This window comes from Carcharodon carcharias, chromosome 1, assembly GCF_017639515.1.
Source record: "Carcharodon carcharias isolate sCarCar2 chromosome 1, sCarCar2.pri, whole genome shotgun sequence".
NCBI classification, from domain to species: domain Eukaryota; kingdom Metazoa; phylum Chordata; class Chondrichthyes; order Lamniformes; family Lamnidae; genus Carcharodon; species Carcharodon carcharias.
Genome location: NC_054467.1, coordinates 113,862,795 through 113,934,883, shown reverse-complemented (window position 1 = coordinate 113,934,883; position 72,089 = coordinate 113,862,795). Strand labels below are relative to the sequence as shown.

At 42.8% G+C, this 72,089-nt stretch overlaps 1 protein-coding gene across 3 annotated transcripts; it reads right to left on the bottom strand.

Annotated features, from left to right (window-relative positions):
- Positions 1 to 13,566: 13,566 nt before the first annotated feature.
- On the bottom strand, positions 13,567 to 66,028 carry LOC121282899 (ADP-ribosyl cyclase/cyclic ADP-ribose hydrolase 1-like). 3 transcript variants are annotated; one of them, XM_041196711.1, is made up of 8 exons: positions 65,935 to 66,028; positions 52,086 to 52,248; positions 33,832 to 33,953; positions 29,837 to 29,919; positions 26,034 to 26,110; positions 22,574 to 22,666; positions 20,076 to 20,162; positions 13,575 to 14,240 (listed from the first exon to the last, which is right to left on the bottom strand). In XM_041196711.1, exons 1-8 carry the CDS (start codon positions 65,963 to 65,965, stop codon positions 14,171 to 14,173), a joined length of 726 nt encoding a protein of 241 aa, XP_041052645.1. In that variant the 5' UTR covers positions 65,966 to 66,028; the 3' UTR covers positions 13,575 to 14,170. The 3 variants fall into 3 exon arrangements, with proteins under 3 accessions (XP_041052661.1, XP_041052645.1, XP_041052653.1); XM_041196719.1 differs by lacking the exon at positions 65,935 to 66,028 and adding an exon at positions 48,419 to 48,548 and having other exon boundaries at positions 13,576 to 14,240; positions 52,086 to 52,224; XM_041196727.1 differs by lacking the exon at positions 22,574 to 22,666 and having other exon boundaries at positions 13,567 to 14,240.
- Between the last annotated feature and the right edge of the window lie 6,061 nt (positions 66,029 to 72,089).

Sequence of the window (72,089 nt, the reverse complement as noted above, 5' to 3'; positions counted from 1 at the left end):
GCACTTGACAATTTGTTCACTGATCTTGTCCATTTGTGTGAGGCCATTAAACTTCTTGCAGCTTTGTATCCAGTTCCTCAATGTCAAACTGTTTACATTGACGCCAACGCCACTTGCTCCCACTGCCTTCTGAGCCTTCGTTTGTGGGACCTCCTGGACTCCTGAAGGAAGAGAACCTCTCCCCTCTGACCCACTTCAAGAACCAATGCCTTCAACACGGCATCTGAAAACCCGGGGGCATGCTGTCTTGCCTGCTGTCCCACTTTGAATCCTTCGTGCAGGTGTTCAAATGTTACCCAAATAGTTTCAGCCCCTGCTGCAACCAGAATGCACTCTGCCCTTAAGAGGCACAGTCTGGCTTTAGGTAGTGCAGGCTAGCTTTAAATCATGCTGTGAGTGGGACAAGCCTTGTACAATCTTGGACCCATGCTGAGACATGCGGCCAGTCAGCAGCACATTTAGCTTAGGGCTACATGCCACAAACATGGAAATGAGCAGGTAGCACAAAGTTTGCATGCTGCCTGCATCACTTTGATCAGGCATGGGATAATTGTGCATCCTGATTTTAACCAATTCCAGGAACTATCCAATTTAGCCGCCTGGGAATTGTTGCAGTTTGATGGGTCTGAAGAAGTCTTCATGATCATACATAGGTTAACTGTAAGTCCTTATTTACTCTTAGAACTATTTACAAATATGCAGTGAAGGGTACATACTAGGAGCTGTCTCAATGCTTGCTGGTACATAGGGCTCTGTCCAACACTACACTGATCCTGGGTATGGGTCATGAGCCCTCTTTACTCACGGTGTGGGTGGTACGGTACTCAGCCCCACATTAACACTACATGTGCCAGACCCTCATACTACAGGGATGACTTGCTGCCTCCTTCCCATTGACATCCTGGTTGTTTCAGTCTTCTCCATGGCCTATCGCTGTGTTGCCAAAGAGCCTGCCTTGATTTAAAAAAAACATTTTCAAACCATTAATTTGGACCTTGGGAATTTTGGTTGCTGAGGAAAAGTAAGGATGTTCTTCACCCTCAATGAGCAGGTTTGCTGCTGTGATTGGTGCTTGAGGGGCATTTTCTCTGCTGCCACATTGGAGTGGTGGGGTTCAGTGGATAAGACTTGTGTACTCAGGCTGCTTCAGCTGCTCAGTGGGAGGCAAACTTGGAGGTTGCAGGAGGCTGGTTAGGACTGTGTGTCAGCATTAGTTATGATGCTCTGTATGGGGTAAGGGTGAGGGAAGCATGCAAATAGGAGTTCAGCTGATCATTGGCAGTGGATGTGGATGTTAATTTTTTACCAGCAGGCATTGGGCTTAGATGATCTGATAATGAATCACTATTGGTATTGGCCTTAAGGAAAATAAAGGAGTGTGTTAAGTAGGAATGGTGTTTTTGAAAGCTGACTGATTGATTTACAGTTCAGTATAACCAAGAATGGGGGGTTGGTTAGCTCAGTCAGCTAGACAACAAGTATGTGTATCAGAGTAATGCCAACAGCATAAGGTCAGAAGTGGGGACGTTCCTTGATGATTGCACAATGTTCAGTACCATTTGCAACTCCTCAGATACTGAAGCAGTCCATGTCCAAATGCAGCAAGACCTGGAGAACAATCAGACATGGGCTGATAAGTGGCAAGTAACATTCTTGCCACAGTTAAGGACCATCTCCAACAAGAGAGAATCTAACCATCTCCCCTTCACATCCAATGACATTATCATCACTGAATCCCCCACTGTCAACATCCTGGGGTTTACCAACAACCAGAAAGTTCAGAAACTGAACTGGTCTAGCCATATAAATACTGTGACTACCAAGTGCAGGTGAGGGGCCTAGGAATTCTGTGGCGAGTAACTCAGCTCCTGACTCCCCAAAGCCTGTCCACCATCTACAAGACACAAGTCAGGCGTGTGATGGAATACTCTCCAGTTTCCTAGATGGATACAGCTCCAACAACACTCAAGAAACTTGATACCATCCAAGGAAAAGCAGCCCATTTGTTTTGCACCCCTTTCACCAACTTCAACATTCACTCCCTCCATCAGCTCCAGTGCCAGCACTGTGTATCATCTACAAGGTGCATTGCAGCGACTCACCAAGGTTCCTTCAACTGCACATTCTAAATACGTGACCTCTGCCACCTAGGAGGGCAAGGGCAGAATACGCATGGGATCACCACCAGCTGCAAGTTCAGCTCCATGCCACACACCATCCTGACCTAGAACTATATCACTGTTCCTTCACTGTGACTGGTGCAAATCCTGGAACTCCCTCCCTAACAGTATTATGGGTATACCTACACAGCATAGATTGCAGCGGTTCAAGAAGGAGGCTCACTACCACCTTCTCAAGGGCAATTAGGGATGGGCGATAAATGCTAGCCTAGCCAATAACACCCACATCCTGTGAAAGAACAAATAAAAACTTTATATAGTGCCTTCAATGTAGAAAAATTTCTGAAGATGCTTTGCAAATAGGTACAGTAGGTCAGAACTTGCTGCCAATTATTAACGTAAAAGTAACCCAGCAATTTATGATGAGGATGAGATTTCTCATGAATTGTGAACTGCCACAAATGCAGGTTGATTTGTGCTACTTTGCCATTAGGTTTGCAAAAATGTCAGCTCGTCCTCAACTCCCTGTGAGTGTCATGGGGTTGCTGAATTTACATTATAATTTCCAATTAAATTTTCTGCAAAAAGTTAGGTTTGGTACTTAACAGCATTAGCAACATTCTGACGACAATATTTATGTTCCTGCAATGCCACTCGACCTCTCTGTCCGAGAAAAGGAACGGTTGAGACAGTGGAGTTGTTTATTTTTATCTGTATTAAGTGGTAGCTACAAATTTTTAAAACTTAAACTGTTTCATGTTTCTTATTTTAAACTTTTTTTGTCTTGCTTTTCTTTCTCTTTTAACCTAATCTTTCTTTCCCTCTCAATAGATCGAATGGCCTTCTTCTGCATTGTAAAGATACAGTGTGATACTGTGATTATTTCTCCTTCTGTATCTAATTTGGCTCTAATTCACCCTACTTCCTTCTCCACCATTCTTCCAATTCCTTCTGAATTCTTAAATATCATTGACTAAGGAGGTGCCCCATTGGTCCCGTTGTCTACCAGAGTCCCAGAAGTCCCATTGCCTTGACTATGCCCTTATCAGTTCTCACATCTTGCAATTTACAACACAAAAAAATTCACTTTGAAAGTCAAGAGGGAAGAGTCTTATTATTGGAGCACCATTGAAATTAGAGGAATTAGTCCATTTGGAGGGCAACTCTGGGTTATTTGTGGTTTCCTTTTCTCAGAAACTGGCATTAATTTGGTTGAACAATAAATAGTCTGGGCACTGAAGATATCTTGAAAATTTTGATAATTAAAGGTATTTTCAAAAATGCGATAAAGAGAAAACTTCAAGTGAGAAGCTGTGACACCCACATCTCTCCCACCCATGTGTAACAGAGCTTTATTCTAAAAAGGTTTCCACCCACAAGCTGATAAATATTTCTCAATGTTTGTTAAAGTATAATTGGTTGAAACCATGAGGCTACATGCCTTGTCTCATGGCGTGATTTTTATTCATTTGCATTCTTGGAAGGTTTCCTAAAAACCTTTGTTCATAGTTTACTGTAGGATTGGCAATGTAATCACTGACCTTCAGGAATTGTATTCTTTCAAGTGAATGAAAGGCTATTCCATCCTTAGAAGAAATCTGAGTACAAGCAGTGAGTACTACACAATTACTGTGTGGTATGTTCTCAGAAGTTGTAAATTATTAGTCAAATTGTTTGTATTTTATCTCATATTGTCAGATACATATTTAACTATCATGATCTCTTTATAATTTCTGGCACAGTCCTAGTAATTTGGCAAATTCATAGCTATTGTTTAAAATATTATTGTCATTTTTTTAAAACCATAATTATTTTGATCAGTGAAACTCTCAACTGTTAATTAACTAATCAAATCCTGTATCTGCTTCTATTGAAGAGCTACAAGTCTCCATTAGTTTGAGGAGGAGACAAGTTCCTCCTTTTTCCTGAACTAATTTCCACATTATTTCCACAGTTTACATTGCTGTTTGGGAAATGACTTGTTCCTGGGCAATTTCTAATGTTGATTTAAACTGGCCACATGAAGTTGCATGAAAATAGCACAATAATGTTTCTATCTCTGAGTTGTCCTCTTCCTGTAGGCAATACACCTGGAATGTAATTTTCACCACCAATTTGCTGAAGTTCAGGAATTCAGAGCAAAAACTGTGCCCCTTCATGATGTGGCATGACATTTTTACCACTCCATTGCTCAGAATTTAACATTTCATAGATCACGTATTTTTTTTAACCATTTTCATTTATTGAACAAAATATTTTGTATGCATTGAATAATGTGGATCAACTCCTCAATTCCTTTTATATGTTTAAAATTTTGAAACGTATCTAAGTTAAACTTAGCTTCTAGCAATACAATTCAATCTGAAGATTATCATAATTGTCAAGAGGAAACACTGACAACCTAGGGAAGTGTGCTGTTGTCCTTCATACTCTTCAGCTATCAATGCGTACAAGCCCTGTGGCTGATGGGGATTTGGGGCTGGTTTTGTGCCAGATTTCACTGACTGCTGCTGCATTGGGGCACTTAATGAATATTGCTCTGCGTAAATGTGGTGTTGAGGTGGAGGAAAATGCCCCCTCTTTGCCCCTTTCCACACCTACAATGGGTTTGTGGCTCCACCAAGGAGCTCCACAAATACCAGTCCAACATAAAGGACGCAGTTGAAATGGGGAAATGGCTGTTCACTCAGGGAAAGCTTTGGCCCCCTTATTTTTATGTGCAGGTATTGACAACGTCAGAACTGTAACTGAACTTGATTAATAAGGCTCAATTCAAAATCCTGAAGCAGCATAAACATCTGTATTAATCACAAAGAACTTGGGTACTCCAGAATATCTTGCAAGTAAATGTCATGTTTAATTTGTTTCAGTCAGTCATTTATCTTTCCAGGTGTGGTTATGTCAAAGCATATATCAAACTATTAGCGATGTATGTCTGAGGAGCATCAACTTATATCATTTCTGTCACAGTAATGGAGTATAATTTTCTCATTTATTTGTACACTTTTATAATCATTATAATTACGTCCTTGGCAAACATGAGATGACTGGATTATAGGGAGTTGAGAGTCTGCAAATGTTGCATTACCCATGCATTCTGTTATTGCTGGCAGTCTGAAAGGACTTTGGATGATGAAATCGGCAAAAGGACCACCAGGGCATGAAAATTGGCGGTAGGTTCAAAATTTACAATCGGCTTTCCACAACAAAACAAAAGGAGATTTTAAACAACAAGATTGTTGTATCATCCTTTTGCCCAATTTTAATCAGAAGTCTATTACCAATTTGTGACCTTGTTTTCTAAAGTTGCACTTAAAAAAAAGTAAAATCGTGACAGACTCACAGAATTGAAGTTGCTTCCTATTAAATACCGGTGGAGTTTTATTCTTGAGTGTGCAATCATGCATTTGGAATGTTAATTTTTTTCCCACCATCTTTTGCCATAGAATTCAAAGGGGATCAAACCCTAATTAGATTTCCAGGGGTAACTGATGGAATTCTCATATTATTCCAATAACGAAAGCTTTTATTGCATTTTGGTGCCCTAAATAAAACTCTTACATTTGCATTTTGTCAAATTTCAACAAGTGCTTCCACAGCACTTTGTATTGGAATGTGAAGATAAAATGTTAATAAAACAAAGGCTACTGACCATTTTGCTCCACACCATGACAACTACAAGCAAATCTGTTGTTCAGTTAGCTCATTGTAAGTCATATTATTGTAAGTCTTATCTGAAAGCCATGACGGACACCATGGTGATATCTTAGCAACGCAGCACTGTAAGTAACAATACTATTCAAAGTGACTTCCCACCTTAAATGGATCAATAGGGCCACCTAGTGTTTGGTGTAGATTAAGCAATTTGTAATTTTAAGCTAAAAACAAAAAAACTGCGGATGCTGGAAATCCAAAACAAAAACAGAATTACCTGGAAAAACTCAGCAGGTCTGGCAGCATCGGCGGAGAAGAACTGTTCTGTCGAAGGGTCATGAGGACTCGAAACGTCAACTCTTTTCTTCTCCGCCGATGCTGCCAGACCTGCTGAGTTTTTCCAGGTAATTCTGTTTTTGTTTTGTAATTTTAAGCTGGTCCTTTAGATATGCAGAAAAAAGAAAATTTCAATTCTGGCAAATTTTCAGCTTGCAAATATTTATGCTTAAGCTAATGTGGAAAACCATAGGCTGAATCTTACACCTCCCTCTAGCAGGTTTGAAGGCCAGGGGGCACATAAAATCCAGAGGGTGGTCTTCCCACCACCTACCCGCGTTCCCTCAACTGTCTGAAATTTTATAGAGGATGGAGCAATTATCGGGCAGCCCGCCCAATCTTGGGCCTATTGGCTCTTAAGTGGCTGCTTTTTAAATTATTGAAGTTTATTAAGTGCTCTAATCCGGGAAGGGAAAGACAAATAGAGGGCAGTAATCATTCCATGTTGTGCCTGCTTTGCAGGCATAACAACAGTGGAAAATGGACCAATTTCCTGGGGCTATGTCTCTTCACCTTAAAATGCTTGAAATGGCCTAGCAAACCTCTCACAAACCTCTAGCAAACCAAATCGCTGCAGAAAAATCAAAAAGGAATAGAACCAAATGGACCAGTTGGCATCAATTTAGGCACTGGGCACAATTCGGCACACCCAACCCTGCCAGTCCTGCAAGCTTCTCATTACTAACATCACGGGCTTTGTGCCAAAATTGGGAGAGCTGTCCCACAGACTAGTCAAGCAACATAGTCATACTCACGGAATCCTACCTTACAATCAATGTTTCAGACACCACTACCACCAACCCTTGGTCTGTCCACCGGAAGGACAGACACTCCGGAAGTAGTGGCGGCACAGTGGTAAACAGTCGGGACGGAGTAGATCTGGGAGTCCTCAACATTGATTCTGGACCCCAAGAAATCTCATGTCATCAGATCAAACATGGATAAGGAAACCTCCTACTAATTACCATCAGCCCTCCATCAGCAGATAAATCAGTGCTCCTCCATGCTGAGCATCACTTGGAGGAAGCACTTATGGTAACAAGGACACAGAATGTAATCTGGGTAGGGAACATCAATATCTATCAACATGAGTGGCTTGGTAGTCACTATTGACTGGACTGGCTGAGTCCTAAAGGACGTAGCTGCTAGACTGGGTCTGTGGCAGGTGGTGAGGGAACCAACAAGAGGGAAAAACATACATGTCCTCATTCTCTCTGTGCTAAAGTGGAGTGCTATATACCTTTAAGAGAATGTAATTAGTTGACCATGTGACTGTATTGACCAATCACTACACAGCACAAACTTCTTGAGTAACTGGAAGTCTAGAGCTGGAGATGATTGAAGAAGCACACATGGTGTTGGTGCTCTGCTCTTAGTTCCAATAAACTACCAGGGTTTGTTCAGTTAATCAGTTTCTCTGCCTATATTGTTTCAAGCACCAATTAGGGTGCAAATAGCACGGGGACTGCTAGCGCTCACTGAACGAAGCGATAATCAGATGACTGATAACTTGAAACATAAAACCGGTGACAAGGATAAACCAGGTCAATTGACAGCTATCAAGAAAGCTGCAATAAGCCAGCTACGTTGCTTTGCCACCACCTTGAAAGCTGTTTGAAAGCGTAGTCTCCTTAGTCATCGAGTATGCCGCAGTTTGGGTATCTTGAACCATTTGACCCCGTTTCGATGATTGGTCCCTTCATGTCAAATGCCTAGCATTCTTTTTTACCGCTAACAACATCGCAGGGGAGGACAAGAAGAGGGCGTTTCTTTTGTCCGGATGCAGGAGCAAAACATATGGGCTGATCCACAGCCTCGTGTCACCAAATGAAGATTTTAGGCGAGTTAGTAAATATTGTAAAAAATCACCTGAAGGAAAAGCTCTCAGTCACTATGCAGTGTTTTACATTCAATTCGAGGAATAAGCTTCCAGGAGGCACAATTGTTGGCTATTGTGCTGCTTTAAAGGAATTAACGGAATATTGTGAGTTCAGAACTTCAATTAATGACATGTTGAGAGACCGATTGATATGTGGAATTGGGGATGATGCTATTCAAAAGCAATTGCTATCTGAAACTAATCTAGACTTCAGTAAGGCATTAGAATTGGCAATAGCCATGGAGAGCGCTTGTTAGAGACTCAGAGGCAATAAAAGATACACAAAATGGCACCGTCCATTTTGTAGGGTGGGAAGGACTGGTAACAAAAGGCAGCAACGTTGGACTCTGCCCACTATGTACAAACCATTGAAGAACAACAGTACTACAGTAAAAACCCACGAAATTAATGAGAGAAATGCATCCAGGCAGCCTATAGGTAGTCGACAGATCAGAAATATTGAATGCTTTTTCTGCCACTGCAATGGTCATATATCGTGGTGCTGTAAAGATAGGCTGAGAAAGCATTTTAAAAACAAAGGTAGAAATGGCAAAATCTATCTTGTTGAAGAACCAAAGGAAGCAGAATCTGACATCTATTCATTATATAACCTGAACCTGGGTAGAACTGAGCCAATACAGCTAGTCATTATAGTCAATGAACAACCCATCAGGATGGAAGTCGACACCGGGGCATCAATGTCTGTCATTGGAGAACATGGCTTTTGTTTGGATGTCTATGAAGTCCGGTCACCCACGTCTGCTGCCACCAAAAACTGTTTGCGAGGGAGTTTTGCAGTGCACAGGTTACAGGAGGTGCTCATGTCAGACAACGGGACTGCATTTACCAGCGGGGAGTTCCTCAGATTTACAACCCTCAACGGAATAACTCATATCAAAATCTTGCCTCACCACCCCGCCTCTAATGGTTTGGCTGAGCGGGCGGTCCAAATTTTTCAAGTCAGGGATGAAAAAGCTGGATGGGGATTCCATCAGCACCAGATTGTCATGGTTCCTGTTTAGATACCAGACAGTGCCACACACGACCACTGATATTGCCCCCGCTGAATTACTAATGAAGAGGCATCTCCGCATCAATCTAACTCTTATCAGGCTGAATTTATGGGAGAGGGTGGAGAGAAGCCAATAGGTTCAGAAGACCAGATACGATGGCCATAATTATGAAAGAAATTTCACAGTGGGAGACATCGTTCTTGCGAAGAACTTTGGAGACGGGCCCAATTGGCTAAAAGGCGCAGTGAGTGCTGTGACAGGACCTCTCTCCTATATCATATCGATAAATGGCCGAATAATTAGATGACAGGTGGATCATCTCCGGAGAAGAGAGACAGTCCCATAAGAAGGCATGCTGTCATCTTTTGAGTTTGAGTCTGCACCTCACATGGAAGAAATGTCACATGATTTGGAAGTACCATTGGGGACTGTTGGACCCAAGAGGGCCAAAGACACAAACTTGTCCATTTCCACTAAAGAGCTTGGTGGACAGTTGACCCCTGAGAAGGGGGTCTCAGAAAAACCAGCCGAGGCCATTGAATTATGATGGTCAACATATCCGAGGAAGCTTCCTGAGAAACTTAGCTTGTAAGTGGTAAGTCATGTAAATAATTGAGATGTTGTGAAACTTGTCAATTGTACTTTCAAGTAAAAGGGGAGGGATGTGGTAAAGTGGAGTGCTATGTACCTTTAAGAGAATGTTGACCACGTGACTGTATTGACCTATTGTTACACAGTGCAGCCATCTTGAGTAACTGTAAGCCTGGAGCTGGAGGTGATTGAAGAAGCACACATGGTGTTTGTGCTCTGTTCTTAGTTCCAAAAAACCACCAGTGTTTGTTCAGTTAATCGGTCTCTCTGCCTACGTTGTTTCATGCACCAACTAATGTGTAAATATCAAGGGTGCAGCTAGCGTTCACCAGACAAAGGGAACCTGATAACCAAAAACATAAAACTCACAAACCTGCTTGCTGCAGACGCATCTGTCCATAAGAGTAATGATAGGAGTGTTGTTGTGGAGATGGTCCCACCTTCACATTGAGGACGCCCTACGTCATGTTGTGTGGCACTACCACCATTCTACATGGGATAGATTTCAAACAGATCTAACAACTCAATAGTGGGCATCCATGAGGCACTGTGGGCCATAAGCAGCAGAATTGTAATCGAACACAATCTGTAACCTCATGGCCTGGCATGTCCCCCACTCTAAAATTACCATCAAGTCAGGGGATCAACTCTGATTCAATGAAGAGTGCTAGCCTTCACCGGACAAAGCGATCCTGATAACCAAAAACAAAAAACTCACCAACCCAACTGCTGCAGATGCATCTGCCATGAGAGTAGCGGTAGGAATGTCATTGTGGAGACGAAGTCCCACCTTCACATTGAGGAAATCCTCCATCATGTTGTGTAGCACTGCCACAATGCTACATGGGATAGAGTTTAAACAAATCAAGCAACTCAAGGGTATGCCAGGAGCAGAACCAGGCATACTTAAACATGAGGTGTCAACCTGGTGAAACTATAACACAGCACTATTTACGTGCCAAACAGCATAAGCAACAAGTGATAGACAAAGCTAAGTGATCCCACAATCAACGGATCAGATCTAAGCTCTTGAGTCCTCCCACATTGAGTCGTGAGTGGTGGTGGACAATTAAATAACTCACTGGAGGAGGAGGATCCACAAATATCCCCATCCTCAATGATGGAGGAGTCCAGCACATCAGTGCAAAAGATAAGACTGAAGCAATTGCTACAACCTTCAGCCAGAAGTGCCAAGTGGATGATCCATCTCGGCCTCCTCTGGAGGTCCCCAGCATTACAGATGCCAGTCTTCAGCCAATTAGATTCACTCCACATAATATCAAGAAATGGCTGGAGACACTGGATAGTGCAAAGGCTATGGGCCCTGACAATAGTCCATCAATATTACTGAAGACTTGTGCTCCAGAACTTGCTTCCCCCTAGCCAAACTGTTCCAGTACGCTACAACACTGGCATCCACCCAGCTATGTGGAAAATTGCCCAGGTATGTCTTGTCAACAAAATGCAGGACAAATACAACCTGGCCAATTACCACCCCATCAGTCTATTCTCGATCATCAGTAAAGTAATGGAAGGGATCATCAACAGTGCTATCAGGCGGCACTTGCTTAGCAATAACCTGCTCACTGACGCCCAGTTTCAGTTCCGCCAGAGCCACTCAGCTCTTGACCCCATTACAGCCTTGGTTCAAACATGGACAAAAGAGCTGAACTCCAGAGGTGAGGTGAGAGTGACTGCACTTGACATCAAGGCAACATTTGACCGAGTGTGGCATCAAGGAGCACCAGCAAAACTGGAGTCAATGGGAACTGGGGGAAAATTCTCTGCTGGTTGGAGTCATACCTAGCACAAAGGAAGATGGTTGTAGTTGTTGGAGGTCAGTCATCTCAGCTCCAGGACATCACTACCGGAGTTCCTCAGGGTAGTGTCCTGGGCCCAACCATCTTCAGCTGCTTCATCAATGAGCATCCTTCCAGCATAAGGTCAGAAGTGAGGATGTTCACTGATGGTTGCACAATATTCAGCACCATTTGTGACTCCTCAGATACTGAAGCAGTCCATGTCCAAATTCAGCACAACCTGGACAATATCCAGGCTTGGGCTGACAAGTGGCAAGTAACATTCGCACCACACAAGTGTCAGGCAATGACACCTGACTCTAACAAGAGAGAATCTAACCATCGACCCTTGATGTTCAATGGCATCACCATCACTGAATCCCCCACTATCCACAATCTGGGGTTTACCATTGACCAGAAACTGAACTGGACTAGCCATAAAAACACTGTGGCTACAAGAGCAGGTCAGAGGCTAGGAATCCTGCGATGAGTAACTCACCTCCTGACTCTCCAAAACCTGTCCACCATCTACAAGGCACAAGTCAAGAGTGTGATGGAATACTCCCCACTTGCCTGGATGAGTGCAACTTCCACAGCACTCAAGAAGCTTGACACCATCCAGGTGTGTGTGTTTGTGTGAGTGAGACACTTAGGGTGTTGACAAGACTGGTTTAATAATAAACTAATAAGTTTGTTATTTACTGAAAGAAGCCTGGTTAACATCTATATTTTCTGGGTAACAGTAGGGAAGGTACATAATTGGTCATTTTTGTAAGTGAATTGAATATTTAAAATAATGTTGTGACCTGTGGAGTACTGGGGGTAGGTCAACTGTGCACTCCTCCTATCTCTGTCATAACACAAAGAATAAGATTGCGATGTCATTTAGGCACTTGCTTCTGGAGTGGGGGCTTTGGTTGGGGGGGAGTGGGATGGGGGGGAGGCTCATCCAGGGTCCCTCTGTTACTTTCTAGATATGATGGGAACTGTTAGATCTGCCCTCACACTGACCAGAAGCCGCCCTGAAACCAGGCCCAGTATCAATAAGACAGCAGGCATTGCCTGCTAGCCTGATATCATTAGTAAGGAAAATGCTAGAATCTGTAATAAAAGATGTGATAACAGGACATTTCGAAACTAATGTAGGATTCGGTAGAGTCAACGTGGATTCCTGTAAAGGAAATCATGTTTAAAAAACCTGTGGGAGATTTTTTGAGAAATAGATAAGTGGAAACCAGTGGATGTGATATATTTAGATTTTCAGAACGGTTTTGATAAGGTCCAACACAAGAGGTTAGTAAACAAAATTAGAGCACACGAGATTGGGGATAATATACTGGCATGGATTGAGAACTGGTTAATGGACAGAAAACAGACAGTAGGAATAAATGGGTCACTCTCAGTTTGGCAGGCTGTGATTAGTGGGGTACCACAAAGATCAGTGCTTGGGCCCCAGCCACTCACAATCCATATCAATGATTTGGATGTGTGAATTAAATATAATATTTCCAAGTTTGCACTTGACACAAAACTAGGTGGAAGTAAGAGCTGTGAGGAAGATGCAAAGATGCTTTGGGAATTTGGAGTGGCTACACAAGTGGACAAAAATTTGGCAGACAGAATACAATGTGGAAAAATGTGAGGTTATCCACAGAGTATTTCTTAAATAGTGAGAGGCTGGGAAGTGTTGAACTTCAAAGGGACTTGTTGATGAGTCACTGCAAGATAACATGCAGGTTCAGCAAGCAATTAAGAGGGCAATGGTATATTGGTCTTTTTTGCAAGAGGATTTGCGTATAGGAGTAAAGCTGTCTTACTGCAATTATATAAAGCCTTGGTGAGACCACACCTGGAGCATTGTGTGCAGTTTTGGTCTCTGTACCTAAGGAAAAATATACTTGCCATAGAGGCAGTGCAACAAAGATTCACTAAATTAATTCCTGGTTTGGAGGGATTGTCCAAAAATGAAAGATTAAATAGGCTGGGCCTTTATTCTCTGGATTTTGAAGAATGAGAGGTGACCTCATTCAAACATACAAAATTCTTTCAGGGCTCAACAGGGTAGATGCAGGAAGGATGTTTCCCCAGGGGACTCTGTCTCAGAATAAGGGGCAGGCCATTTAGGGCTGAGATGAGGAGGAATTTCTTTAGTCAGAGGGTGGTGAATCTTAGGAATTCTTTGTCCCAGAGGGCTGTGGAGGCTCAGTCGTTGAGTATGTTCAAGGCTGAGATTGATAGATTTCTACATATTAAAAATATCGAGGGATAGGGTGATAGTGCGGGAAAATTGTGTTGAAGTAGATCAGCCATGATTTCATTGAATGGCGGAGCAAGCTTGAGGGGCTGAATGGCCTACTCCTGCTCCTATTTCTTTCTTATGTCTGACATTGATGCTCAAGTTACATTATGGATTAAGTCCCCAAATCAGGAAAATGATAGGCCTTAGGCTTTTATGCCTGGAGGTGTGGTGCCCACTGTGGATCACTGCAATAGGCTTTGAGAACCAGATGATTAACCCCGAATGTAGTAATGGTGTTAAATAATTGCATGATTCCTCAGTTTATTTCCCATCTTAAAACGTTGATCATCCCCCGTTATTTTTAATGTACATATTTCTCCTCAGAATTACAAATCAAATTATAATCAACCCAATGCAGACAATCACATTACATTTTATAATGAAGCTTTCTTTATATCTTTGTGCAATTCTAACTGATTGTGTGTTTACGTGGAAGCAGGCAGCTTTAGAAATTCCACAAACGTAGCTTGAGTGGATGGTTATAGCTTTGAATCTAACTCGCAGGATGGATGGTCCACCTTGAAAAGACACTGGAGCATTTTAACAGGCCTGTCGAGAAAATAACAAACATTTTTTAAACTTTAGAATTAGTAAACATAACTTAAGAACTAGATATCAAGATCCAGATTTTCCACTGTGCAGAAACAATCCCATTAGTAATAAATGGGGATGTTTTCCACTGTGTGTATTTTAGACCACCAGAAATGAACCCACTTTGAATATTCCGCCAATTCATTCTGCCACTTAAGTATTAGAAACATTGAAAACAGTTAATATTGAAGCAAAGCACCTTTACAACAACAGAATGAAAGTCTATATGGAAAAATTGCTATTATCTCTATCGGCCCTCCTCCAAAAAAGAAATCATGCAAACAAGTGGCTGGACTCCACTGCAGAACATGACTCCTTCTGCCAAATTCACCAGGAGACAGCTATTGCTAAGGAGAATGGGCTAGGAACCCCAGAGGCCTTGTTCTGCTGCCAGATTTGGAATGGCACCATCCCACTCCAACCACATGGAGAGGGCCCAGAAAAGGCACAACAGAGCTTAGTTTTATTTTATATCTTCAATTCTCACAGAGTAATAGGATGTTTTAGTGCCAGTAGTCAACTGCATGTGGGATTGATTACCTTTAGCAGTCAAAAATTTGGGGCCCTTCATCAGACTTTGAATTACAGATTTTTATTGAACTCAAATTCCACCATCTGCCATGATGGGATTTGACCCTGGGTCCTGCAGAGCATTACCCTGGGTCGCTGGAATACTAGTGAGAATACCACTATGCCACCACCTCTCCCCAATAATAGCTATAATGTAAACAAATCTATACAATTTGTTCTCATGATATAACCCTTTTAGCCCCAGTGTTATTCTCGTGAATCTGTGCTGCACACCCTCCAAGTCCAAAATATCTTTTCTGAAGTGTGCTGCCCAGCCTTAAAGGAATTACTCCAGATGTGGTCTAACCAGAGCTCTGTACAACTGCAATATAATTTACGCCTCTGTATTTTAGCCCTCTTAAAGACCAACATTCCATTATTATTTTTTGTGCCTGTCCGCTATCTTTTAATGATTTCTGTACTTGGACTCTAACAGCCCAATTTTCATGCATCCACATTGGGTCAAAGTGGGCAAGACTTAAAAATGGTGGGCTGGACTGGATTCCAGGAATCCTGCTCATATTCCCATCATGTGGAATTTTTGGAAATTTCAGCCTTGACAAATAGTAACTACTATTGTTTGCACTTTGGGTGGAACTAGGGTAGGAGACGGAAGGTGGAGCTGTGGGGTAGGACAAAACTCAATTCCGCCATATTTTCTGTTCAGCCACTTTTCCGGTTGGAGGGCCATGGGTGAACCTTCTGCCACCAACACCCCATCATCAACATCAAAGTTAGTGATTGGCTCCACGTCTCGACTACCCTGGGAATATTTTTGCCATTTACATCCTTTAAAATATATTAAGAGAACGAGGGTGGCTGAGTAATCCAGGCCCTTTAATCACAATTAATTGATGTTATAATTGGAAATGAGGAAATGGCAGTCTAACTAAGTAGCTACAAGCCACAAGTAGCAATCCTGCCCTTGCCTACTCCATTGTGAGGTGGGGCATTTTAGACACCTCACATTTAAATGGAGTTGGGCCTGTTTGGTGGGGGATGTAGTTTGTGGCATTTTAGAGGGTTCATGAACCATGCGGGATGCTTAGTCTGGAGTTGGGAACCTTTTGACAGGTAATTTCAAAAGGTGTTGACAACTTCATGTATCATAATTAGATATTATAAGCCTGTTTTTAATACAGTGATTAAAATTATAGGGCTTTGTTTAGAAAAGAAAATTCACCATTAAATTGACCAACATTTTGAAAATTTCAGATGCATTAGAGTTCTTTATCCAATGGTCACCTGTTCCATTACTTCAAAGACTTTGTTGATACAATTTTGCAATAGAATCTCATAGAAAGTTTGACTGAGCTATGAACCATGCTAATGTATTCAGCTTGGCAAGTGTTGTTGATCCAGCTGTCAAGGGGACTGTCAGCTTTGCTTTGATTGCCAGTTTTATGAACAGTTAATAGGATTGTTTTTGAAGATGTTTTTGAATGCCTATCTATTTTGACAATTTCATGAGCAGCCTAAAATGCTCCCAATTTTTTATAGGGCCTATGCATTCTGTCCATTTTGGATACTGGGTGAGTGGGTATAGGGAGAATCTGAGGGATGGGTGAGAGTGAGAGGGGTGAGGGGTGAGGGATAGAGTGCCTACCATTCATGTACAGAACTGTGCCAATGTTTTTTTTCTTTCTTTTATGGGATGTGGGCACCACTTGCCCATCCCTAATTGCCCTTGAACTGAATGGCTTGCGAAGCCGCTTCAGAGAGCAATTAGTTAATCAGCGCTACAAGTTTCATTAAGAAACAATGAGGAAGAATGGGTAGACCGGTGAGATATCATCTGGCTGTGGCGTTTTTAGTTGCTATCATGACTGACGGGATTTAAGTTAAGAATCAACCACATTGCTGAAGATCTGGAATCACCTGTGGGCCAGACCAGGTAAGGATGGAAGATTTCCTTCCCTAAAGGACATTGGTGAAATCGATGGGTTTTTACAACAATTGATGATGGTGCTCATGAAGCTATGGACTAGACTACAATTCCAGTGAACAGAGACGAGCCTTCTAACCTGCCCGCCTTGGAAACTGACTACTTCTGTTCTTACCTCAGGTCTGCTTCAGAAGGTGACAGCCCCAACTACAACCCATCCCCACCACGAAGATAACATGAGTCGGCACTGCCAGACAGGTGATGGAATCGCGATGTTGGGAAATGGCCTGATTCATGATTCCCACCTCAAGGATGAAAATCTGGGCCTAGATCTCTCTGCGCATCCAGTTCCTATCTTCTCATCAATTAGAAAATACTCTGATCTATCTTCCTTAGGTCCAAAGCGGATGCCCTCAGACTAATCCCACATTGAACTCCATCATTTTGCCCGCTCACTTAAACTATCAATGTCCCTTTATAAGTCTCTACGCTATTTATTGTGCCAGCTAACTTAGTGTCATCAGCAAACTTGCATACAGAGCTTTCTACTCCTTCATTTAAGTAATTTAAATAAAGAGTAAAGTATAGGCAGATCCCAGTACAGATCCCTGGACCACACCATTAGTCACATTCTGCTAATTTGAATATATACCCATTATACCTTCTCCTTGTCTCCTACCCCTAAGCAAATCACTATCCATGTTAATAGTTTGTGAGTCATTCCCTCTCACTTTTGTTAACAGTCTCTGATCTGGAACGTTGTTAAATGCCTTTTGGACATCGATGTAACTAACATCCATAGACACTCCCTTATCTACCATGTTAGTTACTTCACAAAAAATTCAACTTTTAGACATGATTTATCCATTGCAATTCCAAGCTACTCTGTCTGATCAACTCATATTTGTCCAAATGCTTAGTCATTCTTTCCTAATTAACCGGTAAGCCTATAACTTCCTAATTTATCTCTATTATCCTTAGTGAAGTGAGATTGGCGATTTTCCAGCACATGGAGGTAGTGCATGGAGTGTGCTAGGGAAGATCATGGCTCATACATCAATAATTTCCTCATCAGGGGTGGAAACCACCAAGTTTTGAGATTTGCCTACCTTTGATCTAATTATTTCATCCATCACCATTATTTTAGCTTGTCCGGCTAGTTCCTCCCCTGGATTTATTCTTAGTTTGTTCAGCATCTCTAGTATTTTTTTCTGATCCTCTTCTGAGAAGACTGATGTAACATAGCTGCTTAGTAAGTCTGCCATTTCCTAATTTCTAATTACAATTTCACCTGCAATTGCAATTAAAGAGCCCAGATTATTCAGTCAACGTCTTTCCCTTAATATCTTTTAAAGGATGTAGTGGCAGAAAATTTCCAGGAGTAGTCAGGGAACGGAACCAATTGCTGCATTTTGATGTTGGGGGTGGGGGGTTGCTGGTAGAAGGTCAGCTTTCCAACTGGAACAGAAAACATGGTGGAATTGCGTTTGTCCTATTCTCCAGTCCCCCTCCCCCACCATCCCCAGTTCCACCCAGAGTGCTGACAATAACAGCTGCTATTTATCCAGGATGAAGTTTTCAAAAATTACTGTTTTATATATATGTTTGCAACTTCATTTTGTGTTAGTCACAACTTATTAGCAACTGCAAACAGATAGTCAATCCTATAGATTCACACTGACACAATCTATCCAAAAATGTGACCCAATATTATCCTTACATCTTTGGTTACCAAAATTCTGTATTGCTTTCAAACCATTTTTTCTCACAAATTTTAAAACTAGACAAAATGGTACACATTTCCTCATCTGTGACCTGAAGTAGTCAAATGAGGTGGAATGTTCACCATTTGTTGGAGAAGTCATCCCCCATGATATTACAATGAGTTGATACTTTTCCTGATATTTTGAAGGAAACTAATTATCTCTTTCATTAATATAACAACCATTGATTGCAATAGGGAAAAGAACAAAGCCCTAACACCACTGAGGCTCTCTGTAAAACTGATGGAAAAAATGTATCCCACAGAAAAAGACATACCATGTTAGGAGCTAGATTGGGGCAATTAAATTGTATTAGAAACAACTGAAGTCCTTATCATTTGGACCTATGATTGGCACCAGCTGGATACTTCTGAAGTGGAGTGCACAGCATCAAAGTGAACAATGAGATACTCTGTGTTGTCTCCACTGAAGAGCTGAGAAAATGCCAGCACAGATAAAGTTTAAGTAATTTGAAGAGTACAATTTGCAGAAGTGCTGCTTCAGGTGAGACTGGATTGGTCACCGCTGTGAATAATAACATATCCATCACTTGGTGAAAGGCTTAGTGCACCATAATGAAGGGCACTGCTAGGATTTGAAAGAATCAAATAGAAAATGGAGTAGTTTAAGAAATAATGATGCTGGGCTAGAATTTTGAAAGCTCGTAGATTGTAGAAGGAAAGTCACATGGGTGTATGTGGTGAAAGTTAGAGATGTAGGAACATGAACAGAAATTAGCTACTCAGCCCCTTAAGCCTGTTCTATCATTCAGTTCAACCCCAACCTGCTGCAGAGAGACTAGCTTTTTGACCTGGCAGCCTCTGTGCACAGTGGGGGCCTTCCCAGTGGCAAAATGCCAATGAGGCTGCAAAATTGCCCCTATTTGAGGATTTAACCAGCCTAATTAGCTACCTGCCCCCATGAAACTGATAGTTGATCCCATTCCCAGTCCTCCCTTAGGAAATTTCTCCTGCAATGGGAATGCATCAGGGTACCATCCTGACATGGCTCCCCCTATTTCCTTGTAACCACACCTCCCCTCCCCCACCAACTGACCAACCCACCTCCAAACCCAGCCCCACAGGACTGGGAAAATGCCAGCCCTTGTTTTTAATTCTCCAACCAGAGGTAATAGTTTCTCTATATCTCCATTATTGACTCCCTTGATCTTTTTGATTAGCTCAACTGTCTAAACTCAAGGAAACACAAGCTATGTTTTTGCAAAGTGTCCTTACAATTTAACCCTTTAAACCCTGGTACCATTCTGGTGATTCTGCACTGCACCCTCTCTAGGTCAATATATCTTTCCTATGTTTGGTACCCAATACTGAATGTAGTACTCCAGTTGGGGTCTTAACATGGCTCCATAAAGCTGATGCATAGTTTCCTCCCCTTTAGAATCCAGCAGCAGTGGGGGATAAAGGCCAGGATGAAGAGAGAACAGTATATTAACAATTTAGGAAGAGCAAGAGAAGCAAATTATCTTAAAATACTGAAATATTACATAAAATGTGAGAATTTCACCAACTTCACAAATGTTGCAATGTTTAAGTATGAAAGGGATATGGTACACACTTGTAATTATCCTTGCAAGAGTACATAATTTTTTTCTCCTTCAGGACCTTTTCCAACTCTGAAACACTGCCGATACTGCAGGATTCTCTGCAAAGCAAAATATTGACTGAGTTCAGTATAATTGCCATAATTAATCGTATTTGCTAAGCTTGAAGTGACAGTTGGCATCATTAGCTTGAAAATTATTACTTATCAAGGCTTCCTAAAGTGAAATAGAAGCTGATTGCTGCAAATACTCAGCAGGTCTGGCAACATCAGTGCGGAGAGAAACAGAGTTAACGTTTTAACTCAAATATGACTCTTCTTCAGAGTACTCTTTTTCAGGAGAATAGTCACATTCACCTCAAAACGTTAACCCTGTGGAGAGAAACAGAGCTGCTGAGTATTCCCAGCACTTCCTGTTTTTATTTCAGATTTCCCACATCCACAGTATTTTGTTTTATCTTCCTGAAAAAGAGTTTTTGTTAAAGGTTTCCCTTCACAATATAGATAGGGATGAGAGAGCTTATCGTATCACACTGATCAAGAAAGATCAAATTGTTTGCCATTACACCATTAGCTGATTCTTAAACAAGTCCAGGGATTTTCTTTTGCATTCATTATCCTATCCAAAAGTCTATTCCATGTGTTAATTATTGTATTGTGAAGAATAACTTTTTGAGATCCTAAATTGCCCTGTTACCAGTCTTTGCATGTGTTCCCCATTCTTACTGTGTGGTTTAATTTAAAATCATATTTTAGATTTGCCTTCTTCATATGATTCACTATCTATATATCTGTATGAAATTTCCTCTTAGTCACCTCCTTTCAAAGTTGTTTACAGCAGGGTTTTCTAATCATTTGGCTAAGGATATTGTTTTAAAATGTGTAGCACAATGAAAAGTTCCACATTGACACAAACATCAGGTTATGTACAAGCGACACATGATAATTCTGTCTCATCTCTAGAAACTAAGAGTAGCCAAACATTTTTTCCAGAAAAGAACCTTCCTTTTTTGTGCCTTTAAACAGTGGGACAAGCACACATTCAAATCAGTGCTAAAGTTAACAATTTTCAGTGGCTTATCTGAGATAGTGTGACGGATGAATCAAGCCTCACTCAGTACAATGCAAATGTGAGTCAGGCAGACAGATAGGTAGGGAGACCAACAGTGGCCCTAACCCTTCTGACTCAGGGGCAGGAATATTACTGCTGTTTCAGTGGTCACTTCATCTGGATGTGAGAACCTTGCTGGATGCCAACCCAATATTTTGAGACCAGGGTCAGAATTTTATGCCTTCATCCCCCAGGGACAGGTTGGCAAGTAGGTGTGGGCAGCGGTAGGGAAAAGGAGACATCAAATTGGGTACCCTGGCCATAAGGATTGCCTGCCTACCGCCACTAGGATTTTACCTGTGGCAGGGGAGACATCAGGTGGCTGCTTGCTCTCAGCCAATTGAGGCTCTTAGTGACCAATTAATGGTCACTTAAGGGCCTCAATCCACCCGCCCCCCCCCCACCCCCGGGATTTTACCTGCAAAGGTGAGAGCCGAGGCATCTGGCGACCTTGTTGCTGGCTTGGGATTGCCCCCTGTTCAGCCCTATGCCCAATGGAGACCCGCCAAGCTAACCCTCCATCCTCATTCCCCCTCCCCCCCACTGCCCTGATGCACCTGGCCTCCACCACACCCCTTTAAGTCCAGGTCCATGGAATCTCTTTGTTGGGAACTAGTTGTAGTCCCAGCAGTGGTCACCACTTTCAGTGGTGCTGCTTAGACTAGAGAGCTGCCGGCTATTTGATTGACAGCACTAGAAGGCGGGACTTCACCCCGAACCACTTAATGGTCTGATAGCTGTTACATCACTGTGGGGATTCCTGGCCACATGGATAAAGGCTCGCTCCCAACTTTTAAGCTGGGGCCACCAACTCCTTGTAAAATTTAGCAAATATTCTAGTTGCCACTAGCTGGACTGTCTACAGTTGGGCTTGAACTCTTCACCTTCTGACTCAGAGATGAAAATGCCACTACCACTTCAAAAGGGTCCCTCCATCCTTAACAATGTTAAATTTATGCTATTAGTTATCAAACAAACTATAATGAATATAGTCATGGAAAATTAATTGTAATGCTTTGTGCCTCATTTTCTTTCCCCTCTTTCCTTTTCTGAGTCTCAGTGCAATTTTTATCCCCTTTAGCTGAGAAGGTAAGTTCTCAGGCCTTTGTCAATCCAGATGTGTTATGTCTCTGACAGCAATGTGAAGGCAAACAATTGTTGTTTCCTTTTCAAAGCTCCTTCTTCCTTTTAAGTAAATGCCCATCCTACTCACTGGGCCTCCCTACAATTGCACAGATAAGGCCAGTATCTCTCCACTTGGGGAATCCACATGCTGGATTCATGCATGCCAGGTTGGAAGTCTAACTAGCTTTACCATTCCGCTATGCTGCAATGGAGATAGCAAAAATACTATTATGTAGTAAAACCCACAGTATGTATGCAATAAAATGCAAAATCTCACTTATCAGGCCCATCAACATTGTCCATGATCCAAAGGTGAACTGAGGTAACCCGCTTGTTGTCTAATTTTCCAAGTTCTATTTCACCAAAAATGCTAGTGACAGAAAAGAAAGACATAATCAGTACCAATAATGTCCAAAGAATAATGGAATCAATAGGAATATTGATATGATACTCAACTGGACGATGGTTTAACTTAAAGCCAATTTGCTTTGGGAACAAAGACTTATACATGCATTTTGTATCCTGGAGCTATGGATAGTGATGGTGGAGTCTCTAATTTCTTTCCATCACATGGCTGACCAGGTATCTCTCCTGCTCTTACCGGCTGCCATTGGCATACATTGGAAGGATTTATAAGTTGATACTCAATCTATTTTTATCCCCATTAGGAACTCAATTCCCTTGGCTATCTAGTCCTAGAGTGAGACTTGAACACAGGGTTTCTAGCTCAGAGGCAGGGATGCTACCCAGTCTGCTAGAAGACCTCTAACTTTTACTTATGGAAGCATATTTTTATTTTGTGTTACAGAAAGTTACCTTGTATTAAACATAATGTTATCAAAATAATTATATGTTCCCCATCCCTAGGCTCTGTATATACACCCCAAGCTAATAAAGTTTTGTGAGTTAAGAGGAGTTTATTAGCATGGGGTGCATAAAACCCTCTTCTGAGCGATGACAATGAGACATTGTACCTCTTATCTCTAGTTTTAGTATTATATCTAACATGCCCTGGCTCTCACCTTTGCAGGTAAAATCCGGGAAGTGGGGTGGGAGGAGAATCCCAAGTGCTCATATTATTCATATACTGTATTGCAAAATATTATTTTAGAAAGATTTATTATAATAATTAATGGTGTAACTGTAATCTTGGGTATGTGTTTTAATCCTTTTTTTGCTAATAAATGTTTTAATTTAATTTTTAAAATCTCTAAAGGTGTTAGTGGACTCATTACTTCTGAATTCAATGCACAAACCTTCTTGTAATAAATACCAATTACAAAACCATTGTGATAGCTTGGCTAAGTTTCTCTTATGGATTTGATCATCCTGGCAAATACCAGCTGCTGTATCATAACACGCAGGGCAGCCCATAGCCCTCCCCACATGAACTGCTTGAACCGCAGGGCAGCACTTGCTCCCACACCCCACAATGCTCCTCAACCTTCAAGTCCAACAGGCAGCCCTCACGAGTGCCACAGAACGTTACTGTGCACTCACCTCAAAGTTCCACTCAAAGTGCAGCCCTCCAAGTAAACACCTTGGCCAGAATCTCTGGGTCGGCGAGCAGGGGTGGGCCTCGCTTGCTGACACGTAAAATAATGCGCGGTGATGTCAGGGGTGCGTTCTGATGTCACCGCACATCATTCTGATTTTCAGTTTGGCGGGCGTGCATCGGAGTCAGCTGCGTGCCCACCGAATTATCAAAGGCCTATTAAGCCCATTTAAATATCAATTGAAATACTTAACAGAGCTGCCAGTCCAACCTTAACGTTTGTGGGTATACGAAGAGCCCAGGCGGCCTTCCCATTTCTCATGAAACCTCATCCACAGGCGGGATGAGGTTTCATGAAGTCTTTATAAATTGAATAAAACATTTCAGTAAAGCTCATTGACATGTCGTAGCTCATGTGACACTGTCACATGAGAGGACGTCTTAATTTTTTTTTTATTAAAATTTTTAAAATCAGACTAATTTCCTTGAAACAACTCTGTGCCTCAGGGAGATTTCTGTGCTCTTTCGCTTGCATGCGCAAAAGAGCGCAAGCACCAACTCAGCCTTCTCACCCCACCCACACAGGGAGCGCTCAGTCTGCGTCACGCTGGGCAGGCCTTAATTGACCCAGCCATGTAAAATGGCAGCATGCAGCTGATCGCGGGAGGCGACTGGCTACGCGCCTGCCCACGCCCGCTTCCACCCAACCCCCCAACAGGGAGAAAATTCTCCCCCTGATATATGCTGTTCTGAAACACATTGGCGTGCAATCACGCCAATGTGGGTGGACGATCCAGCAGGGTGGAGGGGATGAGTCCAGCGGGCTAGCCTTGTAATGATATGCAGATGTATTACAATGAGGTTCCCGACATCGGATGGCGGGAAACATGGCACACCATCAACAGGCTGAGCGGACGATAGCAAACTAGTTTCACTAGTTCGTGAAGCTGACTTTTGGACTTCTTGCCATATTGTCCACTCAAGCCACCAAGCACTCCTGATGCCAGCAGGCATGGATGATTCTGCCCTTAGTCGAAAAGGAAACAGGACAACTCCTTTCAGCCAATTGGCAGAACAAGACTCACCAAACTAGCTGTTCAGCTGCCAAAGTCAGCTCTACTGGAATCATCCAACTTAACGGCCTCAACATTTCATCAGTTAGTCTTCAGAGACCAGCCAAAGGCTGATTGGTATATCTTTTTAAGTTTTATTTCTGGTCTCACTTCTCAATTCTAATCTGTTTATATGTGTGTTGCATTTTTATTATCTTTTTCTCATGTTTTAGTGACTAATAAATTCACTCTTTCTTTAACTCAAGAAAGCCTGGTTAAATTGGCTCCCTTTAGAACATAAATATATTTGGACTGGGAAAATGTATCCACGAGGGAATGGATCCTTTTAAAATTAACTTTATTGTGATCAACCAAGGGGGTTGAATAAAGAAAGAAAGCCAGTTCATCAGTCTTCATCCGAGAGCATAACAATTTGGGGTACCTCATCCGGGATCATAACTGTTAGGGGGAACCTTGCCCAGGGACCAGTAGTAACAATGAGAAATAGGAGGGGGGCAAATATAGATGTTTGGAGGACACAAGAGGTAATCAACGGGGGCAGGAAGAGAAGACAATGCAAGTGATTATCCTGTTAAGCTGCAGGCTACCATTAGTTTAGTATCATCTGAAAAGTTACCCATTGTGCTTGTAATTCTTTGCTCTGGATCATTTATGAGGATATTACATAAAGTATCTTTCAAATGCACCCCTATGGTTGTCATTTGTAACATTCTTCCAAGGTGATGACAAACTCTGTGCCATCACTTCTGGGTTCTACTGAATACATAACTGGTTGACTAGTGTAAAATATTTTCACCAATTTCCATTTTCTTTATTTTCAGAACTAGCCTTTCTGGAGGAACTGCATCAAATATCTTTCCTAGATCCAAGCCCAACTGATTCATTGTTTCCGCTATAACCCTTCATCATAATCCCTTTCTGTTGATCGGCTGATTGATCTGTAATGTTTTCCAGCACTGCCTGTTATGAATAAATGGCAGTAACTTCTGTGTCAGGTCATCTACTGCCCAACATAACTTTGGTGGGAGACTTGCAGAAACTTCAGAGAAATGTCCATCTCCATCTTTTCTCCAAGGTTTCCATCAAACTTGCACTGAAGTTCACAGAAGTTCTACCTTGTTACAGTTAAAAGACAAATTCTATCATGTTGAGTGTTATGCGTGTTGTACCTGTTGGTCCTGAAAGCTTTGACACGAGCAGATCCATTCAGCATCACCGTTACTTCTCCATGGGCCTTCATTGCATACTGTGAAAATGCTCATACTATTACTTATATATCATATATTTTCAATAATAGAATAGATGTTTTCTAAACTGGAAGAAAATGAGCATAATTTTATGTCGTGTTGAGGGGTGGGGTGGGTGGAGGTGTGGATCTCAATGACTTTGCTCTGAAGCTGCATTCTGGCTCTATTGAATCCAGTATGAACATAGTCACGTCAGCAGTTCCATCACAAATTTGTAGAAAAATGGCATAACAGAATTTAGCAGCGGATTGGTTTAGCACACTGATCTCTGTGAAACTCACTCTAACAGATGGCAACGGAGACAATAAAAATTGCCATTCGGTTGTATGCAATGAATGAATCGAACCAAATAATGTACAGGTTGACTTTGCAATGTCACCAGGACTAAGCAGATCAATTTAAAAACAAAATTATCTCAGTGAGAAAGAAAGGCTCTGAAAAGGATGCATCATCCATGGCTTGCCAACCTGAAAAAAATTCATTTAGCTCTACTCTGTTTGCTGTTAGCTAACCAATCCTTTATCAATGCTAATATGTTACCCTCTACATCATATAATCTTATCTTGTGTAGTAACCTCTGATGTGGCACCTTATCAAACATCTTCTGGAAATCCAAGTATACCACATCTACAGGTTCCCCTTTATTCACCTTGCTCATACTTCCTCAAATAACTCCAAGAAATTAGTTAAAAATGATTTCCCTTTCACAAATCCACATTGACTCTGCCTGCTCAAATTATAATTTTCTAAGTATCCTGCTATAACCTCCTTGATAATGGATTCCAGTAATTTCCCTATGATAGATGTTAGGCTAACTGGCCTGCAGTTTTCTGATTTCTGCCTCCCTCCTTTCTTGAAAAAGGTGTTAGCTTTCCACTTGGACCCTTCTAGAATCTAAGGAAGGTAACATCAAATTGAAAGAAACACTGTACAACTCTGCAAAGACTAATGGTAGGTCTGAAGATCGGTCAAATTTTAAGAATCAGCAAAGAATGACTAAAAAAAAGAGGGAGAAAGAGGTGTATGAAGAAAGCTAGCAAATGCTATAAGAGCAGTGAGTAAGAGTTTCTGTAAGTATTTAGCTAGGAAAAGAGTAAGTAAAGCTAGTGTTAGTCCTGTAGAGAGAGAGTGTGGGGAATTAATAATGGAAAACAAGGAAACGACAGGCATTGAACAGATATTTTGTGCCTGTCTTCACTATAGAATACCTGTATTCCACAGTGAAGACAGGCACAAAATATCTGTTGGAAAACTTCCCAAAGATATTTGAAAATCAAGATGTGAACAAGAGGGAGGAACTTAAAACAATCACCATTACTAGGTAAAATGTGCTGGGAAAGCTACTGGACCTAAAGACTGAAAGCTCCCTAGGACCAGATGGCCTGCATCCTAGGGTCTTAAAAGAAGTGGATATAGAGATAATAGTTGCATTGGTTATAATCTTCCAAAATACCTTGGGTTCTGCAAGGGTCCCAGTGAAAAATAGCTAACACCTTTATTCAAGAAAGGAGGGAGACAGAAAGCAGGAAACTGCAGGCCAGTTAGCCTAACATCTATCATAGGGAAATTGCTAGAATCCATTATCAAGGAGGTTATAGCAGGATACTTAGAAAATTATAATGTGATCAGGCAGAGTCAACGTGGATTTGTGAAAGAGAAATCATGTTTAACTAATTTATTGGAGTTATTTGAGGAAGTATGAGCAAGGTGAATAAAGGGGAACCTGTAGATGTGATGTACTTGGTTTTCCAAAAGATATTTGATAAGGTGCTCCATCAGAGGTTACTACACAGGATAAGATTTTGTGGTGTTGGGGGTGACATATTAGCATTGATAAAGGTTTGGTTAGCCAGCAGGAAACAGAGTACAGATAAATGGACTTTTTCAGGTTAGTAAGCTGTAACAAGTGGAGTACCATAGGGATCAATACTGGAGCCTCAACTATTTACAATTTACATCAATAGTTCGGATGATGGGACCAAAGGTATGGTAGCAAAATTTGCCAATTACACCCAAATAGGTAGGAAAGTAAGTTGCCAAGAGGAGGCAGAGAGTCTGCAAAAGAATACAGGCAGGTTAATTGAGTAGGCAAAAATTTGTCAGATGTAGCATAATGCGAGAAAACATAAAATTGTCCACTTTGGCAGGAAGAATAGAGAAGCAGTACACTACTTAAATGGAAAGCGATTGCAGAACTCAGTGGTACAGAGGGATCTGAGTGTCCTGGTACATGAATCATAAAAAGTTAGAATGCAGGTTCAGCAATTGATTAGGAAGGTAAATGGAATGTTGGCATTTATTAGGGGAATGGAATATAAAAGTAAGGAAGTTTTACTGTAGCTGTACAGAGCTTTGGTGAGGCAACTTTTTAAAAATTATTCATTGTGGGTGTCACTGGCCAGCATTTATTGCCCTTGTTCAGAGGGAATTTGAGAGTCAACCACATTGCTTTGTGCCTGGAGTCACATGTAGGCCAGACCAGGTAAGGACACCAGACTTCCTTCCCTAAAGGACATTAGTGAACCTGATGGGTTCTTACAGCAATGAACGATGGTTTCAAGGCCAGATTTTTATTGGATTCAAATTCCACCATCTGCTGTAGTAGGGTTTGAACCCAAGTGCCCAGAGCATTATCCTGGGTTTCTGGATTACTAGTCCAGTGACAATACCACCATGCTATTGCCTAAGCTGCTAGGCTTTGTTACCAAATATGAGCTATGATTAAGTGACGAGTGGAGTTGGCTGTTAAATTGCTATTTGGATACTGTGTACAGTTTTGGTCTCCTTATTTGAAAAAAAGATAGAATTGCATTTGAAGCAGTTCATAGAAGGTTCACTTGACTCATTCCTGGGATGAGGGGTTCATCTTATGAAGTAAGGGTGAACAGATTGGGCCTATACCCAATGGAGTTTAGAAGAGTGAGAGGTGATCTTATTGAAACATACAAGAATGTGAGGGGACTTGATAGGGTTCGTAGATGGAGGATGATTCTACTTAGGGATAGAGTATAACCAGGAGACATAGCTTAAGAATAAGAGGTCTGCCATTTAAGATGGAGATTAGGAGAATTTCTTTTCTCTCATAGGGTCATTGGTATGTGGAATTTCCTTCCCCAGAAGCAGTGGGCCATTGAATTTATTCAAGGCAGATCTACAGATTCTTGATACCCAAGGAACTCCAGATTTATGGGGGGAGCAGATGACAAAATGAAGTTGAGACCACAACCAGATCAGCCATGATCTTATCGAATGGTGGAACAGGCTCTACTCCTGCTCCTAAGTCCTATGTTCCTATGAATCATGGTTTGATGTTTTACAAAGAACTTATTCTCTCCATTTCCCCTGCTCAGGGCTTTCTTAGTCACAAAACGTTCCTCAGCTGAGAGGAAGGTGACTGGTTCCCAGTCTTCTGTTGATGCCACTCTATAGTCAGCCATTAGCTGGGTGCATGAATATCACCCCATGGTGATGGTCCTTTTCGTTTTCCCTTCTTTGCTGTAGGGGTTTGCAGGAGTGTGGGGAAGCTAGTACTAGGCTTTGTCAAGACACAAGACCTCACAGATGCAGGTGAAAGCCTCTGGGCTGTGGGGATTTGAGGACTCAAATTGCAAATGGCGCTGAGGCACCTATTGTTGGAGTTTGAACTAAAAGCTGTTGTTCCAATGTTAATGACCTGGACCAACATGTTGCCCTATCAGGATTTTTTCAGAAAAGGAATCACTTACACTTTCAGATGCTGCTCTCCAAAATGAACGCATTGAATTGTTTACACAATTGTTCCATTCAGGACATGCTTCAAAATTAGGTTCTGTAACAAATTAACTTTACAAATCAAGTTGTTGTGCCATGTTTATGTCCCAGTTTTTAATTGGGAGGTATAGGAGGTGCTTGTTTAATATTCAGAAAAAAAACCTTTCATAAGTTAAATACTAAGCAATTTTTCTTATATAGAGTGAATTATAAATGCACCATGACCCTCAAGTGAGCTATTTTATATGGATCTCTTAGGCCAAAATTCTGTCTGGGTGCAGATGTGCTTTTCGGTGCGTAAATGGGCACACTTAAATTTTTTTGGAGAAAATCTGATTTTCCTCTGCATTCCCAAACCATTTTCTATTTTCCTCTGGCCTTTTTGCAGGATCTGGAATGCTTAGTATGCAATACCACTGAGGCTGGGGTCTAAATGGGGGACTAAAATCAGATTTTTAATAATATATTTTTTCAGGACTTTGCCGTTGCTGCTTAGGCCAGCATTTATTGCTCATCCCTAATTGCCCTCAAGAAGGTGATGGTGAGCTGTCTTCTTGAGTCGCTGCAGTCTGTGTAGTGTAGGCACACCCACAGTGCTGTTAGGAAGTGAGTTCCAGGATTTTGACCCAGCAACAGTGAAGGAACAGAGATATATTTCCAAGTCAGATTGGTGTGTGGCTTGGAGGGGAAGTTCCAGGTGGTGGTGTTCCCATCTATCTGCTACCTTTGTCCTTCTAAGTGGTGGAGGTCGAGGGGTTTGGAAGGTTCTGTCAAAGAAGCCTTGCTGAGTTCCTGCAGTGCACCTTGTTGAAGGTACACTGCTACTGTACTTCAGTGGTAGAGGGAGTGAATGTTTATTGTGGTGGATGGGGTGCCAATCAAGCGAGCTGCTTTGTCCTGGAGTATTTGCCAGGAAGGAGAATGCGGTTTTTCAGTATCACATACATCCTGCTGACCTGGTTGAAATATAACTTTTTGAGAATGCCTACTTAATTCTTAGGTGATTCTTTGGCTGAAGTTAGCAAGACAGGAACTTCATCTGGCATATTTAAAAAGCACTATTAAAAGTTAAGTAACCATAAATTTTTTGAAGGAATAAATTAGTCAGTTTGCGCTTACACTTTACAAAATGATTTATTGTCAATGTTGCAAAATTTTCACTTCTCCATTTAAGAACCTTAATTGCAACAATACAGTTTGATATGTGATTTTTCTAAAATAAGTGTTTTCCTGCCGTTCCTGACAACAGGCAATAACGCTCATCGACATTGCTGAAATGATTGAACAAAGTGCTCCAAACATAAGTAAAGTTGAATTCACAGATCCTTTGCTTCCAGTGGGGAAGGAACAGGAACTGGAGCCCCACACACTCCTTGAATATGTCTGCCAAGAACTTGGATGTAATCTCCAGATTGAAACTAAATTATCTGAGCTAGTTTGGAATAGTGGTGGAGACATGATCATGGGTGTCCTCAGGGCCATTTACATAAAGCAGCCTGGCTTTCTGGGGTGGAGTATTGCTGCAGCCAGTCTTTGAGGCCTGTGTTTGGGCTGTTTAAACTTAAGGGATGATTTCACAGTCCTGCAGTCCCACCAGGCAGTGGTGCTCTAAAATCATTACTCTCTCTTTCCCTGGACGATTGCCCTTGTATGATCCTAATCACCACTCCTTTAAATCCGAGGGCTCTGCAGACATGAACTGATATGGTGGATGATTAGTTTAGCCATTCACCTCCAAATTGGGCTGAAACACATGAAGCACTTTCAGGTCCTGTTCTTGTGTACTAAAATTGCTCACTATTCTAGGATCATAGAATGATTACAGCACAGGAGGAGGCCATTTGGTCCATTGTGCCTGTGCTGGATTTCTGTAACAGCAATTCACCTTGTGCCACTCTCCCACCTTCTCCCCATAGCCCTGGATATTCTCCCTTGTCAGATAATCATCCAATTCCCTCTTGAATGCCTTGATTCACTGCCTCCACCACACTTTCAAGCAGTGAATTCTGGATCCTAGCTACTCATTACATGAAAAAAGTTCTTCCTCATGTTGCCATTACTTCTGGAGTGCAAACCATTTTCCCCTCTTCCCTGCCTCATGTCCAACAAGTGCAAGGAGCTTATAGATTCCTGTTGCTAAGATTGAAGTCATCGGTGACCTCTTCCGAAAACATAGTGTCAGTTTCCACATGTATGCTGATAACACCAGTTCCACCTGACCAACATCTCTCTCGATCCCTCCAATGCCTCTAAATTGTTTGACAGCTTGCTCTGAATGAACAGAAATTTTTTCCAATTAAATATTTAGAAGAACAAAGTCATTGTCTTAGATTACTACCACAAATTCTATTCCCTAACTATTGACTCTACCCCTGCCCTGGTCTTTTCTAACTAACCCAAACTCTGTTCCCAAACTGCCAACTCCATCCCTGTATGTGGCAACCACCTGAGTCTGAACCAGACTGTTTGCACCCTTGTCACCATTTTTGACCCCAAAGTGAGCTTTCAAATAACAGCAGTGACATCACGAAAACCTTATTTCTACCTCTCTAACATTGCCCAACTCTGCCCTTGACTCAGTTCATCTGCTACTGAAACCCTCAACCATGTCATTGTTACCTTTAGACACGACGATTCCAACATATTGCTGGCTGGTCTCCAGCATTCTACCTACACTCCCTTCTGTAAGATGACCTCATCCAAAACTCTGCTGTGCCTGTCCTAACTCGCACAAAGTCCTATTGACCAATCACACCTGTGTTTGCTGCAGTTTTAAAATTCTCAACCTCCCGGTCAATCTCCTTAAACCAGACAAATGGACTATCCTTCAGTACACTGACATCACAGTGGCATTTATGCCTCTTGAGAGCCCTTTGATTAGTTATATGATGGAAGGCCTGAATTGTTGTGGAACCGTATCCAGCCCAGAAGAATGATGACAAGGATCTCACACTCCACCATCTCTAATCTCATTCAGCCCCACAAACCTCTAGAATATCTGTGGTTCTCCAATTCTGACCTCTTGAACATTCCTGGTTTTAATTGTTTCACCATTGGTGTCCATGCTTTCAGCTGCCAAGGCACCAAAGCACTCCTCATACCTCCTTGCATCTGTACCTCCTTTAAGATGCCTCTTGAACTCCATATCCTTGCCAAGATTTTAGTCATTTGCCCTAATGCCTCCATATATGGCTCAGAGGGTCAAATTTTCTTTAATAATGCTCATGTGAAATGCCATGGGACATTTTACTATCTTAAATGTGCAATATAAATACAAATCATTTCTGTTGCTCATGTGGGGTACATTGCATTTTCCACCTATTAAAATGATCAGTTATATCATAGACTGAGATCCTGCAGTGCACTGCTGGGGAGTGCACAGCTTTCTGGAAGAGTAGGAGTGTGGACTTGAGCCATTGGCTCCTAGTAGGCAAAGGATTGTGACAAATATAGGAGTCTGTGTGCACAACAGCGAATTGAATGACCCAATGGAAGCTGATGTGCACCAAAGTTCTGCATTAAGGAGATCTTTGAGAAGCTCACACAAGAGTGGTTTAAAAGCAGCAGTATAATTCTTATGGTTGGACCCTAACTTGAATCCAGAGCTATCTCATCGGACAGTAAAAAAAATCCAAGTTTTTTAAAAGTTTGAGTACCTAGTTCACAAGACATTCCAAATGTAATCGATGGGGCCTAGGTAGGTCCGGCAGGTGCTTATAAGAGGACCTCTTTCCTGGCCGTGAGAATTCTTTTCCAATCCAGGCAGCATAAACCAAGGATTGCCTGTCTGGAACAGGTCTGATCGCTGATCATTTCCAGAATGAAAGCTCAAGCATTAGCATTTATTAACAAACTAAATTCTCAAAAGCTCCGCTGCTAAGGAGTCCATGAACTCGTGAATCTTGAATAGCAAGTGAAAACTATTGATGGTAGTTCAATGCTTTCTGCCATGAAAGATGAGATTACTCACCTGGGCTGGAGAGTTTTCCACACCAATTCAGGCCATTCAACATATAACCAATCAGAGTGTTCTCGAGAGGTATAACATTGTGTGTGACATCGGTGTACTGAAGGATGGCTCCAGAAGATTGACTAGGGAAAATGAACAATCTTAGTATCAGTATGTTGTTGGAATTCAAGGAAAACAACACGTAAATTATAAACTATTTTGGAATGCACTACTGGATCATTTTACCAAGATGCATCAAGTTGACATGTTAGTGGCTATTCGGACACTCTCGGCTTGCCCTATTACTCAAGGATCTACAAAGAGCCAACTAGAGACATTCCTGGGAAAATGATTTCAAAATTTATAATGGGAGTTGTGAAAATCATTTTTAAGGACTCCACAGGGTGTATGATAGAGTGTATGGGCTAGATTTTGACTTTGTGTGATAACATAAAATGGATGATACAGAATCAGCAGCCTATTTGACATCCCTCCCTGTTTGACATCTTCTTCAATGGAAATAAAAAATATGGATTGCTGATTCGCTATCACCCATTTTACATTGGGCAAAGTCAAATTCGGCTCCATTAAATATTAAGCACAGAACAACATTCAGTCCAACAGGTCAGCACTGATATTCATGAGGCAAGCATGTTACAAATATGAGATTTATAAGATTGTTATGTTTCAGGACTGTGACTTTAATTTAGGGTAAAAGAAGGGGATCATATGATCCGTTCTTAAGTCTGCCTAACCACAGGCCTGAATGATGCAGCTGTTAAAGAATAAATTGAGGCCTGGGTTGTTTGCTGGAAAGAAGGTGTAAGGTGTTCACATGTGAAGACAATGGCAGCAGCATTTCTGTATACAGTAGTTTAGACTGCAAGAGCGGAATTTTTTGTACCCACTGGTGTCAGGCATGTTTAGTGGCGTGAGCGGACAATATGGCGAGAAGGCCAACAAACAATGTTGTAAAACCATTTGCGATCATCTGCTCAGCCCAACAATGGGCAGTGTTTCCTGCCATTGAACATCAGGAACTTCACTGTAGTACATTAGCATTTCATTATAAGACCATCCCACCGGACTCAGCGCCCCTCCCCAACCCGTCCCGCTGGATCGTCCGCCCTTGTTGGTGTGATTGCACTGTTCTTTGCAGCTGAGGCAGTTCAAGGGCAGCCACATTGATGTGATTGGAGTCAGACCTCTAGCTTATCTGCCCACTCAAGCAACACAGGGGCATCAAAGTGCCACCAAGTGTTCCAGAGCTTTTTACCCCTCGGGCACAGACTGCAAACTAATGAGCTTTTTAGGGGACTACAGAACAATTGGGCAACTAGGCACATTGTACAGTCTCCTCGCTAAAGCTGGTCATGGAGCAGTCACTGGTAGAGGCGCTTACAACCCCTTGCAATGTCATCATCCTGGTTTGGACCAGTCTTCCCCATGGTTCAAGCTAACAGTGTAGCCTTGCAGTGTGGGTTAGGAGAATGTCTGCGCCTGAGCTGAGAGCACAGCATGCAGTCCAGTCCAGGTCTTGGGTTTCCCACAGGTGCAGGGTGCCATTGACTGCACTCACATGGTGCTCAGATCTCCATCGCAACACATGGTCAACTATGTCAACCGCAAGGGGTTCCATTCACTGAATGTTCAGCTAGTGTGTGAACACCATAAATGCATCCTGAAGGTCTGCATAGGGTTTCCAGGGAGGGTGCATGACTTCTACATTCTCAGTCGATCACAGATCCCTGACATCTTTCAGGGTCCACAGAGGCTGCAGGGTTGGCTCCTCGGGGACAAGGTCTACTCACAGAGGCCATGGCTGATAACACCCGTGCGGTAGCCTCAGGCTGCAGCAAAATAATGAGGCTTGTGCAGCAACTTGCGACTTGGTGAAGCAGACCATTGGGATCTGAAAATAAGTTTCTGGTGCCTGGACCAATCTGGTGGAGCCCTGCAGTACAATCTGCAGAGGGTGTCACGCATTATTGTCGCCCGTTACAACCTGGCACTGCAACAGGGTGAGGATGTAGGGACAGGACCCCACATTGCAGTTATACATTGGTCTTGAATCCACAGAAAAATGCTGATTAACTAGTCCCAAGGCCCTACATTTCTTTATCTTGGAATTAAGTGGACAGTTTAAAGCATAACTGTTTCTTCTCAACATCTTCTCAACATCCTTCTGCTACTGGAGACTAGGGGGCCGACTCGTCCCAGATTTGCACTAAGTGTAGTAGCAGGCAGGTAAAACGCCGTTTTACCCGCCAGCCGCTATGATGGGTTTTCACGCCATATCATCCCAAACCAGCCACATTATTTATGGACTCCCAGGAAACATGCTGTTTCCATGGGAGCGGGCTCTCATTCGCCCATCCGCCATCACCTCAGTTTCATCAAGCCAGGCGCCATAATTAAAGTCCAGCCGTGCACACACCTCTCTGCTTCCAACTCACCACTGCTGCAAGGAAGACTACAGCCCCCCCCGTTCAGTGACACATAACTGGAATGCCTTTTAGATGCCATGGAGTCCTGCCAGGATGTCCTGTACCCCCGCTCTGGCCGCAGGATGGGCAGCAATCTCACTAATCCAGCTTGTGAGGCGGTGGCAGCGGTGTTCAGTGTCAATGCCATGCAAAAGAGGAGAGCAACCCAAGAGCCGCAAGAGGAAGAATGATCTTTTCCATTCCGCCAGGGTAGGTCACACTTTTCATCACTCTCAACTCATATACTCACAAACCCATCACAAATCCACAGGGATCTCACTCACTACCAGCTCAAGGGACATCCCCATTCACTCTCTCACACTCACCGCCATTGTCCTCATCCTGTCCATGGGACCACTCACCACATACACATGCCAGGCATACCCATCATCTGGCCTGGCAGGCATCCTGCTTATACTTTCTCCATCCCTATCCAGGCAGGACAAACTGGCACACAACAGGGAGAGGTTGCAGACCGGTGGCAGAATGCCCAAAATCAAGGTCCTCACGGACTTTGAAAACAGAGCTATCCAGCTGGCCGGTGAGGATCTTGACCAGTCCTGTGCTGACGGTGAGGTCGGTGCTGCTCTACCAAGTGAGGACCCAGAAGTGCAACATCCTGTGAGTGCTGTGTCCTGTTTTATAGGCCACTGCCATGGACTAATTATCTCTCCTTGCTTCCCGTGGCACAACTGGGAAACAGCTAATGGAAGCCATAACCCAGGGCCTCCAATCAAGCCCCAAAGAAACCTCGGAAGAGGAATTTGGAGGCACCCTCCTTGGACTCCCAACACAGTGCTCACCCACACCCTCCATCAGCACAGAGACAGGCTCCTCGGTGGGACCTAGCTTTAGAATAACCCTAGGATCACATTCTGGTGAGCACACCACACTGTCTGATCAACAGCAGGTAGTGACAGGGACCTACCTGGCGTCCGGCACTCGGGGGACTGCTGGAGGCTCGAAATTTGCTGAGTCCGAGAGAGATGATGAGTCTTTGTACTCGGTCATGTCACAGTTGCTGCAGCTGCAAAGGCAAGTTTGGGAACATCAGGAAGTGATGTCTGCTGCACTCCTCAGATTGCAAGGCACGATGGAGGACTCCGTCCACCTTCAGGCTGAGGTGACAGCGCTGGCATGCCAACGCACCGAGGTCACCACTGGTAGGATGGCGGCCACCATGGAGTCCAGGGCATCGCTCCTGCACTGCTTCACAGGCTGAACTCCATCTCTGATGCCATAGTTGGTCTCCAACAATTTGCACACAAAAGGGGTGCCAGGCAGCTCAATCTCACTCCAGGTATCCCTTCTCCTCAAGGAGTCAGCCTGGGGCCCTCGGGCGGAGGATCGGCAGGTGCACACTCTGGGGACACCCATCCAGGTGACTCCGAGAGTGTTCGGCCCATCCAAATCCCTTCTTCCTGTGACCTCCGCAGTTCCAGCTTCACAGGCCAAGGTGGGTGCCACTGCCACACAGCAGGACCCAGAAAGCAGGCTGGGGCCCTCCAAGTCTCAGCCCTCCAGAGGATGCCGGTCAAGATCATCACTGACAGGGCGTCACAGTCAGCAAGCTGCTCCACCTCTGATGTTGATGTCCAGGGAGCACCAAGACGTAGTGGCAGGGTTAGGCAAGTTAAGAAGTTATTCGTTGCACAGCCTCGCCATGGATGTACATACTGTCCATCATTTTCATTAAACTCCAAAGAATATCTCCCTGCCAATGGCTTCTTCTTCTGATGAGCAGTGTTCTTGTCACTCAGGTGTGAAACCTTCCTGCACAAGATAAAGGCAGGTGTCTCAGTCCAGGGCCTCTTCCCTGTGCTCTCTGTGGCCTTCAGACCAAAATGATGGTCCAGCCTCACACTCCCTGGAAACATTACTGATACCTGTACCTCAGCGGAGTTGGCCATTGCTGCCTGAATGCAGTGGGCAGGCGCCACAGAGTTCCATCATTCCCTCTGTGTGCTCTCAGCACCTTTAAGGTGGGGCTGGCACCCCCCCCCCACCCCCCATCTCTTCAGCATTTGTGACCAGTGACACTGTGCTCCTGAAGGGTTCAGGTGCAGAAAGTGGACAAAGGATCAGAGGCTTCATGGCTGCATCTCTATGATATGACCCTGATCACAGAGTGCAAGTGAGCTGCCTCAGCCAGAGAGGAGTCACACATTCTCAGAGGCAATGTGAAGATCTATCGAGTGTCCTCACTGCATGATATCATCATCCTCCACAAATCTAGCAGCTATGAGGGCTTGCCTTGTCTAGTAAGTGTGAGGGCCTCATCCCCGTCATCACTGCCTCAGAGGACCTCCTCAGCCTCATCCACATCGCGTCCTCCTCATCGGAGGAGACCTTCAGCTCCTCCATCTCCTCTTCAGACAGCCCGTCTCCCCGTTGGAGTGCCAGGTTGTAAAGGGCACAGCAGATGATGACGATGTGTTACACCCCCTGCGGACTATATTGCAGGGCTCCACCAGACCGGTCCAGGCACCAGAATCTCATCTTCAGCATCCCGATGGTTTGCTCCATCAAGTTGCCAGTTGTAGCATGAGTCTTGTTACACCTTCACTCTGCTGCAGTCTGAGGCCACCACACGGATGTCATTAGCCATGGCTTCTATGGGTAGCCCTTGTCCCCAAGGAGCCAAACCTGCTGCCTCTGTGGATCCTGAAAGACGTCAGGGACCTGTGACCAACTGAGGATGTAGGAGAAGTTCACACTCCATAGAAGCCGTGTGCACATCTGCAGGATGTGTTTAGGTGGTCGCACATTCAGTGAATGGAACCTTTTGCGGTTGACATAGTTGATCGTGTGTTGCGATGGAGATCTGAGTATCATGTGATTGCAGTCAATTACACCCTCTACCTATGGGAAACCTGAGATCTGGGCAAACCCAATCACTCTCGCATTCTGACTGTCCTGGTCCCAGGTGAAATGCACAAAGTTGCGTGCCCTCGCAAAATGGCATCTGTGTCCTCATGGATACATTTGTGGATTGAGACTTGTGATATCCCACAGAGGTCACCCTTGGAGCCCTGAAAGGAGCCACTGGCATAGAAATTGAGCAGTGTGGTCACTTTCACAGCCACTGGCAATGGATTCCCTCCATGTCCTCGTGGCGCCAAGTCCTGCAGCAGGTGGCTGATGTGACCGATTAGTTCCCTAGACATCACAGAATCACACACTGCAGAAGAGGGCCTTCGGCCCATCGAGTTTGCATCGACATGTGAGAAACACCTGACCTACCTACCTAATCCCATTTACCAGCACTTGGCCCATAGCCTTGAATGTTATGACGTGCCAAGTGCTCATCCAGGTACTTTTTAAAGGATGTGAGGCAACCCACCTCCACCACCCTCCCAGACAGTGCATTCCAGACCGTCACCACCCTCTGAGTAAAAAAGTTTTTCCTCACATCCCCCCTAAACCTCCTGCCCCTCACCTTGAACTTATGTCCCCTTGTGACTGACCCTTCAACTAAGGGGAACAGCTGCTCCCTATACATCCTGTCCACACCCCTCATAATCTTGTATACCTCGATCAAGTCACCCCTCAGTCTTCTCTGCTCCAACAAAAACAACCTAAGTCTATCCAACCTCTCTTCATAACTTAACTCTTTCATCCCAGGCAACATCCTGGTGAATGTCCTCCACACCCCCTCCAGTGCAATCACATCCTTCCTATAATGTGGCGACCAGAACTGCACACAGTACTCCAGCTGTGGCCTCACCAAGGTTCTATACAACTGCAACATGATCTCCCTACATGCACAGTCTTTGGCGACTCTGGTTCTTAGTTATCTGCAGGAATGAAAGGCGGCGTCTATAGACCCTGGGCATCACTAGGCACCGGCCTGTGGTGGCTCGCTGTGGTTCTTGGGTGGTATGTGCTGGAGCCCCAGCCAAACCTTCTTCCTGAGGTAGCTGCTCCTGCCTCTGCACAGCCAGGAGCTTCAGTCACTCTCTCCTCCGTCGTCTTCGCTCTCTATAAGCCGTTAGGCACACAGCTAGTTCACCAGGCTCCATGATCCTGATGTACTCCTCCTGCAGGATGAACGTCAGAGACACATAGGTAAGCATGGGTGCACTAAGGACTTGTCCTGGTTAAGTGTGAAGGCCCCTTCCCGGAGACTGCTGGCCACCACTTGGATGGCCAGAGATTAGTGCGCTTCATGGCTGCCCGAAATCCTTCCACTTCCACCCCATTCCACCTGACCAATTGGCAGCAGTTTTGCCCACTGGACTGCATGCTGTGCTCTCAGCTCAGGCGCAGGCATTCTCCTAACCCGCAGTGCAAGGCTGCACTGTTAGCTTGAACCATGGGGGAGACTGGTCCAAACCAGGGTGCTGACATTGCAAAGGGTTGTGAGGACCTCCACCAGTGACTGCTGCATGGCCAGATTTAGCGAGGAAATTGTACAATGTGTGCAGTCGTTCAGCTGTTTTGCAGCCCACCAAAATGCTCATGACTTTGCAGACTATGCTGAGGGGTGTGGGGGGCGGGTGTGTGGGGGGAGAGAGGATGGTATGGGTAGTGGTTATGGGGGGGGGTGGGGTGAAGATGGGGCTGGCGGGTGTGAAAAGCTTTGGAGCACTTGGTGACACTTTGGTGCCTCTGTGTTGCTTGAGTGGGCAGATAAGCTAGAAGCTTGACTCCAAACATATAAATGTGGCTGCGCCTGACCTGCCTGAGTTGCAGAGAAATGATCATATTATACAGGTTACTCTAATGTGTGACCACTTCCCTCACCTACTCACGTTGTATATTCAACGGCTGGGCTGCGCTTGCCCCCCGACACAGGTTGCCCCAACAGCTGGGCTGCACTTAACCCTGAGACCTTACAACACCCCTCAAGATCGAAGCCCATCAGACGACCCTGGCAAGCACTGCACAACGTTAACAAAAACAGAATTACCTGGAAAAACTCAGCAGGTCTGGCAGCATCGGCGGAGAAGAAAAGAGTTGACATTTCGAGTCCTCATGACCCTTCAACAGAACTGATTTTTCTTTACAATGAGAGGGGTGAAATATAAGCTGGTTTAAGGTTGGGGGTGGGCAGATCAATGATCTGCCCCTATCACTGCTTGCTTGTCCCTACAACAACACCCACCCCTCCACTTCTCTCCTCACCCCCCCCACCCCCAACCTTAAACCAGCTTATATTTCACCCCTCTCATTGTAAAGAAAAATCAGTTCTGTTGAAGGGTCATGAGGACTCGAAACGTCAACTCTTTTCTTCTCCGCCGATGCTGCCAGACCTGCTGAGTTTTTCCAGGTAATTCTGTTTTTGTTTTGGATTTCCAGCATCCGCAATTTTTTGTTTTTATCACTGCACAACATTACTGTGCACTCAACTCCGAGTTCCCCTCCAAGTGCCGACAGCCAAATGCATGTCTTTTATGTGCTGTTGTGAAACACATCGGCATGCTTTCCACTGATGTGGACGGACGATCCAGCAGGGGGGACGATTCCGGCGGGCTGGCTTGATAATTATATGCTGATATATTACAATGAGGTTCCCGACATCCGATGAGGGAAACGCGGCATGCCATTGGTGGGCTGAGTGGACAATCGCGAACTGGTTTCACGCGGTTGTGAAACCAATTGCGTCATATTGTCCGTTTACACCACTGATCACGCCTGATGCCTGCGGGCATGGAAAATTCTGCCCATTAGCTCAGGCTGCATACATTGAAGCTGAGGCAGAAGCAGTCCCTGAATGCTACTACGTTGAAAATGAAGTGCTATTGAGGAAATGGAGACCCCTCGCAGACCTGCATTTGAGGAGTAGACAGTGATCCACCAGGTAGTGGTGCCGCTGAGGTACATATTGTGGCTAGCTCATGAAATTCTGCATGTGCAGAAATATGCAAAACCCAAGCCCGAATCAGCCAGCATTTTTACTGGCCACAACTCCACATGGATGTAGTAAGGTTTTGTAGAACCTGCCACACCCACCAGATTGTGGGAAAATCCCAACCTGCAATAAAACTGACTCCAATCATTCCCATGCTGGCTTTTGGGGAACCCTTCAGCAATGTATTAGTGGACTGTGTGGGGCCCCTGCCCTAAACAAAAGTGGGGCTACCAGTATACCCTTAGAATCATGGACACAGCTACCTGCTTCCCAGATGCCATTCCCCTGGGAACCATATCTGCCAAAACAGTGGTGAGGAAATTAACCCAATTCTTTCCCAATCATGGTCTGCCCACCGAGATCTATTCGGATCAAGGCTTGAATTTCATGTCCAAAGTATTCCAGGAAATCATGGGTAACCTGGGTATGGCCCAGTTGAACCCTTCAGCGTATCGCCCACAGTTGAAGAGAACACTAGATTTTATGTTTTTGGTTTCAAGTTCACTTTGCCTGGCAAACGCTAGCTGCGCCCTTGATATTTACACATTAGTTGGTTCTTGAAACAATATAGGTGGAGACAGATTAACTGAACAAACACTGGTGGTTTTTTGGAAATAAGTAAGAACAGAGCACTAACACAATGTGTGCTTCTTCAATCACTTCCAGCTCTAGACTTCCAGTTACTCAAGAAGGCTGCACTGTGTAGCGATTGGTCAATACAGCCACATGGTCAACTAACTACATTCTCTTAAAGGTATACAGCACTCCACTTTACCACATCCCTCCCCCTTTACTTGAAAGTACAATTGACAAGCATCACAACATCCCAATTATTTACATGAATTACTATTTACAAGCCAAGTCTCTCAGGAAGCTTCCTTGGACATGTCGAGCGTCGTAGCTCAATGGCCTCGGCTGGTTTTCCTGAGACCCCCTTCTCAGGGGTCAACTGTCCACCAGGCTCTTCAGTGGAGGTCAGCAAGTTTGTGTCTCCGATGCTCTCGGGTCCAGCAGGCCACATTGGTCCTTCCAAATTGTGTGACATTTCTTCCATGTGAGGTGCAGAAGCAAACTCAAAAGATGACAGCATGCCATCTTGTGGGACTGTCTCTCTTCTCCGGAGATGATCCATGTGTCATCTAAATACTCCACCATTTAGCAACATATTATAGGAGAGAGGCCCTGTCACGGAACTCACTTCACCTCATAGCCAATTGGACCCATCTCCAAAGTTCTTCACAAGAACTGTATCTCCCACTGTGAAATTTCTTTCATGGTTATGGCCATCATGTCTGGTCTTCTGAACCTCTTGGCTTCTCTCCACTCTCCCCCTTAAATTCAGCCTGATAAGAGTTAGATGGCTGCAGAGACACCTTTTCATTAGTAATTCAGCGCGCCATGCAAAGGCGTTGTGGTATTGTCGCTGGACTAGTAATCCAGAGACCCACGGTAATGCTTTGGGTATCTGTGTTTGAACCCTGCCACAGCAGATGGCGGGATTTGAATTCAATAAAAATCTGGAATTAAAAGGCTAATGATGAAAATCTAATTGCACTTGAAAGTACAATTGACAAGCATCACAACATCCCAATTATTTACATGAATGACTATTTACAAGTCAAGTCTCTCAGGAAGCTTCCTCAGATATTAACGCCCTTTAGGGAAGGAAATCTGTCGTCCTTACCTGGTCTGGCCTACATGTGATTCCAGACCCACAGCGATATGGTTGACGCTTAAATGCCCTCTGAAATGGCCTAGCAAAATACTCAGTTCTATTAAACCACAACAAAGCCAATAAAAAGGATGGCATCGAAATGAAACAGCAAACCCAGCCCTGTCGATCATGCAAAGTCCTCCTTAATAACATCCGGGGGCTTGTGCCAAAATTGGGAGAACTGCCTCACAGGCTAGTCTAGTCAAGCAATAGCCTGATATAGTCATACTCATGGAATCATGCCTTACATATAATGTCCCAGACACCATCACCATCCTTGGGTCTGTCCTATCAGTGGGAGGTGGAGGCACAGTGGTATACAGTCAGCGGGGAGTTGTCAATAATTGACTCCCCCTGAAATCTCATGGCATCAGATTAAACATGGGTATGGAAACCTCCTCAGCTGATGAATCAGTGCCCCTCCATCTTCAACACCACTTGGAGGAAGCACTGAGGATGGCAAGGCGCAGAATGAACTCTGGGTGGGGGACTTCAATGTCTATCACGAAGAGTGGCTCGGTAGCACCACCACAGACTGAGCTGACTGGGAGTAAAAGACATAGCTACTAAACTGGGTCTGCAGTAGGTGGTGAGGGAATCAGCCAGACGGAAAAACATATTTGATCTCATCCTCACCAACCTGCCTGCCATAAATGAATCTGTCCATGACAGTATCAATAGAAGTGACCACTGCACAATCATTGTGGAGATGAAGTCCCGTCTCCATCGTGTTGTGTGACACTTCCATCGTGCTAAACGGGATCGATTTCGAACAAATCTAGTAACTCAAGATTGGGCATCCATAAGGCGCTGTGGACCTTCAGCAACAGCAGAATTGCATTCAACCACAATTTGTAATTTATGGCCCAGCATATTCCCCACTCTACCATTACCATCAAGCCAGGGGCCCAACCCTGCTACAATGAAGAGTGCAAAAGGGCATGTCAGGAGCAGCAGCAGGCATACCTAAAAATGAGGTGTCAACCTGGTGAAGCTATAACACAGGACTACTTGCATGCCAAATATTGTAAGCAGCAAGTGATAGACAGGGCTAAGCAATCCCACAATTAATGGATCAGATCTAAGCTCTGCAGTCCTGCCACATCCAGTCATGAATGGTGGTGAATAATTAAACAACTCACTGGAGGAGGAGGCACCACAAATATCCCCATCCTCAGTGTTGGAGGAGCCCAGCACATCAGTGCAAAAGGTAAGATTGAACGTTTTGCAACAATCTTCAGCCAGAAGTGCCGAGTGGATGATCCATCTCAGCCTCCTCCAGAGGTCCCCGGCATCACCGTTCCCAGTCTTCAGCCAATTCCATTCACTCCAAGTGATGTTGAGGAATGCTGAAGGCACTGGATACTGCAAAGCTATGGGCCCTGATAATATTCAGGCAATAGTACTGAAGACTTGTGCTCCAGAACTTGCTGCACCCATTGCCAAGCTGTTCCAGTACAGCTACAAAATTGGCATCTACCTGGCAAGTGGAAAATTGCCCAGGTGTCCTGTACACAAAAAGCAGGACAAATCCAAGCTGGCCAATTACCACCCCATCAGTCTACTCTCGATCATCAGTAAAGTAATGGAAGGGGTCATCAACAGTGCTATCAAGCAGCACTTGCTGAGCAATAGCCTACTCACTGATGCTTAGTTTGGGATCTGCCAGGATCACTCAGCTCCTGACTTCATAACAGACTTTGTTCAGACATGGACAGAAGAGCTGAACTCTCAAAGTGAGGTGAGAGTGACTGCCCTTGACATCAAGGCAGCATTTGGCCAAATGTGGCATCAAGGAGCCCTTGCAAAACTGGAGTCAATGGTAATCAGGGGGAAAACTCTCCGCTGGTAGGAGTCATACCGAGTATAAAGGAAGATGGTTGTGGTTGTTGGAAGTCAGTCATCTCAACTCTAGGACTTCACTGCAGGAGTTCCTCTTGGTAGTGTCCTAGGCCCAACCATCTTCAGCGGCTTCATCAGTGACCTTCCTTCTATCATAAGGTCAGAAGTGGGGATGTTCGCTAATGTTTACACAATATTCAGCACCATTTGCGACTCCTCAGATACTGAAGCAGTCCATGTCCAAATGCAGCAAGACCTGGACAATATCCAGACTTCGGTTGACAAGTGGCAAGTAACATTGGTGCCACACAAATGTCAGGCAATGACCATCTCCAACAAGATGTAATCTAATCATTGCCCCTTGACATTCAATTGCATACCAACACTGAATCCCCCACTGTCAACATCTTAGGGGTTACCATTGATCAGAAGCTGAACTGGATGGCCATATAAATGCTGTGGCTACAAAAGCAGGTCAGAGGCTAGGAATCCTATGACAATTAACTCACTTCTTGACTCGCCAAAGCCTGTCCGCCATCTACAAGGCACAAGTCAAGAGTGTGGTGGAGTACTCTCCACTTGCCTGTATGAAATCAGCATCCAAGACGAAGCATCCCACTTGATTGGCACCCCATCCGCAAATATTCACTACCCCCACCACCGACTAACAGTGGCAGCAGTGTGTGCCATATACAAGATGCACTGCAAGAACTCACCAAGGATCTTGAAGCAGCACCTTCCAAACCCACGACCATTACCATCTAGAAGGGTAAGGGCAGCAGACACATGGGAACACCACCACCTGGAAGTTCCCCACCAAGCCACTCATCATCCAAATCCCCTAATTAATTCAAAAAAATAGGACAAGTACTGTACAGGCCTGCAAAGGTACAAACAGTAGCACAGTTCCCCATTCCCACAACAAAACAAGGAATCATGAGGTTCTTGGGGATATGTGGGTTGTACTGCAAGTTCATTTCAAACCTCAACACAGGAGCTGGCCTGCTGTCAGGCTACTACAGTAAAAAGCAAAGATAGCATGGACTGAGAAGTGCCAGACAGCTTTTGAAAAACTGAAAGCCATTTTAATAGGCGAGTCTGCGCTTGCAGCTCCGGACTTTAACCGAGCATTTAAAATAGCCAGTAATGTTAGTGACATCAGGGTAGGGGCTGTTCTCCTCCAGGAAGATGAATCAGGGATAGAGAGACCAATCAGGTACTTTTCCAAAAATCTAAACAAGCATCAGGAACAGTGATCTTCATGGAGAAGGAAACGCTTGTTTTGTTATCGGCTCTCAAACACTTTTGAGATATATGTCTGAAATGGATATGGAGAGACCACAGCCTATATTGACCAAAACCCTTTAACCTTTGTGGAAAAGTTTAAGATGCAGAATGCCAGGTTATTTCGTTGGAGTTTGTTCCTTCAACTGTACCAGCTAAAAATCATCCACATTGCCGGGATATCAAATGTGATTTCATCCAGAACTGAACATACCCGGTTCGAATTGAAGAGATAATATTGAACAAGGCTAGGAGAATGAGTGTGTGTGAGAGAGACCGTGAGTGAGTGAGTGGTTGTTTTTTTTCCCCTTTGTAATGAAATAAGAATGAATCCCGTTTCATTTGTGATGCAGAGGAAGTGTCATGAAAAGCTAATTACAGCTGCAAATTACTTACGGGCATTTTAAACTTTTTAAGGAAGACGTGTGTGTTTTTTAAAAGAAATACAAGCAACGACATGGAGCAAAAGATGGCTGATACTGCAAAGTAACCACTTTTTGGATTATACTGACAGACTTGTCCTTAGGCACTTAAAAGGGAGATAGGAAAGATGCAAAAGACTGAACTTTAATCTCCTGTGGTTGCTGAGACAGAAGGCTGATTACCACATTTCAGCAGGCGTCTAAAATCCATCTCCTGTTGATTCATATCTCAGAATATGTAAAATGGTTTGAGATCAAAGAAAACTGACTCTGGGCACAATATTTCCCCCCCCCCCCCTTACAGGAATACACAGGGAAAAATGGGTTAAAAAGCTAGCTGCAGAGCAGTGCCAGTGTACTCATGTGCTGTGAGAGTGACAGCACAAGAAGACCAATTAGTTGCAGGCAAAGTCTCTCTCCCTCTCCCTATTACTGGAGGCAAGGCTCAGCAAAGCCACAATCAAAAAGGAAATAGGACAGCTTCTTCAGCCAACCTGCAAAGCCAAGTTTCTCCAAGACCATTGCTAAACTGCCAACGTCAGCTCTAACGGAAACACCCAACTTAACGGCCGTAGCACTTTGCGATCTGTGCCTCATGTGCAAGCCAAAGACTGATTCATATATCTTTTTAAACTTTTATTTGGACTCTTAACTTTTCATTCTGATCTGTGTGTATGTGTGTTCATTTTTATTATTTTTCTCCGGTTTTTAGTAACTAATAAATTTACTCTTCTTTGATTCAAGAAAGCCTGGTTAAATTGGCTCCTTTGAAAAAAAACATTTGGACTGGGAAAATGTATCCCTGAGAGAATGGACCCCTTTTAAATTAAGCTTGTTGCAACCAACCGACGATGTTGAATAAAGTAGGGGAGCCAACTCATTCCTCATCACTTGGGAGTGTAACAAAATTGGGGTGCTGTTCAGGAAGCTAACAAATTGGGGGAGAGACTTGGGAACCGATTGTAACAGCTATCATGATACACTCTTAGAGTGTCTTTTTTCTCACCTGGTCAACTGGAATGTCATGACCTGCCAAATCCAAAAATGGCTTATAATCCTCTTTTGTGACTTTGCATGGGTCCTTCTTACTAAATACATGCAGAAATGCTTCCCATAGTTTTGAACAGTCTTTGTTCCTATCAAATAAAAAGATACACTAAATGAACCATTAGAATGGAGTAATCCATTTTTATTGTTGCTAAGAAATATTGTCGCTGAAAATCCCTGCCTATCCTCGTAAACACGCAGCTAAAGAAAGAACTTGCTTTTATGTAGTGACTTTCATAATGTCCCAGAGCAATTTTACAGCAAATAAGGTATTTTTTGAAAGTTATAATGCAGAGAAATATGGTATCCATTTCAGGCAGCAAGGTCCCAGTAACAGCACCTTCAACACCTAGCCGGAGGCATTGGAATTCCGGGCCTTTTCCAGATTACCGTTTCCTGAGCAGATGGTGTGTGGTCTGAATCCTCAAATTTCCCTGCTGAAGCTTTTGTAAAAGTTCCAATTTGTAGAGGTGAGATATTGCAAGACAGCAAGGAGTACATGGAATAATCAAGTCCGGAATTAACAAAGGTGAAGATTAGTTTTTTTAATGGCAACCGAAGTGAGGAAGAAGTGGAGGTGAATAATGTTGCAGAGCTGGAAGAAAACAACATGAGGTGATGAGATTTGAAGCTCAGGTTAGAATTGGACAGGAGGCTGTGGATGGAATCAGGTGTCAAGACATGAGGTTATAGAGGCAAGCTATAGAGTGACATTGGTCTTGCCAAAGTTGAGATGCTTATCCAGACTTAATGGGTCAAATTTACATGAAGGAGATGGGCATCTAGAGTTGGGAAAGTTCCTGACTCCACAAAGCCATCTCTGTTAAGGAAGGTCCTGCTTGACATATTTCCATTCCAGGGGGACAGGGGCGGGTGGTGTTAGGTCCACTGCCTCTGGAAGCAAGGCTGAGGCAGCATGGAGGTGGGCAAATTGTGATGTGAAAAGACCAGAATGTCTGCCTCAGTTTATTGGGGAATTGGCCCAGTTGTAATGATGAATGTCAGACCCTCACTCTCCCAACCATTGCGCATGGCCATTGACAAGACTTTGAAATAATCCTGAAACCGACAGTGGAAAGGAAGGCTGTGCAGGGTTATGGGGAGAAGATGGGGAAATGGCACTAGGTGAGTTTCTCATTTGGAGATCCAGTGCAGACATGATGGGCCAAATGGCCTCCTTCTGCACAGAAACAATACTGTTATTCTGTGGTACACAAAGGCTTTGAAATATCCTTTCAGAAAACATCTCAACTTACAACCTCTTAAAAGTGTCAATCAACCACAGATAGACATTCATTGTACGAACGTCAAAAGCTTTTATCCACTTCAGAATCTCAATCTTATGTAAGTAAACACACAGGCAGTGAAAAAATTCAAAATAAACATAAGTTTACAAGGCAATACATGTGTCAATCAAACAAAACTTTCCCTCCTCTGTAGCTGAATAAACATTGCTTGCTGAAATCCAAGTGAATTAGCCATTCTTGGAGCTCAGCCAGGCATTTATAATAAGGCCATTTGGCAACTGTATCAACAAAACCATGCTGAACAGGTGGCCTCCTGGCAGGAGTACTATTAACAAGATGTGGTTGTCACTGCAAAGCTGCAAAATCCTGGCACTGCTGCAGTGGAAATATCACCTGTTCTGGTGCTGCACTGGGTAAGAGACCTTAAAGGAGCAAAATAGGGCAGAAGATCAAGAAAATCCCTGGTTTTATAGGCCTTGGCAGAAATTGAAGCCTATAGGGGCAAGTTTCTGAGGCTTGAATTGAAGGCAGAGGGTGCCTTTCCATCTATTAACAGAAATTGAGGTTTTAATGCCGCCAGCTGGGGCTTACTATCACCTTCTTATAGACATTCTCAGGGACCAGTGGAAAGAACCATTAATTGGAGGGAAATTGGCTGAGAGCCTGGGCCTCGCATCCCTGCTGTATGAAAATGTTTCTGTACAAATGTATATAGAGCGTTCTTACAGCATGGAGGGAGGCTATTTGGCCCATCGAGTCCATGCTGGTTCTCTGTAGAACAATCCAGTCAGTCTCATTCTCCTGTATAACCCCTGCAAGTTTATTTCCCTTAAATATCAATCCCATTTCCTTTTGAAATCATTGACTGTCTCCCGTTCCACCACCCTCAAAGGCAGTGGGTTCCCGACCATTAGCACTCACTTTGTAAAAACGTCTTCCTCACCTCCACCTGCAAGCCTTGTCCTAAACCTTAATTCTGTGTCCACTAATATTGTACCATTAGCTAAGGGGAACAACTTTTCTTTGTCTACCTTATCTAAACCTGTCATAATCTTGTACACCTCTATCAAATCCCCCACACCCAAGTGAACCCCGCACCTCCCCCCTCCCCCCACCAACCAATCTCCTTTGCTCCAAGGGGAAAAACTTTAGCTTCTCCAACCTAAACCTTGTAGTTAAAATCCTTCATCCCTGGAATCAATCTAGTAAATCTCCTCTGCACCTTCTCAAGGACCCCCCACATCATTCCTAAAGTGCAGTGACCAGACTGCATACAATATTCCAGTTGTGACAGAACAATGGCTTTATAATGGTTCAGCAGGATCTCCCTGTTTTTGTACTCAATACCTCTATTTAATAAGCCCAATATCCCACATGCTTTGCTAACTACTCCCTCAATGTCCTCCCACCTTCAAAAATCTATGCATACGCACCACCAGGTCCCTCTGTCTCTGCCCACTCTTTAGGTCTGTGCCGTTGAGTCCATATTGCCCCTCCCTAACCCTTCTGCCTAAATGCATCACCTCTGTATTAAATTCTACCTGCCACTTGTCTACCCATTCAGCTAGCCAATGTCCTGTTGCAGTCGATTAGTATCATCCTCGTTGCCACATCTCCAAGTTTGCCATAATTGGCAAATTTAGAAATTTTAATTTGGCTGGGAATTTCCGGCCCTGCAGTGATAGGACCCACTTGTGGGTTTACGATGGGCCAGCCAAGAGTCCACTGACTTTCAGCGGGACCAGAAGATCCTGGCAGCAGGCTGGGCTGGAAAATCCCATATGTATCATCCTCCAATCATGTGCCACAACTCACTGTTTTTAATGACCTTAAACCAATTTTCTTTTATCCATGCTGACATTGACCCGCCTTCAATTTTGTGAACAAACCTTTTATTTTTTTTTAAATTGTATTTTATTTTATTTCATTATGGCAGTAGGCAAATACATAGAAAGAACCATGGGATATAGCAAAAGAGAAAGGAAAATTTAAAAAAAACACCTCACTTAAAAAAGAAATTAGGCAAATTATATTTTGGATTGCCAAAATTTTGATTAAACATGTTTCAGAGTCTTACGTGCCAACAGGTAGAAATCACATTGAAAGATTGCCAAAGACAACTTGCTGTATTTTTCTGCTGATCATGAGTCATTTCTCCAGCAATTGAAGATAAGAAAGTGTTTTGTTTTGCTAAATAGAGTTTTGTGGAAGTGCTGTTTACACATACTTTGCAAACAAGTTAATCCACCTCACATTTTTGCTGGTTAAGGCTTTTAATTGTTGCAATAAATGAAATCATCCTCAAGTATTCCTTTCCAAGCAATTGAAAATTATGATGTGCTGTAATGCTATGCCAGTAAAGATTATAAATTGACCTACCCTGCATTGGGATTTATGGTTCCAAGGTAATTGAAGCATCTGCCAATCATTATTTCTTTCAATTTTGCTGTTGATCCCTTTCCCTTCCAAACAGTTTTGGAATCATCCTTTGCCAATATTCTCTCCATATGGGTTAACAGCAAGAGTCCAAGAAGTAGCAAACCTATTAACATCAACAAGATACATGTACTACATCAAAAAGAAAGACATTCTATTTATTCCTGCAGGTAAGCAGAAAGATTTGGGTTAACACATTCAGGCAACAAACAATTCAGGCTACACATGAAAAGAGTTAACACTTTGAAATGGGCTGCCTTAGATATTCAAAATCCAACTGTAGTCAAATGTCCATAACATCTTCAGTGTAAGACAAAGAATGTAACCTATTGGTATTTTAAACTATGGAGGGGTAACTAAGCTCTGTAGCATCCATTTTTTAGATTCCACTCCATTTCCTAACACTCCAAAATGAAGTTTGAGATGTGCATGCACACTTCCAATGAGAAGTGCATCAGACACAAACTTGATAAATGGGCCTGCAAGTACACCTAATGGCCGACCACAGTAAGCGAGTAGATTATGACACCAGCAGGCAATGATGATTTGATGCCAGTGCTGTCATTTTTGGATGCCATGCTCCAGCTTATGACCTGCCTTAACCTTTCAGTATTGAACATGATAGTTAAGGACCACACCCCCACCAATCCCCCACACCCCACCCAGCCCACCAGGTCTACGATCATGAACTACTTACAAATGCGCTACTGATTATTCCTTTTGGCTGTTGATGCAATTCTGCGTTCTGGAGCTTTCTTATACTTGTCTAAAATTAGTTCACAGGGAGTGGAGTGGGTTGCTGTTGAAGTACATTTTTGGTAATTTAAAGGCTTTACAGAACAAGTTGCTTTCAGACATGGATGGCCTGGCAGATCTTCCATTTTGAACTGAGCTTGACTGGGAGAAAGAAGAGAGACCACACAGAGCATGACAAGCTGCAGAAGAAGGAGGAGGAGGATGGGTGGTAGTGGTGGTCGTGGTGGGGGAGAGGCAGTAGTCTATCTGCCTAAGGTCTTTGCAGAGCACTGCTCTTATCTCAACCTCAGCAATGACTAATGCTTGAGACATCTTCACTTCACTAAAAGACAGCGTGATTGAAATCTGTCAACTGCTGCAGCCACAACTACAACTTTAGACAAGGACCGCATTACCTGTGGCAGTCAGGATTACAGTAACTCGTAAGTTTTATAAATCTGGCTCCTTTCAGGCTGGAAATGTAAGCAAAATCTCAGTTTTTAGTGAAGTGTTGCATAAAGGGAAGATACTGATGCCTTCTGTACAGTGAAAGAGATGTGGCTTCATCTCATTCACTCTTGCCAGTGACATGCAGGTGGGGTGATGAGGATTTGCAGTAGTTACAGATTTCCCAAGGTACAGGATGTCAGTGCCTGCATATGTATTGCTTCATGCATACCTCATGTGAATTCATACATTAATAAAAAGGGATTCCACTCCCTCAATATGTAGCTGGTGTGTGACCACAGGCACCTCATTATGCAGATGAATGTCTGTTATTCTGGCAGGAGTCATAATTTATTCATTCTGTGGTAATCATCTGTGCCAGTTGAACTGCTGTGACAAGTCATAGGTTGGCTACTGGGTGACAAGTGCTGACATGGTTCATAACTCCCATCTGGAACTCATGCATGCATGCACAAAAGGCCTTGCCATGTCACCACGGGGAACATTTTAGAGCACACCATCAGTATCCTCAAGCAATGTTTCCATGTCTGGGCTGCTCTAGAAGAGCCCCGCAGTACTCTGCAGAGTGGGTATCAAATTAGCGATAGTGCGCTGCATGGTAATTATATGGGAACAGACTTTGCTGTATCAGATGAGAAGCTGAGGAGCAACAGCAAGAGGAGCTGCAACCAGAGATTGAGGAACAGGATCGAGGAGAATACGAGAGGAGGACCCCAAGCCAGACAGTCAGCAGCACCGAGAGGAGAGCAGAGGAGCTATAAGAACAATGCAAGAAGCGGCAAGAGTTCGAGAGCAGAGGTGACTGAGAGAGTTTGGTGAGGAGGGAGGAGGCGCTTCTTTCCTTTTCTACCTTTACTCAGAAAGAGCGGTGGTCTTGGTAAGTGGGACCTGGTGAGCAAATTAGAAAAATGTAATATTTTTAAACAAGTTGCTATACTTGGATTTAACTGAGAAGTGCCAGGAATGAGGGAAATTTAGGGCCAATATAATAAAGTAATATAAATAATCCAAAGTAGAATAAAGTTAACTTAAGGGAAATAGAGTTAATACATGGCAGGGCAGCTCAGTCGAGTGGAATGCCTGTCCTGTAATATGTGCAAAGTCATGGACATTACTGGTGTCCTAGACAACCACGTGTGCAGGAAGTGCTGCCAGCTGCAGAAACTTGAGCTCCGGGTTTCAGAGCTCGAGCGGCAGCTGGAGTCACCACAGTGTATCCATGAGGCTGAGAGCTACGTGGATACCGCGTTCAGAGAGGTAGTCACACCGCAGCTTAAGGGCCTGGAGACAGAAAGGTAATGGGTGACCACCAGGCAGTCATAAGAACATAAGAAATAGGAACAGGAGTAGGCCATTCAGCCCATCGAGCCTGCTCCGTCATTCAATAAGATCATGGCTGATCTTAAACAACAACAAAATTACCTGGAAAAACTCAGCAGGTCTGGCAGCATCGGTGGAGAAGAAAAGAGTTGAAGTTTCGAGTCCTCATGATCCTTCAACAGAACCCTTCAGTTCTGTAGAAGGGTCATGAGGACTCAAAACATCAACTCTTTTCTTCTCCACCAATGCTGCCAGACCTGCTGAGTTTTTCCAGGTAATTTTGTTTTAGTTTTGGATTTCCAACATCCGCAGTTTTTTGTTTTTATCATGGCTGATCTTCTTGTGTTTTGATTTCCACATCCCCATCTAACCCCGATAATCTTTTGTTCCCTTGCCTAACAAGAACCTATCTACCTCTGCCTTAAAAATATTCAGCCTGCCTCCACCACCTTCTGAGGCAGAGAGTTCCAAAGTCACACAACTTTCTGAGAGAAAAAATTTCTCTTCATCTCTGTCTTAAAAGGGCGACCCCTAATTTTAAAATGGTGTCCCCTAGTTCTGGACTCACCTAGTAAGAGGAAACATCTTATCACTGTCCACCTTGTCAAGGCCGTTTGGGATCTTGTAAACTTCAATCAAATCACCCCTCACTCTTCTAAACTCCAGTGGAAACAAGCTCAGTCTGTCCAATCTTTACTTATAAGACAACGCACTCATTCCAGGTATCAATCTAGTAAACCTCCTTTGAACCGTCTCTGATGCATTTACATCCTTCCTTAAATAAGGGGACCAAAACTGCACACAGAATTCGAGGCGCGGTCTCACCAATGTCCTGTATAACTGAAGCATAATATCCTTACTTTTATGTTCAATCTCTCTCGTGATAAAGGATAGCATTCCATTAGCTTTTTTAATTACTTACTGTACCTGCATGCTAACTTTTAGTGACTCATATACTAGAATACCTAGATCCCTCTGCACCTCGGAATTATGCAGCCACTCTCCATTTAAGTAATACTCTGCACTTTTGTTCTTCCTGCCAAAGTGAACAACTTCACATTTTCCCACATTAAACTCCATTCGCCAGATCTTTTCTCACTCACTCAACCTATCTATATCCACCTGCAACCTCCTCATCCCTCTTCACAACATACTTTTCTGCCTATCTTTGTGTCATCTGCAAAATTAGCTACCATGTCTTCGCTCCCCTCCTCTAAGTCATTGATGTAAATTGTAAAAAGTTGAGGCCCCAGCACAGACCCCTGTGGGACTCTATTCGTCACATCCTGCCAACCCGAAAAAGGCCCATTTATGCATACTCTTTGCTTTCTGCCAGTCAGTCAATCTTCTATCCATGCTAATATGATATGATATCCCCTACACCATGCGCTTTTATTTTCTGTAATAATCTTTAACGTGGCACCTTATCAAATGCCTTCTGGAAATCCAAGTACAATACATCTCCAGGCTCCTCTTTATCCACTGTGCATGTTACTCCTTCAAAAAACTCCAATAAATTGGTTAAACATGATTTTCCTTTCACAATACCATGCTGACACTCCCTTATTACCTTGAGCTCTTCTAAGTGCCCAGCTATAACCTCCTTAATGACCGATTCTAATAACTTCCCCATGACAGATGTCAAGGTAACTGGCCTATAGTTTCTTGTTTTCTGCTTCCCTCCCTTCTTGAATAGAGGGGTCACATTTGCTACTTTCCAGTCTGATGGGAACTTTCCAGGATCTAGCGAATTTTGGAAAATTAACACCAGTTCATTAGGAATATCTCATTAGCCATCTCTTTTAAGACCCTAGGATGTAGTCCATTGGGACCTGGAGATTTGCCAGCCTGTAGCTCCATCAATTTGCTCAGTACCGTTTCCCTAGTGATTTCAATTTCACCAAGTTCCTTTCTCCCGTTCACCTCCTGAATTGCAGCTATTACTGGAATGTTTTTTGTATCCTCTTTAGTGAACACAGAAGCAAAATATGTTCATCTCTTCCACCATTTCCTTATTATCTACAATTAACTCCCCACTGACACTCTCTGGAAGACCAACACTCACTCTACTTATCCATTTCCTTTATAAATACCTGTAGAAACTCTTGCTATCCATTTTTTACATTTCTAGCTAGCTTCCTCTCATACTCTAATTTCTTTCTCCTGACTAACCTTTTAGTCATTCTTTGCTGTTCTTTATATTCTGTCCAGTCACTCATCTTTGTTGAGTTGTATACTTTTTCCTTAAGTTTGATGCTTTCTTTAACTTCTTTAGTAAACCATGGATGTTGGGTCCTCCCTTAGAATTTTTCTTTATAGTGGGAATGTGCTTATTTTGAATATTCAAATATCCCCTTAAATGTCTGATGCTGCTTCTCTATTGATCTATCCTCTAGTCTAGTTCCCCAGTTCATTTCAGCTAGCTCAATTTTCGTCCCCACATAGTTGCCCTTATTTAAGTTTAAGATCCAGGCCCACCTTTCTCCCTTTCGAACTGGATATAAAATTCAATCATATTGTGGTTGCTGCTACCTAGGGGTGACTTTACTCTGAGGTCATTAATTAACCCTGTCACATTATACAATACCAAATCTAATATAATGCTCTCTGGTTGGTTCCAGAACACGCTGCTCTAAGAAACTAACTCAAAAGCAATCTAAGAACTTCTCATCCAGGCTACAGCTGCCAATCTGATTTTTCCAGTTAGTGTAGATTAAAATCACCCATGATTATTGCTGTCCCTTTATCCCAAGTACACAATATTTTCTCTTGTATACTTTGTCCTATACTGTGGCTACTGTTAGGGGGCCTGTAGACCACTCCTACTAATGAGTTTTTCCCCTACTATTCCTCATCTCCACCCAAACTGATTCTACATCCTGATCTCCTGAACGAAGGCCATCTCTAACTATTGCACCAATGCCCTCTTTGCTTAACAGTGCTACCCCTCCACTTTTACCTAGCTTCCTATTCTTCTTGAATGTCATGTACCCCTCAATATTAAAGACCCAAGCTTTCTCATCCTGCAGCCACGTCTCTGTAATTGTTATTAGATCATATTTAATTACTTCAATGTGGGCCATCAATTCATTTACTTTGTTATGAATGCTATGTACATTCAGATAGAGAGCCTTCAATTATGTCTTTTTATTACCTTTACAGCATTTAGTCTTGACAGTTGGTATAGTCTTAGGCTTTTTCTCCCAGTGCCTTCTTGCCATTCTTTGACCCCCATTTTTCATTTTACTACTTTGCTCTCCTGTCTTGACTCTACACCTTGAATTGCTACCTCTACCCAAACTTGATCCCTCAACCCCCTTGCTTAGTTTAAAGCACTCTCTACTTCCCTAGTTATGAGATTTACAAGGACACTCACAAGAGAAGTAGGCAGGCAGTGCTGGGGTCCCCTGCAACAAATTGGTTTTCCATTTTGGAAGTTGGTGAGAGTGCTGGTTCTTCAGAGGAGTGCACTCAGAACCAAGCTTGTGGCACCATGAGCAGCTCGGCTGTACAGGAGGGGAGGAAGAATAAAGAAAAAGCAATAATGATAGGCGCTTCATTGATTAGGGGAGCAGACGGTATTTCTGTGGCCATAAATGTGACTGCAGAATAGTGTGTTGCATCCCTGATGCCAGGGTCAAGGATGTTAGAGTGGCTGCAGGACATTCTTCTGGTGGGGGTGGGGGGGTGGGGGGTGGGTGGTGTGTGTGGCGGGCAGGGTGAACAGCCAGAGGTGGTGGTCCACATAGGTGCCAATGACTTAGGTAAGAAGGAGAATGTGGTTCTTCAATTTCAATTTAGGGAGTGAGGTAGAAAATTAGCAAGCAGGACCTCAACTGTAGTAATTTCCAGATTACTCCTAGTGCCACATGCTAGTGAGTACAGAAATAGGAGGGTAAGGCAGATGAATGCATGGCTGGAAAGATGGTGTGGTGGGAGGAGTGGGGGGGTGCTTTAGATTCCTGGGACACTGGGACTGGCTCTGGGGAAGATGGCATCTGTACAAGCCGGGTGGGTTGCACCTGAACAGAGCTAGGACTGAGTTCCTTGTGGGGCGTTTTGCTAGTGTTATTGGGTGGACTTTAAACTAACTCAGGAGGGGTGTGGGAATCAAGAAAAAATATTAGAGAGGAATACCAGGGTGCACAAAATACTGAGAGGGGCAGATAGCACTAGTATAGAGAATAGTAAGTTAACAGGTGAAGTCGGGGTGAGGGAGAAAGTAATGAAATCTAAAGCAGGGTTACTATGTATGTATGTGAATGCACAGATTATAGTAAATAAGATTGGGGAGTTACAGGCGCAGATTGCCATGTGGAAATATGATGTTGTGGTGATAACAGAGACCTGGCTCAAGGAAGGACAGGACTGCGCATTAAATATTTGGGTGCAAGGTGTTCAGGAAAGAGAGGTAAAGAAGGAAAGGAGGAGGGATGGTGGAATTGGTTAAGGAGAGCATTGCAGTGCTGGAAAAAGAGGATGTCCCAGAGTCTTCAAGGACAGAATCAATTTGGCTCCAGCTAAGGAACAAAAAGGGTGCAATTGCAGTGCTTGGTGTAGTCTTTAGACCACCAACTCGTGAGAAGGATGCAGAAGGACAAATCTGCAGGGAAATTGCAGAGAGATGCAGGCAATAGAGAGTAGTTATAATGGGGGACTTTAATTACCCGAATGTAGACTGGGACAGTGGTAGTGTAAATAGTGGAGAGGGGCAGTAGTTCCTTGATTATGTTCAGGAGAATTTTCTACAGCAGTTTGTGTCCAATCCAACAAAAAAAGACACACTGTCAGATCTGGCTCTTGGAACTGAGGCTTCTCGAGGCATATAAATAGCAATTCCATGGGTGTTAAAATATGCAAGCATGCTTTTATGCTTCCGGTTCTTTCCTGCAGCCTCCTGTAGTGCATCACCTTCTCCTTCTAGAAAGGGGAAATTGTGTCAGTGATCGGCCTGCAATATGTTTGAGTGATGTGGCTGTCAAAGTTGAATAGTTGCCATTGTGTACAAGTTCAGAGTTTTGAGTGTGAGGCCTCTGACAATGCTAAGTGTATGTGGGTGAGGTAAAGCATATAAACGATAGGATTGAGGCCTGATTGTTAGAGATTATTGGTGGGTGAGCGATGGAGGTGTGGTGAATTGAACACTGGCTCACTTGTGGAGGTGGTAGAATGTGTCATTTGAAGATGAACCCATTCACCTTGACATCTCTGAGATCATTAAACTTCTTCCTGTACTGCATCCATGTTCTGGGTGCAATTCTCCTAGCATTGATCTCTGGCACTTTTTCTTCCTAATTCCTCTTGAGGATGTGTCTGGAAGGTCTCCTACCTCCTTATGGATACATGACACCTCTCATCTGTTCCATCTCTTCAACTGAACACCTCTAGCGCATGATTAGAAAACATTCTTCTCACTTTCACAGGAGGGATTGAATAACAACAACAACCAACTAGTATTTATTTTTTATCTTTATCATCACAAGATGCTTTATAAGCAATAAGAAACAACATTTGATTCCAAATCACATAAGATGAAATTGAACCAAAAGCTTGATCAAGGATAAAGGTTTTGAAGGACGTTGCAAAGGAGGAAAGAGAGAAGGAGAGGTTTAAGGAGGGAGTTCCAGGGCTTAGGGTGCTGACAGTTGAAGGCATGGCCACCAATGGTAGAACAATTCAAAATAGCCAAGAGGCCAAGATTGGCAGAGTGCAGAAATCTCAGGCTTTGGAATGGGGCTGGGATGATGGGGGACTGTAAGGCTGAATGAGATCATTCATAGCAGCTATTCTAACCACAATGCATCTTCTATATAAGGATTGCAGGTTAACTTTAAATAGCACTGGCGCAATATTGGGCACTCTGCTTATGTGTACAATCAATGAACAACAGAGGGGACATTGGCTACATAGAGCAATCATTAAATAGACAGCAACACCAATTTAACATTGCACCAACATCACAGAGCATGAGCTCCAATTAATCACAATTCATGCGCCTGTTTTCAGGGATTTTGTGTTTATTGCTGGCAAATATAAAATTGAAGACTTGTTGATATTGAAATGGTCTTTAAAAACAATGGTGTATGAACAAATGTGTAAGATACTCTTCCAACAGTTGCAATAAGGCGCTTTGACTAAATGGTTGATTTAATTTTATATAATGGGTGTTGTCGTGAAGCTATTAATGTATATGACGTTATTGAAAATTATTGTTTTTAAAATACAGGGTTAGTCTGTGGGATTAAAGCCAGCTAGTCTGGGTGATTTGATGTATACTAGTTTTGAGATGTAAGAGAAGTAGAGTGCATTTACATTTTGTTGAATAGAGCATTCAAGAAGGGAAGTGAAATCTGGCACCTAGCTAGCAGAGACCAAGCAATGTTTATATTACTAATAAAATTGGTACTATGAAAGGCGTTTTAGTGTTAGAAGGGGTGGAGTTCAAAGGGGCTGGTGATACAATAAGAACTTATATTCAATGAGATGGGCTGGGTATAACCAATAGCAGTTTTGTGTGTGCAGGGCAGAGACAATGTAAGATCAAAGCCTGTAAGCCATGTCTGCAAAGGAACCAAAGTGAACAGAACCTCATTTTGAATTTGTAAGTTGAAAATGCTTTGCCTAGTGTCTGCTTTAAGTCTATAGGTTGTTGTTGCCTTATGGAAATTTGTTTGGGAATTTGTTAAAAGTTATAAAAGTAGTAATTTGTAGCCATGTATATATATTTAACTTGTATAAATTAATAAATGTCTCATGTAGTTTGATATTAAACCTCTCAAGAACTGGTGCTCTGATTCCTGAATTTAGAGCCGCATCTCAAACATACTACTTAAAAAAATAGGTTATGACAGTTGTTTGAATTTTTGGGATTTTTAAATAACTCAGCTTTACCAACTGCTGGGTCATAACAATGTCTATAACAATGCTTTAAACTGGGGATCTAAGTGATCACCAAATATTTTACTGAAACATTATGACTATATTTTAATGTATGCTTATGTACAATAATTTATACAAATTCTGATATTTGTAACAGTATTTGATGACATAGAAGAACGAGCAAAAGTTAGAGTTATGATCATACCACGTTACAGCAATTTAATAAATAGAAAAAATAATTTCCCTGAGTTTCTCTCCTTAATCTTTTGGTTCTGAGCCTCACACTGTACAAATTTACAGGTAGTAGAAACCAAATTAGAAATAGATAAGAGAGCACAAAATGAATTGTACTTAATTCATATGACAAAATGACATTCCACTTTCTGTAGCTTTTACTTCGACATAAATTAGAACCAATGCAAATTACACATGAACTAACAGGCAAATGATTACCTCAACCTAGCATATGACATTTCAAAGCAAAAATAAAGTCATTACACTCATGCTAATGCCATTTATACTTATGCAATACTTTGGAGTACTTTAATTAAACAATGTCAATCATGTATGTATCTCCCTATAAATGTAGGATAGTGTCCCCATTATAGTAATAATAAGACTTGCATTTATATAGCATCCTTCATGATGCCCAGACATCTCAAAGCATTTTACAGTCAATCTCTCCCCTTTTCCATTTCTTCAACCAAACACCTCTAGCGCATAATTAAAAAACCTTTTGTACACGGTCTTCCATTGTCAACCATTCTTCTCATTTTTGCAGGAGAGATTCAATAACAACTAGCATTTATTTTGTACCTTTAACATAATAAAACATCCCAAGATGCTTTATAAGCAATAGAAAACAACATTTGATGCTACATTACATAAGATGATATTAAATTGTAGTCACTGCCCTAATGTAAGAAACACGGCAGCTACTTTGGACACAGTAAGCTCCCATAAACAGCAATGTGATAATGACTGATAATTTGTTTTGTGATGCCAATTGAGGGATAAATATTAGCTAGCACACTGGGAATAACTCCCCTGCTCTTCTTCAAAATAAACATGGGATATTTTATGGCTACCTGAGAGGGCAGAAGGGGCCCAGTTTAATGTCTCAGTACTGCACTAGAGTGTCAGCCTTCACTTTTGTTCTCAAGTCCTGGAGCAGGACTTGAACCCCGGACCTTCTAACTCAGGAGAGATTGTTACCAACTGAGCCACAGCTGACACTATTCTATCCTATTCTATCATCTCATTGAAGAGAAGATGCATTATGGCTGGAATAGATGCTAGGAATTATGCCATTCAGCCTTACAGCATCCCCCCATCATCCCACCTCCATCCCAAAGGCTGAGATTTCTGCACTCCGCAAATCTTGGCCTCTTGACTATTTTGAATTGTTCCACCGTTGGCCACTGTGTCTTCAGCTGCCAGCATCCTAAGCCCTAGTACTCCCTCCTTAAAACTCTCCTCCTCTCTTTCCTCCTTTGCAACACTCTTTAAAACCTTTGTCCTTGATCAAGCTTTTAGTTGTGGGATTCTATTTTGAGATTATAGCAGGTGAAGAATATTGTACATGGAACTACCTACACTCACCTTAATGCATTGATTTTTCTTTCAATATTAATAGTAGAGGCAAAGTGCCCAGACAAATGTAATTAACACATTTTCCATGGCTTGAAAAATGTACACTTTTTTGAATTAACAATATGGAGAGAGAGAGAGAGAGAGAATAAGTGTTTCTCACTTTGCTCTGCTGTTTCTAACTCCTGAATTTCAAATTAAATGCTCCCTAAAATAGATGTTGAACATTTACACCGACGCTGGGCAACAATCATTCATACCAAGTTCTGGCAATCAAATTCAAAAGTTCTGCCATAAATTTATAACAAAAAAATCCCAAACTAATGGTGTTAGAAATGTGATTTTGACTGAATAAAGCTAAGCATTAAAACTTGAATCACAGAATCAAAATGCAGAAGAGGCCATTTGGCCCATCAAGTCTGCACTGACACATGAGAAACACCTGACCTACCTACCTAATCCCATTTACCAGAACTTGGCCCATAGCCTTGAATGTTATGACGTGCCAAGTGCTCATCCATGTACTTTTTAAAGGATGTGAGGCAACCTGCCTCCACCACCCTCCCAGGCAATGCATTCTAGGCTGTCACCACCCTCTGGGTAAAAAGGTTTTTCCTCATATCCCCCCTAAAGCTCCTGCCCCTCACTTTGAACTTATGCCTCCTTGTGACTAACCCTTCAACTAAGGGGAACAGCTACTCCCTATCCTCCCTGTCCATGCCCCCTCATAATCTTGTACACCTCAATCAGGTCATCCCTCAGTCTTCTCTGCCCCAACAGAAACAACCCAAGTCCATCGAATCTCTCTTCATAACTTAAATGTTTCATCCCAGGCAACATCCTGGTGAATCTCCTCTGCACCCCCTCCAGTGTAATCACATCCTTCCTATAATGTGGCAGTCAGAATTGCACACAGTACTCCAGCTGTGGCCTCATGAAGGATCTACACAATTCCAACGTGACCTCCCTACTTTTGTAATCCATGCCTCGATTGATAAAGGCGAGTGTCCCATATGCCTTTTTCACCTCCCCACTAACATGCTCCTCTGCCTTCAGAGATCTATGGACATACACGCCAAGGTCCCTTTGTTCCACAGAACTTCCTAGTGTCATGCCATTCATTGAATATTTCCTTATCAACTTACTCCATCCAAAGTGTATCACCTTACACTTTTCAGGGTTAAATTCCATCTGCCACTTATCTGCCCATTTGACCACCCCATCTATATCTTCCTGTAGCCCAAGACACTCAACCTCACGGTTAACCACCCAGCCAGTCTTTGTGTCATGCGCAAACTTACCAATCCTATCCCCACATAGTCATCTATGTCGTTTATATAAATGACAAATAATAGGGGAACGAGCACAGATCCCTGCGGTACACCACTGGACACTGGCTTCCAGTCTCTAAAGCATCCTTCTGTCATCACCCTCTGCCTCCTACAACTAAGCCAATTTTGAATCCATCTTATCAAATTACCCTGTATCCCATGTGCATTTGCCTTCTTTTAAGTCTCCCATGTGGGACCTTGTCAAAGGCTTTGCTGAAATCCATATAAACTACATCAACTGCATTACCCTCATCTACACCTCCTCAAAAAATTCAATCAAATTTGTTAGGCATGACCCCTCTCTGACAAAGCCATGTTGACTATTCCTGATCAAACCTTGCCTCTCCAAGTGGAGATAGATATTCTCCTTCAGAACTCTCTCCAGAACTTCCCTACCACTGACACGATACTCACTGGCCTGTAGTTCCCTGGCTTATCTCTACAACCCTTCTTAAACAGCAGAACCACATTAGCTGTTCTCCAGTCCTCTGGCACCTCCCCCGTGGCCAGAGAGGAATTAAAAATTTGGTCAGAGCCCCTGCGATCTCCTCATTTGCCTCCCTCAGCAGTCTGGGACACAAATCATCCAGACCTGGAGATTTATCCACTTTTAAGCCTGCTAACACCTCCAATACCTTGTCACTCCCTATATCAATTTGCTTAAGAACCTCACAGTCTCTTTCCCCAAGTTCTATTGGGTGAAGACAGATGTGAAGTATTCATTCAACACTGTGGCGATGTCCTCTGGCTCCACCCATAGATTGCCCCCATGGTCCCTTATGGGTCCTACTCTTTCCCTGGTTATCCTCTTCCCATTGATATACTTATAGAATATCTTGGGATTTTCCCTACTTTTACCAGCCAGAGCTTTCTCATATCCCCTCTTTGCTCTCCGAGTTGCTTTCTTAAGCTCCACACATGCCTCTGCAGATTTGCTTCCCTTGTACCCGCTAAAAGCCTCTATTTTCCTTCTCATCGTAACCTGAATATCTCTGGTCATCCATGGTTCTCTGGGCTTGTTACTACTTCCTATCACCCTAGAGGGAACATTTTGAGCCTGTACCCTCCCCATTTCCTTTTTGAACACCCCCCACTGTTCCTCTGTAGATTTCCCCAAAAATAGCTGTTCCCAGTCTACCTTGGCCAGATCCTGCCTTATTTTACTAAAATCCACTCTCCCTAATCAAAACATTTTTTTGCAACTTGCCGATTTCTTTGTCCATAACAAACTTAAACTGTCAAATGCTTGAATGTTTTGCTGTTTTTATATTCAACACCTCCATGGTAGCATTTCGCAACACGGCTTAGTCATAAGTTGGAACTATGAGACGAAACCATTGAATAAGGTATAATTGACATAGTTTGCTCGTCTGAGTGAGTAACAGTTACAAACCAATTGAGTAGGATTTGGAGCAAAACCAATTTATCACAGGCATTACCACAGGTATTACCTACTGTGTTGCTTTTACCTGTAAGATGCACACTATTCAGAAAATACATTTTCAAGCTGTAGTTTCTTCCTCGATACTGGATCAGTGCTGAAAGCTGCACCCCTCTTTGACATTTCCGTGGTTTAAAAGCTTTGCAAACTCCTCCTCTGATTGTATGTAAGCACAACCAAGAACCAATCATAATTAAAGGATTGGGCAAATTAAACAGAATATCTTTGAATTGCTTGACAATTATGACCTAGAGCACCCAAGCAAAAACACAAAGATTAGAATCAAAAAAGGTTAATCAACACTTTAAGATGACAAACTCTTAAAAGAATTAGTTAATGTATCACAAATTTATAATAACTTTAGGTTGTTTAACCAGTCACACCAAGTTTCTACCAGTTTTCTTCCTAGCAGATTTTATTTTTGCTAAATTTTAATTCTATTTACTCTTCCTTTTCTAAACCTGCAAGACAATTGTAGCTGTCAATATCCCTTAATACTATTTGTCAAGAACCACATTGGGTGAATGCTGCAGAACAAGATCTTCATAAAAGTCAGCCAGTAAGGAAGTCTCAATCATGCCTTTTATAGCAACCGGCCAAGCTCTCAGAATCACAGAAACACAGATTGTTACGGCGCAGAAGGAGACCATTCGGCCCATCGTGTCTGCACTGGTTCTCCAAATGAGCATTATGACCTAGTGTCATTCTCCTGCTTTTCCCTGTAATACTTGCACACTGTTTCTATTCAAATGATCATCTATTGCCCTCTTGATTGAACCTGCCTGCACCACATTCCAGGCAGTGCATTCAGGCCTGAACCCATTCATGTGAAAAAGTTTTTTCTCACGTCACATTTGCTTCTATTGCAAATCATTTTAAATCTGTGCCCTCTTGTTCTCGGTCCTTTTACAAGTGGGAACAGTTTCTCCCTATCTACTCTGTCTAGCCCTTCATGTTTTTGAACATCTCTATCAAATCTCCTCTTAGCCTTCTCCTCTTCATGGAGAACAGTCCCAACTTCTCCAATCTACCTTCATAACTGAAGTTTCTCATTCTTGGAACCATTCTTGCAAACCTCTTCTGCACTCTCTCCAATGCGTTCACATCCTTCTTATGCATGTACACGTATGGTTTATTTTCAAAATGTATCATACATTTTTAGGGATTGGTTTTATGCTGGCAAATCCCCATTAAAGGGGTGTTAAAGGCCTAAAGGTTAGGAAAGTAAACTTACTGCACCATTAATGCCCCTCTGGGCCCACTAAAATATTCTGGGCTGGTGCAACCCTGGGAATTCTCCCCTTTACAATCATAACCCACTCTAACCCTTTCCCCCCGACATTCCCTCCCATCACACCAGTCTCCTCAGAGTTTACTCACTGTCAACCAGGCTGCCTGAGGTCAGTTTTAATGCAATGTGCTGTCTTGGGACTTCTACTTAACCCACACCATTTGTCGGTTTCATTTAATAATAGCTGGGGCCTCAAAATGGTTTGGCCTCTCACCCCTGCAATGGTTGGAATGCCGAGTTAATCAGTAAAGTTGAGACCATACTCTCTACTGATTTATATACAGTTCAGTACCTCTGCCTCGAACTTGCAGCTTTAATGTAGAATGGACTGTCCTGACTATTTACAGACTGACCATGTCCTTGTTTGTATCTTTCATATTCCAGTGGACTCAGTCTAGCAGCAAATCCAATTTTGAATTTCTCTTTGCTGTTTTTATACAGAATGGGCAGCATGGGATCATTGAATAAAACAGCGCAGAAGAAGGCCATTCGGCCCATTGTGCCAGTGCAGGCTCTTTGAAAAAAACTGTCTAATTTATCTTGCTTACCTTCCTCATGGCCTTACCAGCATTTCAAAACTTGGGTAATTCTGGTAATTGGAAGGTTTTATTAGTAGTAGAAGGTTTATTAATAGTAGTAAAATTTATTAGATTGGCTGATGAGTATTTCCTATTTATCTTAATTTCAATTGGGTAAGTAAAACATTTATTGAAATAATAAGTATGTAAGCACCGGCAGAGTCTAGTGACATTAATTAAAATTGAATCAGTAAATAATTAATTAATTAAACATCATAAAGATGGCAGGCAGGTGATGTGTGGCAGCTGCAGAATATGGGATCTCATGGACACCTGTATGATCCAAGACAAACACGTCTGCACTAAATATCTGCATCTGGAGGAACATCAGCTCAGAGTCATTGAGCTGGAGGCTGAGCTGCAGGTGCTGCAACGCATCAAGGAGGGAGAAAGTTACCTGGACACTTTGTTTCAGGAGGTGGTCACACACCTTAGGATAGGGACTTCTGATTTGGTCAGTGCTCAGGGGGAGGAGGGTGTGACTGTGAGCAAGGCAGCTAAAGAGATTGATAAGGTAGATGTAGAGGAGTCTCAACCTTTGCAATTGTTCAATAGGTTCGAGGTTCTTGCACCCTGTGTTGGTGAAATGGGGACTGCAGGGTGGAAAAGCAAATTGGCCATGGCATCATAGTGCAGGGAGTCATTCAAGTTGGAGGAGTTAATAGGAATGTAGTGGGAGTCAGAGGGAGTATAGTGAGGGGTATAGACACAGTTTGATGCAGCTGAACTTGAGTCCAGAAAGCTGTGTTGCCTGCCTGGTGTCAAGGTTTGGGACATCTGCTCTGGTCTGGAAAGGAATTTGCAGTGAGAGGGGAAGGATCCAGTTGTTGTGATCTGTGTAGGTAGGACTAGGAAAGAAGTTCTGCTTAGAAAGTATGAGTAGCTAGGAGGTAAATCAAAAAGCAGAACATCAAATGTAATAATCTCTGGATTATTACCTGAGCCAAGCTGGGTATTCCCCTCTCCACAATCATGATCCACCCCAACACCCCTCTCTCCTTGGCCTCCCCAGGCTTTATTTACTGTCAACCTGACAGCTTCCAGGCTGTCCAAGGTCATTTTGAATCCAATCTGCTGCATCAGGACTTCTGTTTGATCCACAGAACTTGGCAGTATCATTTAATAAAGACCGGGGCCTCAAAATAGTTTGGCCTCTTCATCCCTGCAGTGATTGGACTGCTGGCTCATGCTGCTGAGTTGGTTGCCCAATCAGTAAAATTGGTTCCTTTTTCTTTGCTAAGTTATATAGTTTAGTAGCCTCTGCTTTGGACCTGAAGGCTCAATTGGTGTAGGGTGAATAAGATTAGAGAGTTAAATGTATGGCTTAAAGGTTGGTATGGGAGAAATGGGTTTCGATTCATGGGGCACTGGCATCTGTAATGGGGAAAGCAGGAGTGTTGGGACAATGTTCACCTGAACCTTGCTGGGACCAGTGTTCTGTTGAGTTGTATAGTTGTATAGGGTGGTAAAGATGGTTTTAAGCCAAGTAGTAGGGGTGAGAGATTATGTGAGGGAAGATATGGTAAATTAAGGAGAGAAGAGAGAGCAAGAGGGCAAGGTAGCGCTAAGGGAAATGATAATCAGAGTGTGGCAGAGCATGAAAAATTAAGAGCATGCCAGCATATAAGGCTAGAGATTGTAAAAATAATAAGAGAAAATTGAAGGCACTTTATCTGAGTGCACACAGCATTCACAACAAGGTCGATGAATTGACAGTGCAAATAAAAGTAAACAGACATGATCTAATTGCCATTACAGAAACATGGCTGCAGAATTACCAAAGCTGGGAACTGAATATTCAAAGCTGGGAACTGAATATTCAAGGGTATTCAACATTTAGGAATGATAGGCAAAATGGAAAAGGAGGTGGGGTGGTGCTGTTAATAAAGGATGGGATCAGTACATTAGTGAGAGAGTATCTTAGATTGGAAGATCAAGATGTAAAATCAGTTTGTAAGGGGCTAGGATACAGCACGGGGCAGCAAACACTGATAGGGGTTGCTATAGGCCACCAAACAATAGTGGTAATGTAGGGCTCAGCATAAATCAGGAAATTAGTGGCACATGTAACAAGGGTAATGTAGTATTCATTGTGGACGTCAATCTACATATAGACTGGGTAAACATAATTAGCACGAATGCTGTGGAGGACAAATTTCTGGAATGTATACAAGATGTTTGAGGAACCAACCAGAGAATGGGCTATTTTAGATCTAATATTGTGTGATGAGAATGGGCTAATTAATAATTTCATTGAAAATGAGCCTTTAGGGAATAATGACCATAATTTGATAGAATTTTACATTAAGTTTGAAAGTGATGAAGTTCAGTTTGAAACTAGTCTTTAATCTAAACAAAGGAAAACATGAAGGTATGAGAGGCAAGTTGGCTTTGATAGATTAGGAAACTACATTAGAAGGTACAATGGTAGATGGGTAATGACTAGCATTTAAAGAATTAACATGGTTTATAACATGGTTTATAAAACATTAAAATGGATTATAACAAATTTACATTCCTTTGAGATACAAAACCCCAACAGGAAAAGTGATCCAACCCTGGCTAATAAGAGAAATTAAAGATTATATGAGATCAAAGTAAGAAGCTTATAAAGTTGCCAAAAAGTATTAAGACTGAGGATTAGTAGCATCTTAGAATCAGCAAAGGAGAGCCAAGAAACTGATAAAGAAAGAGAAAGTAGAATATTAAAGTAATTAACTAGTGAGAAACATAAAAACGGACTGTAAAAGCTTCTATAGGTATATAAAAAGGAAAATATTAGGAAAGACAAATGTGGGTCAATTGCAGACAGAGGCTGGAGAATTAGTAATGGGGAATAAGGGCATGACAGAGAAACTAAACAAATTCTCTGTGTCTGTCTTCATGGAGGAGGGTACAAAAAAACCTCCCTGAAATATTAGAGAACAAAGGGGAATGAGGAACTGAAAGAAATTAGTATAGAAAAATAATACTTTAGTTGATAAATCCCCCAGACCTGATGATCTACATCCCAAAATGTTGAAAGAAGTGAAGAAGTGGCAGTAGAGATAGCGAATGCATTGGTGGTCATCTTTCAAAATTCTACACATTATGGAATGATATCTGCAGATTGGAAAGTAGCAATAATTAAGAAAGATGGAAGTGAGAAAACGGGGAACTATAGATCTGTTAGTCTGGTATCGTAGTAAGGAAAATGCTAGATTCTATCATAAAGGATGTGATAATTGGACACTTTGAAAATAATGGTAGGGTTGGGCAGGTGTAATATGGATTTATGAAAAGGAAATCATGTTTGACAAACCTGTTAGAGGTTTTTGAGGATATAACTAGCAGAATAGATAAGGGAGAACCAGTGAATGTGGTATATTTGGATTTTCAGAAGGCTTTCGATCAGGTTCCAGATAAAATGTTAGTAAGCAAAATTAGAACACATGGGATTGGGGGTAATATACTGACATGGATTAAATATTGATTAATGGACTGAAGACAGAGAGTAAGAATAAATGGGCCATTCTGATGTCAGCAGGCTGTGACTAGTGGAATACCACAAGGATCAGTTCTTGGGCCCCAGCAATTCACAATATATACCAATGATTTGGATTTGGTGACCAACTGTAATATTTTCAAGTTTGCTGCTACAAGACTTTGTAGGAATGTGATTGTGAAGAGGATGCAAAGAGGCTCAAGGGGATTTAAACAGGCTATGTGAGGAGGCAAGAGCATGGCAGATGTTATATAGTATGTCAAAAGTGAAATTATCCACTTTGCTAGGAAAAACAGAAATGAAGCGTATTTCTTAAATGGTGAGAGACTGGGCGGTATTGATGTCCAAAGGAACCTGTTCACAAGTCACTGAAAGCTAACATGCAGATGCAACAAGCAATTAGAAAGACAAATAGTATATTGGCCTTTATTGCAAGAGGATATGAGCACAAGAGTAAACAAGTGTTGCAGCAGTTGTATAGAGCCTAAGTTTGGCCGCACCTGGAGTATTGTATGCAGTTTCTGGTCTCCTTACCTAAGGAAGGATATATTTGCCATAGAAAGAGTGCAATGATTCCTGAAATGGCAGGATTATCCTATGATGAGAGATTGAAGAGACTGAACCTGTATTCTGTAGAAGAATGAGAGGTGACCTCATTGTGACATACAAAATTCTTACAGGACTCGACAGGGGAAATGTAGAAAGGATATTTTCCTTGGCTGGGGGGGGGACACAGTTTCAGAATAAGGAGCAGGCCATTTAAGACTGAGATAAAGAGGAATTTCTTCACTCAAAAGGTAGTGAATTTTTGGAATTCTCTACCCCAGAGG

Excerpts from the sequence above, each read along its gene's own strand:
- LOC121282899 (XM_041196711.1), bottom strand. The coding sequence starts at position 65,965 with ATGTATTTTCTGAATAGTGTGCATCTTACAG. Across the intron at positions 26,111-29,836 it reads GGAGAGCAGCATCTGAAAGT|TATGCAATGAAGGCCCATGG; the intron begins GTAAGTGATTCC and ends GCATTTTCACAG. Across the intron at positions 22,667-26,033 it reads AAAGCTTTCAGGACCAACAG|CATTTTTGGTGAAATAGAAC; the intron begins GTACAACACGCA and ends TTCTGTCACTAG.